Source organism: Fundulus heteroclitus, chromosome 11, assembly GCF_011125445.2.
Source record: "Fundulus heteroclitus isolate FHET01 chromosome 11, MU-UCD_Fhet_4.1, whole genome shotgun sequence".
NCBI classification, from domain to species: Eukaryota; Metazoa; Chordata; class Actinopteri; order Cyprinodontiformes; family Fundulidae; genus Fundulus; species Fundulus heteroclitus.
In genome coordinates this window covers 20465771-20520235 of record NC_046371.1, presented here as the reverse complement: position 1 = coordinate 20520235, position 54465 = coordinate 20465771, and the positions used below count along the sequence as shown (strand labels likewise).

The 54465-nt window shown below is 38.4% G+C and overlaps 1 long non-coding RNA gene across 1 annotated transcript; it reads left to right on the top strand.

Moving 5' to 3' along the window:
* Positions 1 to 23485: 23485 nt before the first annotated feature.
* Positions 23486 to 24566, top strand: LOC118564463. The gene is made up of 3 exons (XR_004931862.1): positions 23486 to 23612; positions 23708 to 24054; positions 24128 to 24566. It is a non-coding gene; the product is annotated as an uncharacterized LOC118564463 (long non-coding RNA).
* The last annotated feature ends 29899 nt before the right edge of the window (positions 24567 to 54465 follow it).

The window sequence follows — 54465 nt, the reverse complement described above, 5'->3', positions numbered from 1 at the left end:
TGTGCAAGATAATGTATTAAAGACTGCCTTCCAGTAGTTGCTTAATTAAGGACATGAGAAGAACATATGGTAAAGAGAGGCCTCTGTAAGATTGCATCTAATGCACAGAAGGCTGACTGTAGGGTACATAGATGACAGCTTAGCCTTAGAAATATGGGCCCGATGTACCACCTTAAACTGGATCAACCGATGCCGAGTGCAGAATAAAGATGAGTTGACCAGTCCAAGAGCAGAGGACCAGGTGCCATCAGGTATGGGGAGACCTATGTCTTCTTCCCAAGCCATCTTGGATTTATCCACAGAGGGGGTTTTAAGATCAAGCAGAATGTTTTACAGTTTAGAAATTAGACCTTTCTTTGATGGATTTAGCGACAGAATTTCATCAATGGTTTCTGTCTTTATAGCAGTTGAGAATTTGGGCAGTTGTGAAGTGAAACAGTGCCGTATCTGAAGATAGCGAAAGAAATCAGAATTTAAAAGGGCATATTTATCTTTCAACTGTTCAAATGAGGCCATGGTATCACCTATCAGTAGGTCTCTAAAACGAATTATTCCATTTTGGTGCCATTGCTGGAAGCCTGAATGTAAAATAGACGACTTGAAAAGATGATTTGTGGCAATAGGACTCCAAACTGAGAAACTGCCAAGGCCAAAATGTCTCCTGAACTGAGCCCAAATCTTCAATGAGTGTCTAACCACTGGGTTGTTAGATGATGCAACAGAACGTAAAGGCAAAGCAGAGCCAACAACAGCCAGAGGAGAGAAGTCCTTGTGTGGGCAGAGCTCTAACGCAACCCAGTCAGGACAATCAGAAAGGTCATAGTAAAAGGACCAATGTACAAGACTTCTCAAGTTGGACGCCAAGTAGTAGAAACGGAAATTCGGCAGTGCAAGTCCCCCTTGCTGTTTTGTTTTTTGAAGGTAGGTTTTGTTTAGACGAGGGCGCTTGCCCTGCCATATATATGAGGATATGACAGAATCCAACTGCTGGAAAAATGAGCCAGGAATAAAAATTGGTAAGGTTTGGAAAAGGTATAGGAGTTTGGGTAGTATGACCATTTTGATAGAATTTACACGTCCAACCAAAGACATTGACAAAGGTGACCACTGTAATAGTAACTTTTAATCTGATTTAGTAAAACAGCAAAATTTTCTTTGACAAAATCTTTATACTTTTTGGTAACTATGACTCCGAGATAAGTGAACTTGTTATATTCCAATTTAAGAGAGAGATTAGTGAGATCCAAGGCTCGTGCTGTCTCATTAATAGGGAAGAGCTCACTCTTACTGATGTTCAGCTTATGGCCTGAGAGACTACCAAAATGAGTGAGCAGCGCCAAAGCAGAAGGGAGCGAGTCAGTTGGATTAGAGATGTACAGCAGAAGATCATCCGCGTAAAGGGAGACCCTGTGCTCCATACCTCCCCTCCAAATACCAGATATATTGTTGCAAATGCGGAGTGCTATAGCAAGGGGTCCTATAGCCAAATTAAAGAGCATGGGACTCAAGGGACAGCCCTGGCGGGTTCCACGATACAATTTAAAAGGACTTGATTTTTGGGAATTAGTACGGATCATTGCAGTGGGCTGGGAGTAAAGCAACTTGATCCATAAGTTAAAGGCAGGGCCGAAACCAAATTTGTCCAGCACAGCAAATAAGTAAGCCCATTGGACCCGATCGAATGCTTTTTCTGCATTGATTGTAATCACACATTCGGGCCTATCTTCAGGAGCAGAGTAGAGGATGTCAAAAAGCCACCTAATGTTAAAATATCCCTGTCTGCTTTTGATGAAGCCAGTCTGATCTGTAGAAATAGTAGTGGGAAGAATACTGTCTAGCCTATGTGCAAGGACCTTGGCTAGGATCTTAGCGTCCGTGTTTAAAAGTGAGATGGGTCTATGTTAGTTATCAATGTAGCCCACAATGTTTTTAAGGGCACCACCAAGACAACCAGCGGTTGAATGATGACATGCGGCTAAACATATCATCACTGGTCAGATCAAGCAAGGGACCAGAGAAAATTACAGAGTCCAACATTGTTTTAGCTAACTTACACACCGAAGCAACACTAACTTTAGTGACCTCCGATTGACGTAACTGGGTGTCATTACTGCCAGTGTGAATGACAATCTTTCTGCATTTACTCTTATCCTTAGCCAGCAGTTTCAGGTAGGATTTGATGTTGCCTGTTCTGGTCCCTGTCAGGCATTTGACTATGGTCCCTGGTGTCTCTAACACCACATTTCTGACTATGGAACTTCCAATTACCAGAGTCTGCTTCTCAGTGATTGTGTCGCTGAGTGGGGAAAATCTGTAAGAAACACAGACAGGTTGGTGGTGACCCGAGGGCTGGGATCTAGAGCTATGCTTCCTGCTTATTTTCACCCACCTGGCCTAATTACCCTGCTGCATGGGTGCTGCTGGGGGACCACCAGGTGAAGCTACTCTCTGTGGCTCCGTGCTAGCTAAGGGACCTCGGCTATCTGCTGTTTTTTCAGCAGCACGGAGCCGAGCCTCCAATTCTGCCACCTTTGCCGCCAAAGCTGCAAAAAAACTAAATGTATTACACATTGTGTTATCACACAAGAAACAGAAGAATAACTAAACATCAGACACAGAGAGGAGTAAAGATGGGGAGACCTAGACAGAGGTGGATAAGCTAACAGAAGGATAGCTGAGGAAGCTGTAGTAAGGCTAGGCTAAGCTTGCAACCTCTTACCACACTGATAAAAAGTAAACTGTGTGAAACACAAGGAGTTTCCAAATGTACAAAGAGCAGCAATAGAGAATGTGTTTTAAACATGCTTCTGTTTTAGAAACAGAGAGATGTCACAGCAAAAAGAATTAAGATAAAATCAAGTCTGGAACATCAAGCCACAAGCACAATCCTCTAGCCACCCACCTTAATTTCTATAGATCTCTCTACGCTTTCTTCATCATTTCTATATCATACTAGTTACATGAATGTTTATGTTATTTGTAAATGTAGCTCTTAGGGACAGCACACAGGGTCAGCCTCAGCTTAGGTGAAGCTAAACTGGGGCTCTCAGAATATAAGGCTCTCCGTGAGAGATATCTGCTTCTGTGTGGTTGAAATATGTGCATGTCTGTGAGTCATATGAGTTGCTGTGTGTTTGATCTGATGATTTGGAGGGAAAACCAAGCAGACAGGGATGGCATTTGTTGCATGAGGAGGGGGTTGCACAACCCCCCTCCCCCCAGTCACACACACAAATGGCAGAATATCCCATGCACATAAACAGTATGCAAACTACATTGCCTGTGGCGTCTCAGATGCCCCCAGGGCTTTTCCTGTCCATCTGTGGTGACAGAATGACCACTCTGCCCCCTACAACTTGAGCTGGGCCATAGAGTGTGCCACACACATGCAAGACCACCATACCAGAAGCTCGACACAAACCCAGCACTTCCCCGCAGAAGAACAGCATGAATCTAGCTTGTCTAATTGACAGCATTCCAGCTAGTCAAACAAACAAGCCTTGTTTCTGTGCGCTCAGACTCTCATTTAGCTCAAAAACCAGTGTCTTTGTAAATTGCTGATGAGGAAACATTCACACCAAACTTATTCTTAAGAAGTGATAGCAACTTGCTTGGATTTGTATGACTTTTTTTCCATTTGACCTATCTATAACTATCTCAATTATTATCTCAAACAATGGTCAGCCTCAAATAAAAGATAAATACAACAGTAAATTAAGATAAATTATTAGTCTATGAGTGGTGTGACATGCAGTGGAAATGTGTTATGAACCAATTCCTTTTTGTAGGAAAAGACTATATCGACAATGAGAAAGAAGTGATGACTCCTCACACAGATAACATGAGAGCAGTCAATTGGATGAATTGTTTAACAGCTAGGAAACTACATGAGAAGTATTCTAGATTTACAGAAAACATTATGCGTGTCCTTTGTAATATGTTTGTTGAAATTTTATGAGCTGCAAGATCTTAAAGGTGAAGATGCTGTAAAATATGCAAGTTATACAAGATAGAATGGATAGAAACATAGCTCGTAGAAACATATATATATATATATATATATATATATATATATATATATATATATATATATATATGTATATATAATTTGTTCTTTATTTTCTGACATTAAGTTAGACTAACAATTCCTAATTTAGGTCATTTAGTTTTACCAAAATGCATTCTGTTTGTCACATATCAAAATAATGAGAGGACATTTTAAACATCCCCTTAAGATTTTGTAGAACTGCCTTTTAAGTTGTATGGCATGGTTTTAATGTTTGGGTATCCTTCCACAATCTTCTCGTAATAGTTTGCTAGATGGTTGGCCCATTTTTCCTGACAGAACTGGTGTAACTGAATCAGATCTGAAGGCTGCCTTGATTGCGCTTTCAGCTCTATCCAAAGTTTTTTTTTGTATAGATCTAATCTTTGTTATAGTCATTCCAAAATATTAACATTATTGTCTGCAAGCCACTCTATAGCTTATTTGGCAGTGTGATCAAGCCTGTTGTCCATTTGAAAGACGTATTTGTGCCCCAGTTTTAACATCTTGGCTGGTGTCTTGAGATGTTGCTAAAATGTTTCCACATAATGTTTTTGTCTTTTCATGATGCCATCTATTTTGTAAACTGCACCAGTCCCACCAGAGGCGAACTAAAAGGACATTTCCTTGTCTCTGTATACAATTACAAAGTGCTATCAGGCTGGTTTTATAGCTATTGGATCAGTTGTGTCTTCTCTAAATGGACTTTAAGCATATGTCAGAATATAACTTATTTCATTGTGGATAATTAAACACCGTTACCAGCCTTAGCAAGCATCTCCAAAAAAAAAATTATTTCTTTTATTCTGGGATTGGTGAGTATATTTTGCACCAAAACATACGAAAGTGGGAATCCTATTTCAATAGGGTATTAATAACTCATGACACATATCCTTTTTGATTAGCCAATCTTCAAAATGGGAAAGAGAAGAATATGTGAGAGACATAAGTCAAATGTGTGTTGATATTCATAACTCTGGTAATTGCTACAAGTAGATAGCTACTCCCCCAAACTTGGTCAAATCTACAGTCATAAAAATATTTACAAGGTTTAAAAAAAACTGGAACTGACACAAACAAGGGTGCATGAGTACCTTTGTTTTGACCGCCGAATTTAAGATGTCATTAGCAGATTATATTTAGGTCATTTTTAATCACCTTTACAAGGGGGTGCCAATAAATCTGGATGGGGCAGTAAATATAAAGTAAGTAATCCTAAGTACTAGTAAACATAGTACATTAGTATATGCAAATATGTATATGTGAGAACAAAACATAAAAATATGTTTGAAGTGAGTACTAAGGAAATTTATTTTTTAAATGAGTTTTTTTAACTGGCCTTCAAAATTACTTTATTTATAAGAAGATGAAGTTTGTGTTTAGGTTTGGTAAATTAACATTTTTTAGCTGGTCATTTACATTAGAAGTCTTCTGACATGATTTTGTTTCAATTTCCTGATAAGATAGGTAAGAGTGTGCTACATAAAATAACTGATTAAATTTAAAAAATTTCTACTGATATTATTTTGAAGAATAGCAGTACTTTTCATGTTCAACTTTTACAAATATTTTCAAAATATTCATAATGGTTATTTAAAACAGAGAGCAGTGTCCCATCGCGTTTCATTATTATTTTCAATAATTTGTAAATATACACATTTTCATAGTTTTAGCTTTTAACAAAACAAATATATGTCTGTATTGCTTTGAAACAAAACATGTTGCGTCATATGTTTTGTTTCGAAGGAATGCAAAAAAGATAAAACCTCTGCCATTTTTAGGCAATTATCCTTGACAGGCAGTGACCATCTAGCTGTAATTCTTTCAATACTTGTGTGTTTGAAATAACTTAAAATGTCACCTTGGCTAACCTTGCAGCTTGTAAAGCAAACTGAGGACATCGCCAGACGTCATTAGTCTAGAGTTGACTGGCTTTGACTGAAGCTAAAGTTAAAGTTTAAATGCAAATAAAGCATTTTGTTATTCCTTTAGAAGCCTTAGTTATTGGAACAGATTTAAAAAAAATGTGTAGTCTTACTGACAGAAACCATTCAAACAAAATTTCTGAGTCAATTTCATTTGACTAGTCAGTAATGTCATAAAGCGTTAAGTTATTTGATCTTTTAAAGCAGATGCTAACCTGTCTAACACAGAGATCAATCCAAAATAGAATTGCATTTAGGACAGACAGGTTGGCAAAGGTCTACATGTGTTCCCAATTGACTGATCAAACTGAATTTCAAAAAACATGATTTAAAACACTGCAATATGCATGAGAATGAATTATTTATGTGGCTGTACAGCTTCAATCAAGGAAATGAGATGAGCTAAGCCCCAATCATTATAGGGATAGCTTACATCAAAGCCTCATAATGTTCGCATATGTGAATATGTGTCTTTGCAAATGCATGTTTAGACCTTGTACATGATTGACCTGGAGAACACCGCAAAGAAAATTATATGTTGGAAATGTATGAAGTTAATGATGACAGAGGTGAAAATAGGTTGCATTTATGTTTGTCAAACTTCACTTGTTCTGTAATATTAAGCTTTACTTGTGTTCCTGCGTGGCCATTGTTTTACAGAGGTTTATCTCACAGCTTGCAGGTTCTGTTGTCAAAAGTTTTTGCACTATATATATATATATATATATATATATATATATATATATATATATATATATATATATATATATATATATATATAGACAAAAATATTTTTAACATCTACTGTATACAAAGTTTGAATATATTATGCCTAATGGGTTTAATACATTATATCTAATATATATGACATTAGCCATTCTTTTGTTGATCTGGATCTTAAGTCTTTTTTTAAGGTAAACTGCAGTGTTTTTCTTATTTATATGCAAATTGTTTTTATATTTATAAGCCAAATTTATCTTTGGGAACTGTTGCCAAGATGTTTAAGTTTGGTTTTATCAGACTATGCACAATGCAAGGTAAGTTTATTTATAAGCTGTTTATTTCTAAACTGTCTTCCACCATTTTAACTAGGTATGGATGTTTTCTTTGCTTTGTCATGTGTGGAGATCATTGATACAAGTGGAACACAATTGCTGATTGCCAGAAAGTCCTGCAGCCACTTCACTAAAAATGACTACATTGCAAATAGGGAACTAAAAGTAAGTAAAGCTTTCTAGAAACTAGTGTATTTGTTCTTGATTAGAGTAGGCAAGTTTAAATGACATGCTAATGGAATAATAACTATAACTAGAAATTGGATTTATTACTTAACAGTTACCAAACTTATTTACCATGGAAGTTGGGTGTCTAATCAGTTGTAAGACTGAACTATGCTTGCCACTAGTAAATGTTAATAACATTTAAGTTGCACTTGGAATCACTGATCCTTAACCACAAGCAAAAGAAAATAATGTATCTTAACTATTCGTATTGTTAATCCAAAAGAATGATTCGTACTGTTAAAGACAATTCGATCACTGATATAAATATCATAGTCAACCACCATTAGACTATTTAAAATGTATTGATCCAATAATTCATTAATATAGCAATTATTCAGTTTAATTCTAATACTACTTGAACACACTAGACTAGTGAATACATGCATAACGTCCATCCATCTCCCGTCACGCTTATCCCTGTTGGGGTTGCGAGGGCTGCCTGTGTCTCCAGCATTCAATGGGCGAGAGGCGGGGTACATCCTGGACATGTCGCCAGTCTGTCGCAGATACATGTATAACATAAGGCTGAAAATAAAACGAAACGCAAAATTATGAAACTTGGATGTATGAGCCTTCAGTTTTATTTATTTTTTTACTTTAAAAAAGCCTTACTTAAATAAGCATTTAATAATCACCATTAAGACAAGCAAATGATGTAACATCATTGAAATGGATCTGGGGTGATGTGATGGTACCCTAAAGCAAGGCCTACTACTAGCAGAGAGGTTACAATGAGCTAGCTTTAGCTGCTAAGCCATCACCTCCAAACGGCTACGACTTATGCCTGAGCTACTCACAGTTACAATTTAGACTCCATAAGCACATGGTGTCACTGAGCTAACTGGGCAGCTAACTCTACACAAAGACCACTAGCTGACCAAATGAATGCTTCAAACAGGATCAATGTGAAAATCCAAAGCAGCAGAAGAGAGGGAGAAGAGAAGAGAAGAGAAGAGAAGAGAAGAGCAGAGAAGAGAAGAGAAGAGAAGAGAAGAGAAGAGAAGAGAAGAGAAGAAAGGAAACAAGAGGCGATTGGGATTCTAACCATAACGTTCAGAATAAACCTGGCAACAATGACTTTTAATAATGATAAAATCCCCAATAACAGTCAACCATCAGCGCAGTGGCTTTCACAGTAATCAAATAAAACACAGTAAACAGCTTATCATTTGAATTCAAAACATTCAAAAACAGTTAAACAACTCCCTCTGGAATAAAAACGTGAACCAAGAACCTAGGACCTCCTCTGCAAATCCAACGCCCAAGTGTGTGTGTGTGTGTATATATATATATATATATATATATATATATATATATATATATATAAATATATGGTGGCAGCCCCTTCCCTGGACTGCCACCTTATCGTGGTGGAGGGGTTTGAGTGTCCCAATGACCTTAGGAGCTATGCTGTCAGGGGCTTTATGCCCATAGTGGGGTCACTCAAGGCAGACAGGTCCTAGGTGACCCCACAGCCCAACTTGAAAACCTGGGTCCCCCTTCCAATGGGCTTGTAACCTGTCGGAGGGTCCAAAGGGGTCAGGAGCGTTGTGTAATGGGTAGCAGTCGAGGGCGGGGACCTTGGCGTTCTGATCCTCGGCTGAAGAAGCTGGCTCTCGGGATGGGGGATGTCACCTCTCTGGTGGGGAAGGAGCCTGAGCTAGTGAGCGAGGTTGAGAGGTTCTGGCTAGAGATAGTCGGACTTACCTTGAAGCATGGCTCTGGCTCTGGAACCAGTCTCCTTGAGAGGGGCTGGAAATTCTTCCACTCTGGAGTTGAGAGGCGCCGAGCAGGAGTGGGCTTACTTGTAGCCCCTCATCTTGGTGCTTGTATGTTTAGGGTTGCCTCCCTCTGCATACGTGTGGGCGGATGGGTTCCGACTGTTGTTTATGCTTATGCGACAAACAGCAGTTCAGATTACCCATCCTTTTTGGAGTCCTTAGAAGGGGTACGGGAGAGTGAGTCTCCTGGGGACTTCCTTGTTGTTCTGGGGTACTTCAACGCTCACGTGGGCAATGACAGTGAGACCTGGAGGGGCGTGGTTGGGAGAAATGGCCCACCTGATCTAAACTCGAGTGGTGTTCTGTTGTTGGACTTCTGTGCTCGTCATGGATTGTCCATCACAAACACCATGTTCAAGCATAAGGGTGTCCATATGTGCTCTTGGCACCAGGACACCCTAGGCCGTAGTTTAATGATTGACTTTATTGTCAATTACCATGTTCCGCGACTCTGTTGTTGAGGCGGCTAGACGGAGCTGTGGTCGCAAAGTTGTCGGGCAATGCTCGCTTCATGAAGTCACAGATGAAAAATTGATCTCCACTGAAATCTTTAATATAGATATATATATATATATATATATATATATATATATATATATATATATATATATATATATATATATATATATATATATATATATATATGTTAGGTCAGATCAAACATATTTCATGTTCATCAAAATCAAGTGTTATCTCAAAGAGACTGAATGATGCTTAGATCTTTATATATAAGGATATTTGCACTACTAAAGTTGGGGTATTGCACAATTTTTCTTTTATTTTTTTCCATCTATTAGATTGTGTGTATCCAGTTTGATTGCACATGATACATATCACAATAAGGTGGTGAATGTTTTGACAGTTTAGCCCAGGGAAAAGGCTTACATTGGAGATGCACTGTAAGAAAAGAACTTCATTTAATCTCTCTTTTTTTTGAAAATCAAAATTACTTGTCATATTTAAGTAAGGTATTATTTAATTTTCAATTTATCCAGTTGGAAGACTTGTATGATTTTGTAATGAGTTTCTAGCTGAAATATCAAGTACTGCTCTTCATGTGGAAAGCCAACACTGAAAAATACATGTCATGTGTATTAAAGCACTGTCACAAGCATAACTGGATAAAATGGACATAAAATATTGATGTGAGATCAGTTAGTAAGGTGATCTTTCTCAATTTGTATGTAATTCAAGAACAACAAATATAATTGGTTTAAAGGAGAAACACTCGTGAGTATACTAAAAACTGAATGCTATTATTTACATGAGTAAAACTAAGTTCTTAACAAATCAAACAAATTAAAGAACCATGTGTGATGATTCTAATTCCTATATGACAAGTCATCTAAAGAATACATAACTAATACACTTTGTAGTTCTGTTATAACTTGTCACCCAATTCCAAGCATTTTCAAAGAATTTCCTTTTTTCACAAATGTCAAACTGTTAATTGTTTGTGCTTTAGCTCTCCAGCTACCGAGCTGCTCTAACCGCACAAACAAGATGGCAGCAGTACGTGAAATGCCATGCAGCATCACTCGGGAGCTGTCCCTGCTCCACTGGTGCACATGCTGATACAAATTCTTTGTAAGGGGTAGAGACAGAGTAACCTACTGCTAGTGACAGCCAAGGGCTCCACTCCTTATAGACATCAGCAGCATTTGGAAGCCATCGGCGGATGAGCAGAATAGACCCGTCATTGGGGCACAGCAGTCGTAGTCAGCTGTTTTCACCAGAGATCTGCTAAATCCATTCTTTCTGCCTCCTGCGTGCTCTTTCTAGAAATAAGGTCAGGCTACTTTGAATATCTCCCACAGTCAGCGTTCACTGTTTACACGATACCTGATCTAATTGGAGTCATGTGAGCGCTTTCAAAATGTTTCACCCCTTTTGTAATCATAGCTCGCATAGAGGCAGGATGACAAACAGCCGTGTAGAGGTTGGATCTCGAGCATCTGTTAGGACTTATTAAATACATGCACTGCTGAGAAACAGTTGTGAAAGAAGAGAATGAGATCTAATCAAGCAGGAGCTGTTCTCAGCGCTTAGCTATTAATGTATTTGCTGGCTTGATCTACCAGAATCAAGCATGTGAGCATTTGCTCATCCTCCACTTTTCACATCTTTTTCAACAAATTTTTCTACTTTCATCTCCTCCTCCTATTATTTCCATATTCTTTACTTCCACCATGTGAGAAGCCACATTAAAAATAAATAGAGAGAAATGATAGCCAGAGAACTCTAATTGTTTAGACACCATATTGAACTTTAGAGGGCTCTATTGAATTAATACATTATGATTTAGTTTTTAAAAATTCATGACAAGATTGTCTGGAGGTTGGCTGTATTTCTGCCAGAAGTGAATGCCCAAGCTAGCTCAGACACAGAGGGGCAGGATGAAATACAGTCACCAATACAGTCTGACCTTATTTAACATTTGAAAAAGGGCTTTCCGGGGACGACTGAAATAAAAACCAGTGCAAAGCAGTAAAGAAGGTGATCAACACCAATTCAGCCATATTAAAACACAAATGTATCAAAGTGTGACTTTCTGCACATCAAGTGATCATACATGCATAAAATATCCTCTTTGAAGCTGACGTACAGCATTTCCGTTGTAGAACAGACAGTTACCCACAGACTTACTTAGATGTAATGGAGACTTGTACCCTTTCTTCTGTCCCTTTAGGAAAGGATTGCAGGCAGCAGTTCCTATTTATCAGAGTGCCAGCCATCTGAAATCAAATTTCCCCTGAAGACACCATGAAATTACAGATATTTTCTCTCCCAGTCCACCTCCCTGCCAAAGCCCACAGGATAAATATCACAAGTCTAAGCCTTTCAAGTTGCTATAAGCTGGCACACTGATGACATTTTGACCAGGCTTGTGTTTTTCCCCCCTAAAGCCCCACTCCAAGTCACACACACACACACACACACACACACACACACACACACACACACACACACACACACACACACACACACACACACACACACACACACACACACACACACACGTGAATGCTCTGTCCATAGTTTCTCACTTCTTTGTCTCCCTTTAGCCCTTCTCCAAGTGACAGGCTTAGCAGTGCAGTGATCCATAGTACTACCCGCCTGTTTATCCGGGCTAAGTGCTCTTTGCTGTGCCACTTCACTTTTCTCTGTTGTCTCAGGCCTATTTGATTGATAAATATTGCAGCCAGCAGGCAGAGCCAGCCTCTGACCTTAAGATAATGGAAATAGTTTTAGAGGGATATGACAAAAGACCAAGAACTAAAACCCCAACCAGCATTCAGTATATTTTAAAAAAAGGTGTGGCAGAAAAAACAAATGAAAACGGTGCAATTTGTTGCTTATAGTTTATGCCTAAATGTCTTCAGTTGCCACAGAGGTCTACCTGAAATATACAGTGTCTTTAAAAAGTATCAATAACCCTTGAAATTTTTCTACGTTATGTGAGAATTTTACTGTATGTGATAGACCAACACTAGGTAGCACCAATTTGTGAAATGGAAGGAAAAATATGCACGGTTTTAAACAATTTGACTAATTAAAATCTATGTTTTTTTTAGTAGAAGCACCTTTAACTGCCATTACAGCTCCAAGTCTTTTGGGCTATTTCTCTAACAGCTGAAGAAAAGTATGGTGGGGTATGTTAAAGGTATTGTATGCAGGGCTAAAAGTTCTATTTTGCTCTCATCGTCCCAGAGTGCTTTCTTCCATAAGTTTCACATGTGTCTTACATGATCTACAATACTGTAGATCATGTAAGACTCATGATGTAAAATACATGATGTACAATACGGTAAACTACATACTGGACATCTTTTGGCTTTCTTTTAAACAGTAGTTTTCTTCTTTCCACTCTTTCATATAAACCAGATTTATGGATTGAAAGACTAATACCTCTATCGAAATATTCTGGGCTAGATATCAGTGGATCATCCAGAGTTTCCATTAACCTCTTGTTGTCTCATACAGTGGTTAATGCTCTCACTTATTTATAATGGTTTATGATAAATAGAAGTTTAAAGTTAAAAAGGAAATCAGAAATATTTTGTTTTTGTCTATTGAGCCTTCCTGTTATTTGCTAAATGTGTTTCTGTCTTGCTCCTTTGCAACATGAATGAAATATGTTGGATAGCTGTTTTAGTTGGACTTGGAGAAATGTTGCATAAAAACATTGCACTCCTTTTTTCCTTTTGAATGTATTTTCGGTGTGCTGTGCTCTCGCCGGCAGATAATTTCAAACACCCCACTAGCAACTGTAACTTGGTAGTATTTAGTATGGTATGTTCACACTCTTCCAAAACAGATCAGATGTTCAAGTTTTAAATTGACTTGATTAAGTTTAAAATCAATATTCATATGGTAAATAGCTTGTATAGCGCTTTATCAAGTCCAAAAACCCCCAACTGTTTTACACTACAGTAGCGTATATGTTTACATGAACAAAAGTAATCAAAATAAACGGCTGATCGGAATAAAAATGTGTCATATAAGCAAGCCAATGGGAATTTGATGGTCGGATTAATCTTAATTGGAACGAAATTGTAATCCGCATGAGAGAGGTGGTTTATGCTGTTTGATAATCCGATCAGTGTGCATATCAACACTTATCAGGCTCAAGTTATTCTGAATGTGGCAAACTGACCTGAGTGGGCATGTGGACCCGACGTAAACATGACGTATATCCGCGTTGTTGAGTAGTGGAAATACATCAAAAAGCAAAACTGCCGGGGTTCCTGATACAACCTTTCTGTTTGAAAAAATTAAACAGCTCAAAACTGTTGTTTACTCAGTAAGATTTAACTGTAATTAGAACATCGTGCAATTCCAGCCTGGGCGCTTGAGGGTTCTTCTTAGGATCTTAGCTGTTCCTAAGATTGCACTCTTCTGGTCTGAGATGTCTGGTGTTTCTCCAGGTATCTGTTGGAGCCACTTTGCCAAATGCTCCAATGACCACAAGCACTAGTGTTGTCTTCACCTTCCAGGTTCTTTCTAGTTCTTCCCCGAGCCCTTGGTATTTCTCCAGTTTGTTGGGCTCTTTTTTCCTGATGTTTCCATCACTTGGGATGGCCACATCGATCACAATGGCTGTCCTCTGCAGCTTATCAATGATCACAATGTCCGGTTGGTTGTCCATTGACATTTTGTTTGTATCTGGAAGTCCCACAGGGTCTTAGTCCTGTCACTCTCCACCACCTTGGGAGGTGACTGGGATCTTACCTGGTATGGTAGATCTGGGCCTCTATTGCTCTGGCGCTCAAGGCCTGCTCATGTGCTGCCATAATCGGTGCTTTAGTGCTGTCATTCAGTCCAACCCTCTCTAGCCATTGAAAGGATTTGGTCATATCAGCCACTTCAGCTATCTGTCGATGTTACATCCCATGGAAGGGTTTTTCCTCCCTCAATAGTTCCTTCACTTCCTTGTTTTCCAGCTTCCATTGTCTGAGTTCTGAATTCACTGAGTGCTTCATCCCTTCAGACCATCTTTTTTATATATTATTGGAGCTTGGATGTTTTATCTTCAATGTTGGCTCTGATGCTCACTAGGCCTCTGCATCAATATTTGCTCTTAGTGTATAGCCTGTGAGTACTGTATTCAGGGTGGATTCCTCCATGCATGGTGAGTAGCTTTCGTGTCTTAACATCAGTAGTCTGCATTTCCTCCTTTAGCCAACTTATTATCTCAGCAGGGTATCTGATTAAGGGCAAGGCATAGCTGTTGATTGCCCGGACCTTGTTCTTGCCTTACTTGTTGCAGATATTTGGCTGTTGCTTCTTTCCCTGTGGACTCTTCGTGGTTGTCATTTGCTTGTGGTATTCCAAGGTGCCTGCTCTTTTCAACAACTGCTATTCTTCATTCTGGGAGTGCAATCTCTTCTGTGTCGATTACCTTCCTTCACTTTGTCACCATCCGGCCAGATTTCTCCTGCCCAAATGACATTCCAATGTCATTGCTGTAAATCCTGTTGGTGTGGATCAGCGGGTCAATGTATCGCTCACTACTAGCATACAGTAGGGTGACCATATTTTCATTTGGGAAAACCAGGACACCTCGGAGCGGGGGGGGGGTGGGGGGGGGGTGTTGTAAGGCAAACGCGGCTGCTGAGCGGGGGGGGGGGGGGGTGTAATGCAAACGCGGCCGAGCGGGGGGGGGGGGGTGGTTGGGCAAGCGCGGCCGACTAGCGCGAGGGAGGACTCTCTATCTTCTGATTAATAACAGGGCTGCCCACACTGACGCGGCTCAGGGATTACGTCACACGCAGCGTGACGTACCAATGAAGGTAATCGAAAAAACAGGACATTTCCTCACTTTATAAAAAAAAACCCGGGACGCCCGGGACAGGACGTGAAATACGGACATGTCCCGGGAAATACGGACGTTTGGTCACCCTAGCATACAGCTTCATGTTATCCATGTACAGGAGGTGGCTGATAGTGGCCCCATTTCTGAGTTGGTATCCATAGCCAGAGCTGTTTTATTTGGCTGAGGGGGGCTATGCAGAACAGCAGAGGGGGCAGAGCATCTCCTTCGTATATTCCACATTTGATAGAGATTTGTGCAATTGGCTTGAAGTTGGCCTCAAGGGTAGTTTTCCACAGCCTCATGGAGTTTCCAATGAAGGCTCTCAGAGCTCTGTTGACCTTGTACAGCTTCAGGCATTCCACGATCCATGTGTTTGGCAGTTGTTGTATTCAATCCAGGCAGATATTTGTTGGTCTGGTTTTGCAGTCTAGGGCGACTGTTCTGTCAACCAGCAGCTGGTGTTTGGTTCCTCTAATTATAAGGCCACTATGACGCCCGACAGGAGCATCCATGTTGTGGAGAGGTATATTTGTTGTGCAATAATGTCATGAGGAAAAAATAAAATTGAATTGTAAGCTGTTGAGATATGGCACTTTTGCAGGCCCCCATGGGACTGTTCTCACAGCAGGGGGTCACTGTATAAAACTCCCTGTCCACAGTCAATCGCGCTCAATAGCATCATTGGAGGGACACCCATTCTGGATAGACCTACAAACATGAAGGGTAGGCCAAGCTGAGTACATCCCTGCCCTTTTCCAACATCGGAACTTGAAAAGATGACTGCCTTGAAACAGACTGTTTATGAACTTTCCAAGCTGTGCAGGAGAAAAGCTGACCCGGGAGCGAGCCACACTTCTGCCGTGCAGAGATCCACACGCTGCATCTCACAGAGCTGAGCTTCCTATAGCCTGAGACCTGCGTGAAGGAGGGGTAGCCACCTCATCACGCAGGATTTCTTCTGAGTTAGCCGCCGGCATGCTGCTGAGATAACTAGCTTTACCTTGGAGTAATTCATTACAACCAGACGGCCCCTCATCACAACCAGCGACAACTTCAGAGGTTTGGCAGAGAAATAAACAGAGAAAGTCAAATGGTTTACTTAAATGGTTTATTTACTGTTTTGTTTCAAAGGTTGACTGAGTTATAGGATAGCTTTCTGGAAACTGACATGGTATGAGTGTGTTTCTACAGTTATAACAAACTTTATTTCCATAAGGGGTTTATACATCAATGGGATCTTAATGTTTGTGTTTTCTGGTCTGCTCATGACAATCAAATGAAGCTTAAGGTCTTTTTAAATTAGCGCCGAACGTCCGCTAGCATAGTGCTATTAGCTTCCCGGATAACATCAGTGCTACCACTGAGTCAACACAGCTACAGTTCGTTTTAAATATAATGCTTGTTTTCGTCTCGTTCCATCATCGTTTGATAGTGCTATGAGTGTTATTACAGAAATAATATGGAACCTTAATGTCAATTTAATGGTGCTTGTGTAACATTAGGATTAAACTCAAGCTAGTGTAAATATTTCCCACAGGACTTGCCCCAACACTTAATTTCCGGTCAATGTTATTAACTTGGTTGTTTAACTCAAATTACCAAATCGAGCCTTAATCTTTTCCTGGATTCATAAAATTGCATTCATAAAATCAAGTGTCCTAAAGGTTGTTGATTTTTACTGAGCAAATCATTCTTTAAAATGTTATTTCCTCAAATAATGTTTTGTTTAACTCAGGATTTGCATTGTGAATAGGTTGAAACACATACCAAATGTTGTTCTAAATTAGTTAAGCTAATTTGATCTCATCCCACGTTAAGTAAGATGAACTTTGGTTCCATAACTTAGATCTGCAGTGAACCAGGATTCACTGAATCATTCTGATGGTTTTCAAAATTTTTATCTGTCCTTTTGTTTCTTTTGTGTGTACATAGTTTCTTAGATTTTTTATCTTAATTTTGCTTAGTAGTTTAGTTAAGTTTTATTAGCCTGGTAGAGAGGATTTGTTGATAGAAATATAGTGTTTATTCCTGTGGTGGCACTTCACTTAGCTTCACTAGTCAATATTGGGGTTGACAGGCTTTTAATTTAGCCATGATCTTATCTCCCATTCAGTTGTTCTTGCATCATTGGGGCTTGGTACCCAATCTCTTGGGGGGGGGGTGTTATGTTAACTCCCCCTATCTGACTGTGTGTCTCAGTTCCCTCTTGCTCTAGTTGCAAAACTATCTCTTGGATCTCTAGTTGTAAAAGGAGCTGCCGTTTGTGGATTTTGGAACACTCAGTTAGTAGCTGTTTTGCTGGAGCAGTAGCATTCCAATAGTGCCTTATTGTCTTCTTGAGTCCATTGCCTCCGTGTTCCAGCAGCCCATTTGTTGCCAAAGTGTCCTGGTTCCACAACACTTGACGCAAACCTTGTTTGACCGGGCAACGTCTGAGCCGGTTGTTAGATGAGTTGCTTATTCTGGATGTGACATCACTCTTGCCGTTAATCAATTATCTAAAAGGTTATTCATCTTGAATTCAGTTAATTATTTTTGAATCATTTTATTAAAATAATGTTTTATGTTGCTTTCTCTTTGGCATTGTAAATTGGTTAAATACATACCAACTGTGTTTCTTTGTTTTAAACCTGACCTTAATCTCAGTTTCCTAATGTGCACCTTGGTTCTTATACATATTCAGACTTAACTGAAAAATCCATGTGTCAATTTATTACATTTATTCCTTTGTCCCACACATAATTTACTAGTTTTCCTTATTCTTTTAATTTTTTATTAATTTATTTGAATGTTACTTGTAAGGCCAGGTTACTTGTAAGGAATGTTACTTGTAAGGCCAGTGCATGAATTCACTTCATGCACTGGCCTCACCAGGCAGTTATTAATAAAACTGATAACTACAATAACTTATGAACCCAAAGCTGTTTGGCTATTAATTTCCGATAGTCAAAACTTTATAATAAGAAAATTAGAAAGTCTTTTACAGTTTTGAGTGAATAATGAAGATAATGATATATTGTTTGCAACATATATTGTAATTTAATGTATATAGCCCCAACATTTTACTTTGAAATTATTGAGACAGTGGCAGGTTTTTACAAGATTTTTTCTTCTTCCTAAGTGTTGTAATTAATAATGAAATTGTTAAATCGAGTGAATAAAATGATGGATTGATTGATTGATTGATTGATTGATTAATAATCTATTTAGAGATAGATAGATAGATAGATAGATAGATAGATAGATAGATAGATAGATAGATAGATAGATAGTTTTCTGTGGAAAAGAACGAAAAACAACAACACTCAATTAATACATTTTATGCTTAGTTATTTTAACATTCATCATCTTGAAACTCAAGTTTGTTGACAAGTCTGTCCAAACTGTGGTCAAAATGATGCCTCAGCAATCAACAGGCCGAGAGCAAATATCAACCCTGGAGCCATGCTCCTAACAGTAACAAATGGCTGTCATAGTATTTGACGTGTGAGCCTGCTGTCACACGGTCACCATGTTGGCTGGTGGTCGTCAGCAAAACACTGGCAACACCCTTTGGAGAATGGTCATCTTGGTAAGGTGTTTACAGTGGATAAGTGTCAAAGATTCTGCAGGAAAGCATGCTCTTTTTTTATCAAGTCCATAAATCACTGAGTTAACTGAAAAGAAGACTCTTTCAGATATAAAGTGTGATTCTTTATTTTTCTCTTGCACCACTTTTTTCCTCTAAAACAACCTTTCTGGAACATTGCAAGCATTGACAATAGACTGGGTATCAACATGACCCAAAGACAAACCAACAAAACTGCTTAAATACTACAGACTTTTTTTTTTACAGGTTAACATTCATGAGGGTTATAAAATACAATTAAATGAGGATAACTGTTGTTAACGGAGGTCTTGTTCTATAGGAATTAGGAAATCTTTTCCCTCCTTCACATCCAACCACTGGGTTCCTTCTAAACCCTAGCTCCTGAATAAAGTGGCTGCATAAGAGTTGATTGTAATGGTGTATCATTTGCTGTGGGACCTACAAAAAGCCTCACAGTAAACCTTTTGAGCTTTGTTGGAGACAACCTGAGTGAGACAAAAGAAAGCCTAAATAGAGGAAGCTGATAGTAGCACAGCGAGAACCTGCAGTTATACAATGAGTGATGAAGAGACTTTAGACATTTCCCAACTGTCCCTGCTGCCAGAAAGCCAGCAAAGGAAAAGAGACTTGTGAAGCCCACAGTAAGTGACAATTCAAGAGATGTGACACATTGCCTTAAGGTAATGAATGCTTGGGTTAAAAAAAGGAAGAGAGCTAAATGGCCTGATTGGAGAATCAAGAAAAGAACCTGAGCAGCACTGAAAACGTGATTGTTACTCTATCAACCATTACATAGTTTTCAGTTACAACTGTACAAACTAAATTGGTAGAAACAGTGAAAAGTGAAACCAGTTATGTCCTTAGTGTTAGTGTTTATTTTGTTGACAAAAACTATGCCGAGAACATTTCCTAAATCGTCCTATATAAACATATGAAAACCTGACAAGACAGACAAAAAAGCACAGAAGCACACATTGATCCAGTAATCGGTTCTACATTAGATAGTAGTAGCGGGTGAGCCGTCTTCTCTGGATGATGTCACAGTTAACAGAACGTCAGACCAGGTGTGCCTACTATGAAGAAAAAGAGAGAGAGCAAAAAGTTAAAACCTGAAATGACGACAATTATTTCAATGTAATACAACAGTAGACTGAAGAACAGTAGAAATCAGTAGAGTGAGAAAATTAGACCCTGATGTCCTCCAGTAGCCTATGCCTATCACAGCACAACTATAGAGGTAGCTCAGGGTAACAAAATTATAAGACAGCATGGGATTAATTTCCACTGTTATGCTGATGACACTCAGCTATATTTATCCATAAATCCTGATGAATCCAATCAGTTACTTCGACTGCAGCCATGTCTTGATGACATTAAAAGCTGGATGACTTTAAGACAGAAGTTGTAATATTTGGGCCAGAGTCTTCAAAAAATAAAGTTCTTAATCAATCACTTAATCTGGATGGCATTAACTTGGCCTCTGGTAATAAAGTAAAAAATCTTGGTGTTGTTTTCGACCAAGACATGTCATTTAAATCCCATATTAAAAAGGTTTCCAGGGTTTCCTTTTTTCACCTCCGGAATATCGTCAAAATTAGAAACATTCTGTCCAGGTGTGATGCTGAAAAACTAGTTCATGCATTTGTTACTTCAAGGCTGGACTATTGTAATTCTTTACTATCAGGAAGTCCACAAAATGCAGTTCGAAGTCTTCAGCTGATCCAAAATGCTGCGGCAAGAGTTCTGATGAAAATCAACAAGAGGGATCATATTTCTCCAATTTTAGCTTCCCTTCATTGGCTTCCTGTTAAATCAAGAATAGAATTTAAAATTATTCTTCTAATGTATAAAGCCCTTAATAATCAAGCTCCATCATATATCAGAGCCCTGATTACCCCGTATGTTCCTAACAGAGCACTTCGCTCTCAGACTGCAGGTCTGCTGGTGGTTCCTAGAGTCTCTAAAAGTAGAATGGGAGGCAGATCCTTTAGCTATCAGGCTCCTCTCCTGTGGAACCAACTCCCAGTTTTGGTCCGTGAGGCAGACACCCTATCTATTTTTAAGAATAATCTTAAAACTTTCCTTTTTGACAAAGCTTATAGTTAGAGTGGCTCATGTTACCCTGAGCTATCTCTATAGTTGTGCTGTGATAGGCCTAGGCTGCTGGAGGACATCAGGGTCTAATTTTCTCACTCTACTGATTTCTACTGTTCTTCAGTCTACTGTTCTCCAGTTTTGCATTGTATTACATTGAAATGACTGTCGTCATTTCTGCTTTTAACTTTTTGCTCTCTCTCTTTTTCTTCATAGTAGGTACACCTGGTCTGGCGTTCTGTTAACTGTGACATCATCCAGAGAAGACGGCTCACCTGCTACTACCATCTAATGTAGAACAGATTACTAGATCAATGTGTGCTTCTGTGCTTTTTTGTCTCTATTGTTGTGTCTCTGCTCTGTCTTCTGTAACCCCCAGTCGGTCGAGGCAGATGACCGTTCATACTGAGCCTGGTTCTGCCGGAGGTTTTCCTTCCCGTTAATGGGGAGTTTTTCTTCCCACTGTCGCTTCATGCTTGCTCAGTATGAGGGATTGCAGCAAAGCCATGTACAATGCAGATGACTCTCCCTGTGGCTCTACGGTTCCCCAGGAGTGAATGCTGCTTGTCGGGACTTTGATGCAATCAACTGGTTTCCTTATATAGGACATTTTTGACCAATCTGTATAATCTGACCCAATCTGTATAATATGATTGAACTTGATTTTGTAAAGTGCCTTGAGATGACATATTTCATGATTTGGCGCTATATAAATAAAATTGAATTGAATTGAATTGAATTGAATTATTACTGCATCTTTATAGCTCTTTTAATGAATATTGCCCTTTCAGTGATGAGACGTACATATATTTAGTTTACATTTTATTTCCTTTAGTTTTAGCCATTCATCATTTGAGTAGTTGGTTGATTTATTGTAGCTTGAATTATTGGGTATCAGTTTGTTTTTTTTCATTTAACTCATACGTCAATTGTTCATGTTTATTTTTTTCCTCATTTAATAGCTATTAATTCTTAGAAAACATTAAATTTGTTTTCTTAACTTCTTTAACTCAGTAGAGATAAAGCAATTCTCTTTCATGTGAGATTTAATAAATTAGATACCATTTTATTATTTATGTAAATATATTTAAACACACCTTCAGCTACATTGGATGTTGCCTTGACTATTAATCAGTGTATACAAGTTGACGACATTCATTGTTTTAAACAGGTTAACAATTAAATGCTCAAAGATCAATAAGATTATTTATATTTGCTATCCTTAATGATTTTTTATTCATAAATAATACAAGAAAGAAACATGAAAGTTATCTTCAGAGTTTATTTTAATCAAAGATTATCTTGTTATTGAGTCGTGAGTTAACAAAGCCGAGCTGAAAAGGTAAACCAGTTGTATCACATTTCTCCACAGGAGAGATGGGTCTTACTTCCAGTTATACAAGAGTCATTTGATCTGCAATCTCATCCAATATTCTGTTATATAACGTCTCCGAGGCACACGTGAAGTTTAAGCTCGGTAACTGGTTCCCTTACACTCTAGTCTCTTGTCCATTTATTTCGCTGTCTCCGTTTTTCCAGCTGAGCCCACAGGGGCAGTGACCTCATCTAAACCCAAACTCTGTGACCACTGAGTTTCCTGTGTGTCTGAGAGGAGATGAGAGTGCCAGACACCTCTTATTAAACCTGTGTTTGGCCATCAAGCTGAGGGGAGATTCATTGGAAAGGTGGGTGGGCTGGACCAAGTGGCATCTCTTTTGTCAACTCCAGTATTACACTCTAATTGGCTCCCATAGGCTTTGGGTCTGCTGGAAAAAGATTGCACTAACACATAAATAAAACACACTCCAAAACATACATAATATTATATCCACAACTATAAGAGGTTGCACTAACCACAGATGCTGTGAAATCATATTACAAAATAATTAATTCTTTAGAGATTGATGCAATCACGTTCTAAACTAAAAACCTCATAATAAGCTGCATCAAGCAAACAGTTACAGATGCATGGTTTGACCTGTTACACATCAATCCACAGTTTTAGAAGAGCAATGCCGACTATCAAAATTTGATGTCACAAAACAATACACATTTTTTGCTGCTTAATCATCCATGGTCAAGACAAAAGTTAAACTTCTCTTTCAAAAATTAATTTATAAATAAAACATTAACTGTAAAGAAGGTGAGGGTCTGGTCAGCAGGACTTGGCACCTGCCCACACTCAAAAACGTTCCAAAGACTGGTTCAATGATCATGGTGTTAAAGTGATTGACTGGCCAGCAAACCTGATACCTGATCTGAAATCAATAGATAAACTGTGAGATATTGTCAATAGGAAGATAAGGGAAACCAGACCCAACAATGCAGATAAAAGCAACCTGGGCTATCATTACACCTTAGCAGTGCCACAGACTGATATCCTCCACTATACACCACAGTGATGCAGTAATTCAACCTGTTAGGGTTCTCTGTTTCCATGCTCTCTATCTCTACTTCACAGGTGGCTGCAGTTGACATGTGGGCGTGACCCGCACCTGCGTCTCATCAAGGAACCCTCGTCTCTGGCTTAAAAGGAGTGCACAGACAGCAGGAAGACACCAAAGTGTTACCCCATCATGGTATGCCTAGGCCCTAGATCTGTCTCCCAAGTTTCGTACCTGTGAGTTTTTGGAAACCTGGTTTTTGGACTAATCCTGTGTCCTGTCTCCTCCAGTTTTGTCGTGTTTTGGATTTACTCACCTGTGTTGGCTCCGTGCTCTGAGGACCAGTCGTCCGAATCCCCACCGCTCAGATTTTGCTCTGGCTTCTCAACTCACACTCTCTTGATGGTACCTGCCAGGCGTGAGAATCCCCTTCCTGGATTCACTTGGTTCGTCAGTCACACTGCGGTTCTTCCAGCTGCTCCTCCTGCCTGCCGCCGCATTGGTGCTGTTCGGGTCCCTCGCCTGCATTACATCTGCCAGCCCTCCTGTCACTCTGCCACCACCTTCCTTCAGAGAGTTACGGTCATTGATTTCCCTTTTCATTCATTCCCCCTGGACAGGTCTCCCCATCCAAACGGTAAGCGGCCCCTCTTCTGGAACATTTCCCCCTGGTTCGATCCTCTGTAAACATATCCTCTTTCTTCCCGCAGTTGTTCCAGCTCTGACGTTCAGACCTCATTATCTGTACATCATATTTTTCAAAATTACAAAATATAAATGCTTGAAATACTTCTCTCTATGTTTGATTAATGTATATCAGTTTCACATTCTGAAATGAGTGGAAAAAATGTAAACCTTTTTCATTATATACTTTTTATGGGCCATAGTTGTATTTCTAATGGGGCTGTGGATTTTAAATTCACACATTGTCTATCCATCCAGCCTTGCATCCTCACACCTAGAGAGACAAAATACCTAACTGTAACCTGAGAGAGCACCAGAGTACTTGAAGATGAATCATGCATGTATTGGGAGAACATGCAACCTCCATGCCAGGATTTAAACTTGGACCTTCTTGCTGCAAACCAACAGTGCTATCACATGCACCACTCTGCATACCCTGATGCCAAATAAAAAGATTTTTTTTATTCAGGTTTTGCACAAAAATCATTTCATACTTGGTAAAAGCAAAGAGTAGCTTTTGTAACTTTATTGTTCCAAAACAAAGTGATGGTTACAAATCTATTTTCAAATTTATCATTGTTCCAGTGGACACCCATTGGGACCAAATCTGAAAATGGGACGAGTATATTTTATCATCAACTGTCCACAACTAGGAGGTTCATACAAGGCTTCTTGCAGATGAGTAAAAATCAGTCAAAAATCATAAAAATCATAAAAAAGATTAATGACAGAAAGCGTTAGAAAGACTTAGAAAAGTAGCAGGTGCACTTTTCTATGAAAACGATAACGAATGCACTCACTATCAATAGCCTTTATGAATGATGGGAACTCCACTCCTGAAGAAACAACATATAGAAGCTCATTTCAGGTTTGTAGTAGAACAATTAACAAGCTGATGAAATAGTGAGGGAAATGTTCAGGTTTGATGAGTCCAAAATTAACTCTTTGACCGGCAATGTACAGACCTTGTTTGGAGGATGAAAGGCACCCCAAATGACCATATGAATGGTCAAGTTTGTGGATTTGTTATTTTCGGCATTTGGTACAGGTAGCATTCATACAGCTGAAAAATAGATCATTTGAGAAATTTACTGAGACATTCTTGGAAAGAACCTGCATAAACAAGGGTGGATTTTTCATTAAGAGAATGATCCCAAACACGCAGCCAAGGAAACTATCAACTCCTTTCCAAAAAAGAAAACAAAGCACCTAAAATTGTCCAGTTAACCACCTGACTTGAATCCTTTTGAAAATGAATGTAAACAATTGAAGATTAGGGTGAGCAGAAGATTCCTCCAGAACCTTTAATATGTGAAGAAGGTTTGTAAACAGTAATGAGTCACAATCACACATGAGTAATCTATGCTACTAGTTTCTCTATAGAGGAGAATTTTGAAGTTCTCATAACCCAATGAAGGCGTTCTCCTAGGTATTGAAAAACATCCCATGGACATGTGCAATACATATTTCCTGTTCTATTCTACCTTAATGCACATTCCTTTATTTGCAGATTTATTGTAGCTTGGAATTGCTGACATAGGTTAACAGGTGCAAATTAAACAACTTTATGGAGTTACGATGCAGGACCTGTTTTACACACATGGACCTACAATGAAAATAAAAATAAACAACAGAAAAACACACAAACAGCTACATACTTCTGCTTTCCTGATTCTGTGACTTATAAAGTCATTACAGATTTTTTGTTTCATCTTCACTTTTTGACTTTCTGTTGTGCTCATTGGGAATTTCTTGGCTCCGTCAAAAATGGAGCCAAGAAATTCCCAATTTTTCACCAAATAATAGAAGAACAGTCCTTGGACAAAGTAATAGATGGTTTACATAAATACTTGGTTTTTCTGAAGTGGTCATTATTTCTGTCTCAGGGAAATGTTTTACACTGCAAAACTCCTATGTTAAACCTAGAAAAATGAAAAAGTGGCATCATTTAGGAACCTGGAAAATTATTATGCTTTTCTGCTCAACATCGACTCAGTCCCTCCAGGTTTTTATGTGACCGGCACCATCAACTAAATCATCTGCTCTCTAACACAGCCTGTCATCAACCGTATCCTGATAGCACATTCAGAGACTATAGATTAATTCACTTTCTCATATAACAATGTTTAATTACACAGCCTTCAGAGCAGCACCATCACAGGCAAAGATTTATTTGTGTTTGTCTGCAGATATGAAGTCTATATAACTGTACACTGTCATATTCATCATCCCAATAGATGAAAATGGTTTATTTCCTTCCTCTGTGGGGATGTAATTACAGAAGTTTAGTGAATTGGAGAAGAATTCTGACAGACAGGCACGCACAGAATCATAAATGTACTCATTATACCTTCTTGCAGATCAGAATTGAGATCTTTAAGCTTCTGCATTTAAGCCTTTTTTTTCTGCCCAGTATGTGCTCACAGGTAAGTTTTCACTTTTCTCACATACTACCAACAGAGATTATTGTAAATTCTTGTAATTGTGATACAGGAAATTGATTTATGTCTTACTAGTCTGATTTATCACACCAGTGTTTCTTTTGGACTGTTTCCGTACAAGTGTGAGAAGAGAGCAAATAAACAGCTAACATAAATTGAAATTAGTTAAAAAGTCTCTCACAAGCCCTTTTAGAAGAAATGATTGTCTAACTGATGACAAAACTTCAAAGACCTTCATATCATCCAGTGATTTCTGAGCACACTCTCCAGTAAGTACTTCAGTTATTTTTCTTTAGGAAAGGGTAATTGGTAAGTTTTGTCAGTTGTTTTCACCAACTCACAATGAAACACTACAGTTTTTCCAACAAAAAAAGATGTGCCACTTTAAGTGATGAACCAGAAACCTTGGGGCAAGTGTCTTAAACTTCATGACCAAAGGTCGAAATTTGATTTCTAGATGAGGCCAAAGTTCTCTTTTAGTAAATTTACTTCCAGTTCCAAGCAAATATGTGGTACTTTATAGCAAAAGATTTAGTACCTTATACCCACAATTAATAAGTATTAGGGCCACACATGTAGAGAAAAAAATATTTTTGCCATGACGAGATTAACTCAACATGTCGACTTTAAAGTCGCCATGTTGACATTATTCTCAAAATGGTTAAATAGTTAAAGTTGATATATCGTGGCGACTTTATTCTCGACGTGTCGACTTTAAAGTCGACATTAAAATCGACATTTCAACAATAAAGTTGAAATTAGTTCAAAATAGTTTGGAGAGAGCCAACCGCTGCACAGGATACCTGCACTGAATCCAGAATCAGACAGTTGGCTGACGATTCAACATGCCTTGTGTAGATGATTTGGTCAAATAGCGTACCTCGAGCGAGCTATTTTTAGAAACGTAACGTCACGATGACGTCACATCACGTGGTACGCAATAGGGCAAACTTGCATAGTCCGCCGCTGTTTCGCTGTAAAAGAGACGTGCGTTAGCCTAGGTTTTACTCGTTAAAATGACTGTTTTTTTCCAAATCTAAGACCATGGTTTTTAAACGTTGTTGCTATGGAACGTGCAACAGCGACTCGAGGTACGCTGATCGGCCGCATATGAAGGATGTTTTCTTCATTACTTTCCCGAAATTCAAGAGTGGCAAGGAGAAATGTGTGCGCTGGGTACACCGGTGCGGTCGGCCTACATATGTAGCAAGCATTTTGTCGGAGGAAAGGGCACAACCGAAGAACATCCTGACCCAATTCCAGCTACATCAAGTAGTGAGCAGGTAAGAGTATTTTGGTGGCCGACATGTTAATAATGAAGCGCCTGCTACCATGATAGCATATAGGCTATCATGGTAGCAGGCGCTAACATGATACCCTGCTACCAGGATAGCCTACTCAAAAACATTTCAAATAAGACAAATATTAAACATATACCGATTCCTGGACGGTGATTACAAACAAAAAAAACGGCCGACGACGCCATGACCGGCGCTTGCAGGAAAAAAAAAACAAAGCTTACCATTCGATCAACTCGGCTCGTTTGCCGGTCTTTTTAAGCCCTCGACACTCAAGCCATTATTTGAGCTGAAGGTTGGTGTGTTCTTCGACAGTGCGACCAGTAAACCGTGTGCCTGGGACATCGTCTTGGGAAAGTTTAATGGCTGCAAAGTCGGTCATATCGCTGGTTCTGTTGTGCGTGTAATAGCTGGTTGCTACGGGCGTTCTCTACCTGTATGCCCTACCTACGCGGCAAAAGGGGCGTTGCTCTTGAGACGGTGACGTCACGTGCGCGGTACGCTATTGTACTTCAGAATCGGGTTTAGCAATAAGGAAATCCTCGGTCTTTTAGCCCAGAACCACAGTGTGATTATTAGACACCCCGGCCTCGTAGAAAGTCTGTCACACTGAATGACATGTTCTCAAATTCAGAATTGCGAGCCCGGGTAAGCATCAGTAGGGAAAGACGTTACGTTATTGGTAGGCCACCGCTTCCAGTGATGACTATACAGTTGCAGCACGGCAAAGACTACCTTCACACTTAATTAAAACGCAGAGACTGCAGCTGTGGAGCGCGGTTGCTCTTTTCTCCAAACTTTGGAATGTTGAGATTAAAGTCGCCACGATATATCAACTTTATTCTCGAAATGGCGAGTTTAATGTTGACAGGGCGACTTTAAAGTCGACACGACAAGAATAAAGTCGACATGACATTTCAACTTTATTCTCGAAATGTCGAGTTTAATCTCGTCATTGAAAAACTTTTTTTTTTTTCTTCATGTGTGGCCCTAATAGTAGTTTTGGTTTGGGGTGTAGAGTTGTTTTCCCTTTCTCTTACTCAAATGAAAGTAAAAAGTAGTAATCAGGAAAAAAGTATTTGGTATAATCACTGCTCAAGTGCTTAGTAACTGTTCGACCATATGATTTATTTTGTGAAAATGTTGTAATCAGACAGACAAATGGAAATATCATTACAAAATAATAAATTAAATTATAGAAAAAACATACATTTCTAAATTGTACTTTTTACTTGTAATTATGCTACAGCATAAACCTTTTGAAACAAATACTTATTGTAGGTAATTTATTAATGTTAAAATGGCGAAATACTTCCATTGACAAAACATTATTTCGTGCATATGCATCTGAGCTCCAAATGAAGGTTTGGCATACAGAAAATTAACATTACAAAAATGAAGCTTGTATAAGAATAACAAGTCTCGCTTTAACACAAACTATAGATCGGTATCAGTATCGGCAGCATTTTTGGTTAAAATGTCCTTTCAGTGACGGAATCAGTGGTGGTTATAAGTGAGGGTGGTTACTAAAATGATGTATGCTGCAATAGAGAGGCTCTATTAGGACTTCCCAGGAGTTCTGTATTATTCTGTATCTGTATAATGTTGCAACGTTCTACCAAACTCTCTTACCAGTCGTTTCAACAGCATCTGATATTATATCCAACAGAGGTTTCCAGACAGACTTCACAGGGTTTACTGGTTTCCGAAAGCTGTAATTAAATTATAGCAACACTTCACCTGAAGCACATGTAGCATGTTTTATTTTTATTGCAGTTTGTACTCTATAGTACTATCTGACACGTGTACATAAGTAAATTATTTTGTAACTTGTTCTGCTGACGATCTTTGCAGCAATGCCACTTTAACGCTAGTTCCTTTTTTCTCTGTTTTGATATGACTCATTGATGATTCATCTCTTAATATTTTCCTTGTTCCAGTTATTCATATGTGCAAAAAAAAACTTACAGAAAGGTTGCTCTCCTGTTTCATTAATGAAGCATTTAGGCATCTCCAACACAGCTGTCAAGTGAGTCTTAGTTGAGCATGCTCTAAAAGTGTGATGTCAACTGGGCCATGATTGACTTGCCTTTTGTCATGTTCTGGAGTTGAAATCACTGCAAAAGATGCTGTTAAATGTGTGTTTGTATGAGCTAACTCCATTGCTTGCTCTTCTTGCTGTGTGTAGGCGGATGTGAGAAGGAAATTGGTTGTGTGAATGGGTCAGCAGGGAAATGAGTGAAAAGACAGTCATGCTGCATTTCTGACGTATAGTCATGTGACTTTCCATCCTCCACCCACACACACACACACACGCACACACACACACACACACACACACACACACACACACACACACACAGAGTGAGAGAGAGAAAGAGAGAGAGAGAGAGATAGAGAGAGAGAGAGAGAGAGAGAGAAATTCCCTCCATTCTCTGTCCCCACCAAGCTGTCAGAGGTATCAGTTACATTTTTATACCAGTCACTGGCTGCACCCATGCTAATCAGTCTACCTCTGTCTCTATATATCTGGCAGTCTGTCACAGTCCCCCCGAACATTTATGTTCCTGTGTCCTCCCTCATTAATCATAGTTAGACCACTACCGTTCTCAGTACTGTTAGAACCCGGTTAAAAATAAGCAAATAATCAAACAGGTACCAGATTGTAATAGCCCACAATGATTTACCATCATATCCTTAAAACTGCACTAATGAACAATGTTTTGCTGTAAACAGTGTCAAAAATATATTTTCATTGGTATTTTTTCCAGAGAGATAGAGATGAGCAACAGTAATTCCTTAAAATTTGTTAGGGTTTTTATTGTGGTCCCAACTGAACTGAATAAAGTAGATAAGTCTTAAAGTTCTTGCCCAACTTTAACATCGTCAGACATTAGGGGTTAGAGGGCAAAGATCAGCAGAACCATACTATCTGTAGGATCTCCTGAAGTTCTATATGAGAGGTGTGAAATTACTTTAAACACTGTGGATGCAAGTGAGTTTCTGTAGTCCACTGAGCATTGGAGATTTTCTTTTGCATATTCAGCAGCAACCACACTGTGTGGGAGAAGTTGTTTTTTTTTTTTTGTTGAAAAACAGCATACACTCTGAGAATCAAGGAAAAAAAGGAGGTGAAGAATAAGTTGATCACTGAGCTATAATCGGGTTATGTCCCTTAGGGCTGAAGAAGGGCTCATTAATATGCAAATCAGCCATGCTTGCAGAGCAATGTCAGAGGGAGAAGACTTTGTGTATGGCACTCTTTATCTGCTAATTGTCTGTAATTGCTGCCAAAATGATTGATTTATATAGATGTGTCAGAGTCTGCATGTAAGCACAGGGAGATGGAAAGAGACACTGTTCAATAATATAACAGCATTGAATTTTGGTGGGGGAGTTGGAAAAATTAAAGTGAGACAGACCTTTTTGTTGCCTTCATCACAAGAAGTTTGTATAAAATTATTTAGTTGGTAAAATTGCTCACTTTTATTTATATATGAAATTTTCCTATACAGGACACTGGGCTTAAAAGTAAAATTAATGAATTATTTGTTATGTGTGTGTAACTATATCATGTGTTTTTATTATTACGCCAGAATAATTATGCCAGCTTCTCTGGCATAATCAGTGGTCTGAAGAAGGTAAAATTCCTCTCCTTGTGAAACAGACCTAAAAATATACCAAAATATCTTACAAGTTAAACCTGTGAAGACCTTTCCATAAACAGATTGAACAGTTGTTTAAAAATAGTGTCTCTAAAAATGTGATGTGTGCATCATATTGGTTGTCATATACATTTGAAATGTCATGGTTTTTGGTGTTTGGCCCACAAGCAGACACAGACAGAAACAGGAACAATTTTAAGATGTTTATTCTCAGGCTCAACAAAGAATGAGTACGCGCAGTATGTATCAGGCGAGGTCGGAACGTCAGAGCTGGAACGACTGTGGGAGGGGGGGAAACCAGGGGAAAATCTCCAGAAGCTGCGCCGCTTACCGTTTGGATGGGAAGACCTGTCCGGGGAGGATGAGTGAACAGGGACTCTGTGACCGTGACTTTCTGATGGAAGATTGTGGCTGAGTGACAGGAGGGCTGACAGATGTTATACAGGTGAAGGGATCCGAACAGCACCACAACGGCGGCAGGCAGGAGGAGCAGCTGGAAGAACCGGAGTGTATCAGACGAACCAGGTGAATCCAGAGAAGGGGTTCTCACACCCAGCTTGGTACCACCAGGAGAGTATGAGGGGAAGTGCCAGAGCAGAATCTGAATGGCAAGGATTCAGATGACTGGTCCTCGGAGTACGGAGCCAATACAAGTGAGTAAATCCAAACACGACAAAACTGGAGAAAACAGGAGACAGGATTAGTCCAAAACCAGGTTTCCAAAAACTCACAGGTACGAAGCTCGGGAGACAGATTTGTGGCCTAGGTATACCACGATGGTGTAACACTCTGGCGTCTTCCAGCTGTGTATGCACTCCTTTTAAACCAGAGACAAAGGTTCCTAATGAGCCGCAGGTGTGGGCCACGCCCACCCGGTAACTGTAGGCACCCGTGGAGCAGAGTTAGGGAGCACAGATCCACAGAACCCTGACTTTAAATATGTACCAATTCAATATGTACTCTAAAATCAATGTTTGCCTACTTGTCTGATGAAATATTAATTGCTAACTAATTTTTATTAAAGCTTAACCATAAAGAATTTAAAATTAAATATAAAACCTTAGGGGTTCCAATCTGACTATAACTCCACTTAACCTTAATAGCTTTTGATGTACTTTCAGAATATACATAGCAGATGTCTGAGCAGAAAGTCGGCTTACAGGCAACACTACTAAACTTTTCACCAAATAATAGAAGAACAGTCCTTGGACAAAGTAATAGATGGTTTACATAAATACATGGTTTTTCTGAGGTGGTCAATATTTCTGTCTCAGGGAAATGTTTTACACTGCAAAGATGCAAAGAAGCCGTTGCTTTCTTTCAAGGATATTACCACTAGCATTCATGGACTGACTGAAAAAAACACAAGAAACTGAATATGATGGCAAGTAGAAAGCATAGTTCTTTATAAGGGAATTTGATTTTAAAATAAAAAAAGATGTGAGGTTCATAAAAAGGGCTGTGCGCAAGCTTCTTTTCTAGTTATGTTACTCCTTTTTGGGTCAGTCTCTGCTTTGCAAGTGAACAAAGCACATAGTGACATTTGACAGGTGAGCATTAGTTAAACTGGCAACACTAAAGGAGAAAAATCCTGCCGAGCTGACGCAAGCTAAGTAACAGTCAACAGGTAATGGACAGGTGTAAGTGTAAAAAAAAAAGGTCCTATACTGACAGTTAGGGCAAGAGAGCAAAAGGACATCAAACTTTTGGGATGTGTGTGCACGTGTGTGTATGTGTGTGAGATCATTGATGAACATAACCAACACTAGGGCTTACTACCATCTGGGTAGTAGTCAGCCCCAAGCCCAGTGTCCATTTAACATGAAATAGTCTCAGGATAAAATTTCATAAAGCTTGCATATATAAATCAAGCGGAGCACTATGGCAAAAGCAGTAAGGCTCCACTTATGAAAGTAAAATCTGTTGGGCTCTTTTTGGCTTTAAGACAACAATTGTTATTGCCACATTGCCAGACAGGACACAAATAAATAAATAAAAAGCCCACATAAAAAGGACCAAGGACACTGACTCTATCCCAATACATCTAATTATAGCTCCTAGCTCATGTTTCTTGACCATGGAGTCAGCAGTTAGAACACTATCGTGAGAAGGAAAGGAGCCTCGGACTGCTGTGCAAGGTTCCTCTGCTAAATTACAGGAAACATACAGGCTCCTTTTCCTACCTCCTTCCTTACTGACTGTACTATTAGGACAGCAAATATCATGACAACCTCTGATGCACTTCCGCTTTGGGTATAGGGTCCTTACCCAAAAGAGGTATTCGGCTGTAGTTTCCTTGTTCCTGACGTAGGTGATGTAATCTAGGGAGCCATGTGAATCATAACCTTTGGAAACATGGTTCAAACAGCAATAGTGTGATGGAGGAAACTAGACAGAAAATTTTAATGGTATCCAAATGTAACAATTCCGCTTAATGTATGGTACCAACAGTTATGCAACCTAATCCAAACACAATTTCTTTACTTAATTGTTAAATACAAAGGATATAATAACATGCTTTTAAAAGAATAAACCATTTTGCCACTCTCTCCGCTTCCATGCGTTACGAAAAAACACAAACTCATAAACTCTCTTACAAGCAACATCATATTCCTAATTTCTCCCAGCTAAAGGATTATTATCAGAACAAGGTCTTTTTTGTTTAATGAAAGTATCCAGCTGTGTCTTTATCAGAGGTTTATGGCTTATATTTGCACCCCTACTGAAGACAGCAGATTAATATGAAATCTGGTATTTTGATGGCAATTCAAAATGTCAAACACAAACTGAATTTAACTCTGCTGTAATTTTGCATCAAGTAAGCAGATTTAGCTAAAACACAAAACACACCAATCAAAACAAGGTCTTGTTTTATCTCTCTAATATAATGTTCATAGACAAGTCTCAAAAAAAATATTCTCACCTTTCCACTTGGCGATGGATATCACATATTAGAAGAAGAAACAGGATATTTATATTTCTTTTTTCAAGATTAGAATATATCAATCAACTCTAAGTTTATTCAACAGCTAAAGATAATAGCTAAAAAATAGCTATAAAAATAACATAAAAAAGCAGTAAGATCATTAATCAAATTTACCATCAACTACCCTTTATTCAATAAGGATGAACTAATGAAGGAAACAAAAATTTATAATTCTACAAACTACTACTAAAGAAGAAGTTTTAATCAACTGGTTTTGTATAAAATGTATCAAGTATTTATCCAAAAAAGGTTTTATGTGTTAGTGGCAATACCTATTTTGAGCAACAAAGGAAAAAATAAAAATAAAAAGAGGAGACAAAACAAAGATGCCGAAGCAGCATTGATGCTTTCAGCACCACAAGGATCACAGCAGAACAGGAGAAAACACCTACTGTGTCAGGTATAGGCAATGTCACTTTTACAGAACCTGTTTGCATGTCTGCTCATTATCCCCCACTTCTGTCTTACTTAGGCTGAACAGTACTCGGACCTTTGAATACCAGCATTTGGTGGGCTAAAAGTAACCACAACAGGCTATCTGTTCTGGATTTCTAAATTAAAACAATCAGCACATGAAAACACCATATGGATAATTGTTTTTTATGCTAGTTTATTTTTTGTTTTAGAATTTTCTAATGAAAAACTGTTAAATTTACTTTACAAAAACAAACTTGCGGCTTGCTTGCAAATATACTCAGTTGTATGTTACAGTGACTACCAAAAACAGTTATTGCACTGTAAACAGTGATTGCACATTGATTTAGTGTTGCACAGTATAGTTAAAACACTTAGGTGTTTATGCAGCCTGTTGGGGGGTAGTTCTGCTTGCTGAATCTGATAGCTTAGAGAAAGAGCCTGCAATAAAACTGTTTCAACATTTAAGGAGCAGTGCTCTGTTGAAAAGCTAACTGCTGATGTGAAGGCCGGTGTAAAAGGAAATTTTGGGGTGTGAATATGAAATCAGCTACAAGAAGGATAACTGCACCGAAGGAATGCAGACTACACACACACACACACACACACACACACACACACACACACACACACACACACACACACACACACACACACACACACACACACCTGTTCAATTGTTTGATAACACAAATGGTGAATCAGTCAATCATGTGTTAGGGTTAATAACATCAAACTTAGATTATTACAATAGGCTCACATGAGACAATTAAAAGTCCTGGCCTGATTTGTGTAGGATTGCAGGTGCATTCTGATGGCAGGTCACAACTTGCAGAAAAGCATCCATGAATCCATCATCAGTAGTTCTGGCAAGTGGCTGTGGTGTAATGGTCTGGGTAGTATTTTCTTGACACACTTCGAGTCCTTTTGTACCACTTGAGCATTGCTTAAACACCACAGTCTACCTAAGTATTGTTGATCACAGTGTCTCTGTCTTCTGATGTGTACATACTTCAATCAGGACAAGGCACCATGTCACAAAGCTCAAAACATCTCAAACTTGTTTCTTGAACATATCAATGAGTTCACAGCACTCATTTGGCCACCAAAGTGCCTCTTTGGGATGTACTGAAAAGGGAAGTTTAGCATCATGGATGTGCAACCAAAATAGACTCTGTAGCAACTGCAGGATGTTATCATGTCAGTATGAAGCAAAATATCACAGGAATGTTTATCTTACCTCAGCCTAAAGTACAAAGAAGTAATGCAACACAATCTACAAGCAATGTGTACATAAAATCAAAAGCACAATTCTCTAGATATTTTACTCCTATAGTTGTTGTGATCCAGTGGCGGTTCTAGACCAAATTTTTCAGGGGAAAGAAGGTGGGGCCTTTAATAATATTAAGGGAGCCACTTATCAGTGGCGTAGGAATAGGGGGGGCAAGGGGGGCAAGTGCCCCCTCACTTTTTGGACAGGGGGGGCAAAAGGCCTGTTTTGCCCCCCCACTTTTGAGATAAAATTTCATTTTAACTTTTTTCATTATTTTGATCAATACAACAATAAGAAAGTTATCAATATCAACAAGAAGTATTTGGCTACCTAATTAATTGATAGTGTTACTGTCATTGAATTCAGTTCTTATTATTAATTAATTAGTTTTCTCTAAATTCAATTTTCAATTACTTGAAGTCTATTGGTTATTTCATTATCTTTTTAATGTTCAAATTCATTATCACTCTCCGGGCACTCCGGCTTCCTCCCACAGTCCAAAAACATGGCTTCTCTAAATTGTCCTTAGGTGTGAGTGTGTGCGTGAATGGTTGTTTGTCCTGTCTCTGCATTGCCCTGCAACAGATTGGCGACCTGTCAGGGACCGGTGAACCCCGCCTCTCGCCCAGTGAATGCTGGAGATAGGCACCAGCAACCCCCGCGACCCCATGAGGGATTAACCGGTTCAGAAAATGGATGGATGGATGGATGGATGGATGTTTAATATGGGTTAAGCTTCAGTACTCTTAGTATGTGTAAATTGTTTACATCTTGTATCACTATGTACTGTTTACTGGGACCTAGTTAATAAGCGACATGTGTGGGCATCTTCTCTGTATCCAACTTTTATGAGTCTGTCCACTTAATGACCTCTTCATGTGCTATAGTCACTTCCTTTAAAACCATTGACACAAAGAAGACAAGATTTAAACCAAGACCTAGGATGACCTTAATTACTACAAGAACCCACCGATTCCCAGCGTAGTAAGTTATATTATTTTCATTATCAATAATTGCACATTTGTTATGTCAAAACTATTTTACTCTGAAATCAATATTAGTAACTTTATAGGGGAAGTCCGGTCAACAAGGGAAAATCAGGGGATCATTAACTATACCTAAAACTAATACGTTCGTGGTTATTTAATGAATTTAGAGTTAATCAATAAGAAAAAAAAACTTAAATTGTGTCTGGATCACTGTGTATGGGTGCTGTCATTACTGCCCAAATATGGGCAGTAATGACAGCCTGACATCACATCCTGTGACGTGGATAAGCGGAGAGCCACGCATTAGCTGTTGGAGCTGTTGGACACAGCTGCGATCAACAACAATTATTTCGAATTTCCAGAGGACTTCACCATTGAAATTCGCGAGAGCTACTGTTGAAGCAACAATGCTCACGTGTATGGCAGTTGGATGTAACAATACATCGGGTAAAAGTGGAAAAAAGTTTTTTCACCTTTCCGATTCATCATCCACCATGGGCTGTTTTACTGGATTACCGCCGTGAAGAGGGAGGATTTACCATCGTGCTTCTGGCCAGAGAGAAAACACGTCGTCTGTAGCCAACATTTCAAAGAAGAATGTCCTCAAGATGACATGAGAGCGAGGATTTTCAGTAGGTTTTTCTTTTTTATGATGTAGAATTTGTAAACAACATCGTTTACCCGATCAGAGCGGCAGAGGGATACGACACACTTAGAAAGTATGCTCACTGTTGTGAAGCCTACTTATTTTATAAAACTTTGGTCTTATTTTTTTCTAAAGTCGCTTGTCAATTTTGTGAGTTGCGGGTTGCAGGTTTTTTTGGGCTTGTTTCTGAATTGAAGTCAATTTTTTTGGGTCTAAACTAAGTGATGCCGAAATATCCCTCCACCTCATAACACAGCTCATCCTGACAGGAGCAGAGTAAACTCAGAAGGAGCCGGCTCTGCCTGTATTTTCTGCAGTTCACGGTTGCAATAACTGATGAAAACTGCTGAAAGTATATTAGGCAATGCAGATCACCATTTTGAGCAGAGATTGGTTCTAAAGCTGAGTTTTATACTCATCGTACAACATTGCAGAACCCAACCCATAAACCGTACTTTAATGCTTATTTGTTGTCTTTTTATGTCTCTAAAATGTAAAATTATTAATTTAAATTTTAAACGCTTAATACCACGTTTATCTTTGAGGTTAAAAAAATATTTTGGCATGAAAAACGGATATTTATTTACAAGGGGACAGATAGGGCATTGGGACTTGCTCTACAGCCGATCCTGCTAGTGACGTCACAAACCGGGAGGAGGCAGGTACTGTTCTTCACCAAGATGGCGGCCCCCATAAAAGGACCTTCAAATGAAAATTACTCTTAATTAAAAAAGCTTATCATTTATTGAACAGTATGTAATAATTGTATATTTAAACATTGTTGTTTAATCTGTCAATATCTGTTGTTTCCCTTATCCAAAATTTAGTTATATATCAGAATTATGGAAATTGTATAATCTGCATTATTGTATGTTTACAAAATCATAATACTAAAATATTTGTACTTTTATAAAATTAATTGAAACCACCTCTCTATGTACTCTTTGAACCTTGTTCCTTTGGGCGCTCAAGATCTATCTCCGTTCAAACAATGCGGCAGGACAGGCTTGATAATTGTTTGATTCTGCATGTCCATAAAGACTTGACAGATGAACTTGATTTGATTAAAAGTAGCCATAGACTTTGCAGCAAGAATGACCGTTAGCCTCAGGTTTTTTTGGCAAATTTGACTAACCAGGTTGTCTCCTTAAGAATGTTGATATTGCTGTTTGCTGTAGTTCAGTATTAACCATTTTGCAGACCATTTATACGTAATCCAGTTTTTATGTCACAAAACATTAAAGGTTTCAATGCTGTGGATAATTTTGCCTTTCTGGTCATTTTTACATTTTATGCACAACCTTAAGTTTTAATGACCTGTGGTTGCCTATGCCTCTTGAGGTAGTTCTTTGTTTGGTAAATACCTCCTAAATGTGAAAAGATACTGATGTGCCTCGAAAACATAACTCCTAAGCCTACAGTGCTGATATAGATGTAGATGTACTGATTGCTTCTTTAATCAGCATGCTCATTAAACATCTTAAATAGAGGTGCATTTTCACTTTTCCTTGTCTATTGACAAAAAATATTTTTTGGTTCGCTCCGCTCGCCATTTGGCTATAATACCTTATCTATCTTATTTGCCCCCCCCCCCCCCCCCCCCCCCCCCCACATTTTAAAACCTTCCTACGCCCCCTGCTTATGGCCCTGGAACTGCAGGTTACAGACCCCTTATCTAGCAGATGAAAACTGTGACCAATACAGCTGAAGCTATATTGATCTCAGTTGAAGCTGAAGTGTGATCTCAATACAGCTGAAGCTAAACATGACACCTTCATTTTTAAATCTTTGTTAGAGTGAAACTGTAAAGGTAAAAAATAAAATTGGTCCAACTGACCAATCAGTTACGGTTTATTCGCCCATAATCATAAGAAGTGTATTGAATGTTATGTCTTTAGTACAGGGGCCTATAAAGCGGCCAGGACCAGTTCTGGCCGCTGTCTAGAACCGCCCCAGTTCTGATCAGATCTACCTTCTACCTGGTAGGTCACAGCACAGCAAGGAAGTTAGTTGAGTTTGAGTTATTGCTTGTATGCAAGTCACTACCGTGCCTTGCTGTATTGTAAGTAAAACAGGTCATTCTCATTATAATGCACAGCAGCATTAACCCGTTGCTTGAGTCTGCTCCATGCCTTCTTCCTTCCTTTTGTCTCACCAGCTGCCATCCATTATAGCATATTAAACACAAGTGTGCATGTAACACACAAACTACTGAAACACAGAACAAATATAAATAAGAGTAATGTGTTCAATAAATATATTAACAGAAAAAGGTTAAAAAAAATTAGAATTATGATTTGTTAATTTATATAATTTGTAATACAGCCCAGAATATGAAAGCAGACACATTTTTTAATATCTCTGTGTTTTGCTCACAAACAGTTTCATACTTCTTGCTAATTTCTTGGGATTGTTATTCCTTTGGACATTGATAACAACTAATATTATGTTTGTACAAACACACGTGCGTTAACAAAGTTAGAAAGGGGATAAAACAACCTATTACAACGGTTGGCTGCAACTTTGAAAGTTTGTTCCGCTGCAAACTAAGAATCACGGGTGCACAGAAAGAAAGAGGAGGGAAAAAGAGAAGACTGAAACCAAGGCTTGAGGGATTTAATGAGTAAATATTTTTTAACAACTGAGGATGAGTCAGGAACAGGTCCAGGAAAGGAATTGCAGAGGAATGATGCCAATCCAGAGCCTGGTAAGAAGCAATGTGTTTATCAATGTGATTTTAAAGTATAGCATCCGCTGGCTAGTGTAAGGGGGGGGAGGGCATCTTTTCGTTTACAGAAATACTTGAGCTTAGCGCCAAATGAGCAGAAAGCAAAGAGATGGCAGAGGACCAGTCTGAAAGACAGAGCGGAGAAGGAGAGCCAGCTGAGGTGGGGAGCTTGGTGGACAGAGAGAAAGGAGGACTACGTAGCAACATGTGGCTTTGGGGGGTGGGTTGGGGGGGACTTTGGCAAAGCTGTCAGCTGGCCTGCAAGCAGGCACCATGTTGGTGACCCCCTGTTGAGGTCATGTTTACATCATCTTCTGTTTGGAGAATGGCCATCACTTCATAACAGCACTGAATATAGTGCTGTTTATATATTTTTTCCCACCTTGATTTAAGCTGACTCCATTGTGTCTGAAAAAGATGATGAAGTACAAGGCAATCAACCTGTGGCTCTGCTGAGGTGTTAAGAAAGTTGTCACATGTAACAACTTACCCCAAATGATAATTTTCAAAAATTATTTAAATCAATACATCCTAATAAAATGTTACATTATTTTTACAGAAAAAAGAGTGATTTAAAAGAGAGGACAAAGTGAGAAAGAAGATGGTCAGGAGTTATAAAAGAAAAACAGAGCATGGCCGTGCAGCACCTGACGTGATGCTGAGGGCAGTCAGGCAGGTGACCCTAGGTCACAAGTCGAACAGGAGTACAGCGAAGGACTTTAATGTCAATTAGCGTACTTTGGGGTGATACTGTAAAACATTCACACCAGTGGAAATTCAGGGTCAGACAGCTATCAATCAATGTTCCATAATATTTCATTTTATTTCATATTATTTCTTATGATGCATGTGCTCCTGGCAATTCAATCTACATAAGCTATGCCAAAACTGCAACTCAGATGAGGAGTCTGACTCGTGAGATTTTCTTTTGTTCATTTGTTTGTATTCAAAGTTTAATTGTCAGTTTTGTAATGCAAGTTGCATATTATTTCATATTATTTCACAAGTAGTAAAAGTGAGTTATTGTCATTTATTCACTCAACATTAAAAATAACAACAAAATTAATTTTGCCCTTATTTTATTGGTTGCAAAACCCCATGTGACATCTTACCCCATATAGTGTGACAACTTACCCCTTGGAGGGGCAACTTGGCACATGGTGACAATCTCCATTAGATCGCTTATAACTCTGCACAGAAATAAGATATGAATATACCCTAATACAAAATATATACCTGAGACTTTGGTCTTTCATCTGGTTCATATGTTTTTTATTTATGGTGTTTTGATTCCAATATTTATGTATGAGTATAAAAAGTGTGACAACTAGCCTGGGTCTCCCCTATATAATATATATATATATATATATATATAATATATATATATATATAGATATATATATATATATATATATATATATATCTATATATATATATATATATATATATGTGCATGTAAACATCTGGTTTCAGCTATATGTGTACCTGACTCACAAGCAATCACATTTCGGCACTCGTTTCTTTATAGCCCTAAAAGCAAATGGCACATGAACATGATGTGTACAGACTTAAGAAGGTTAAAAGAGCTTAAAAGCTGTGTTAAATATTTATCAGCCTTTTCAGACTTACCAGCATCCAATTCTAAAACTTAGGAAAAGATCCTCTTCTTTTTTAAACAGTTCAAAATCACAGTTTGCACAGGTGTGCTGGTATGCATATTTGTATATTCTGTTTCTCTATTCAAGAAGCAGTGCTCAGGGTTGCATGCAGGTTAATGGAAATTGGTGCATGTGTGCAAAATTCAGTAAAAATGAGTTAATAACACTGTTTCTCGAGGAATTGCATTGATCTGCTGACCTTTGGTGCAATTTTATGATTACTGTGTTACAGAAACAGTTAAACTCACACCTGATCAAACCAGTAATAAAATTTAAGTAATAGAGCCTGAGCATGCAGCTAATTTTGTACTACTTGAACTTGAAAGGACAATACCATGAGAGCAGTTATGGTTATGGTCCAAATCCTGCTAGCTCTCTTATGAATTACACAAATTCTACATTTTTAGCTCCTTATTATTCTTTCTGCTTTTCCCTTTCGGGGGTTGCCTTTCACTCCATCTGTAAGGCTCCTCTTTGGTCTTCCTCTAGACCTCCTGCCTGGCAGTTCCAGTCTCCAAGTCCCTCCTCTGTACATGTACAAACCATCTAAGTCTAGCCCTTATGGCTTTAATACCTTTAACATGTGCTGTCCTTCTGATTTTCTCATTCCTGATCCTATCTATCCTCATCACTTTCAAAAAGAAGCTCAACAGCTTCATCTCTGCTACCTTCAGCTTTACCTCAGTCTCTTCCTCAGTTGCCATAAAGTTTCTCTTGTTCTTGAGAATAGTCTATTCTTTCCCTCAGCTTTCTCAGTCCTCAAACTTTAATAAACCCAGAGCACATTAACTTTTCCCCTCAGCCTCAAAATCTTCAGATGCTTTTGAAAATCCCACAGCACATTAATTGATGTGTGAGCGATTTCTGTTTTTATTGGTTAATGGTTGATCATGTGAAGAGTGCATGTTGTTCGACATCTCTAAATGTATCAGTAAAACTAATTTTAAAAAATTTCTGCAGTAGTGGTATCCCCCCCCCCCCCCTCCAAGTTCCATGTTGCTTAATGCACCTTGGGTTAAATGCTGTGATATTGTGAACGTAACTGTAATATAAATATGAACCACTTCTATGCAGACTTCCCATATTATAGTGCAATCGCCACACACCTGTCAGAGGTCTAACAAAACTGTATCAGAGACCAGAAAAAAGGTTTTTTCATGGGAACTTTAATATGCAATTTATACATCCTGAAAGGCTGTGTGGCCTTTCTTTCAACAGAAACACCAAATTGACTTAAATTCTACTTCACAGCTCTTTCCAGAAACTTGCAACTCAAGGGCTCAGGGTCATATTACAACTTAAAATAACATTTGCATGTTGTTTATCAGTTTTTCTAATTAAGTAATGTACAAACATGACCTATGTCTCAAAACATACATTTTGTGTGTGTGTGTGTGGGGTGGGGTGGGGGGGGCATAAATACAGCTCCAATCCAACAAAAACAATGGTTTTTAAAACAAAACAATGGCTTCTCTCATCACCAAAACCTGATGTCAAAAAGGTTGAGAACCACTGTGTTAGATCCTTATTTTCCTGGCTGTCTAATGGGTTATTTTGATACATCTGGGCATCTTCGTACGTTACTTAAAACGTCCGAGATAAAATGAGACATGCAAGATGATTTCATCCGGCTAATCATGATCCGGCTAATTGGGTTCTTCGAACACACCTGTTGTTTATGATTAGTATGACTGGATCGAGTTATCTGAGATAACTACGTGTTCATGCGTTGGTTTACAAGGGAAAATGTATCAATAGTAGAAACAATGATCAGCAACACTGCCATTGACTGTTCAGCATGGCCAAAGAATGCGCACAGTTTTTCTCCCAAGCAGAACAAGAGCTTTTAATGGAAGGTTATGCCGAATTTGAGTCTTTAATTAAAACGACAGAGAACACCTCAAAGTCTGCTAAAGCCAGGAGTGAGGGCTGGCAAAAAGTAGCGGACTAATTAAATGCATAAGTGCTGTCCATGTTATGATAAAAATAAAAAGCAAACCATCAAACAAATAACTTAAATATTTTCTATTTATGGCTTTTCCCTCTTTAAAAGCCACTATCAAATGATGTGAAAAATCTCTCTACAATTACACTGTCACGCTGCCTATTGCGCAATACGTGATTAATTCGAAAAGCTCTGCAAATTATTCTTGCACCTTCTGCGACAGGTTGCTATCATAAAAACGGACGACATGGCTACGACAGAGTAGCCTGCTCTCGAGCAGGCTTAAGCTTGCGCACATGTTGCTATGACAACAAGTGCAGGATGTCTTTCGAAGAACCAAACGATCCAAGACCATGCCAAATCATCAACAGTCAAATCCAGCTAACTGAGTTTAGCAACGTACGAAGAACGGGCCCCTGGTCATTCACCATGTTTTTCCTATTAGGTTCTGCTCTACTCCGGTCCATGTTAGTTCATTGCTCGCTCTCTCTCTCTCCTTCTGCATAATTACCCTCTACACTTTTCACCTGCTTGGTCCACCTGTCTTCCCTTCTGTCTACTCCCGTTGTAACACACTAAAATCTGCAAACCTGATAATTCAACCAATACAAGAATGAAAGTTTTCAAATCGTTTATTAAAGGAGCTGGTATTGCTGAAACTTGAACTGACGAAAGCAATCTATAGAATCATTGTGGGAGAGAGGACAGGGTTAGTGGCTAACAACAACTCAGTGGAGATGTGAGAACACTGAATAAAAGCCACAAACCTTATTAGAATCCTGGAGGTTGCACTGGTCCTGAGAAAGTGTGGATAATAACACAATTTTTAGGCATATAAACCCCAGAGGCTTCTGAAGAGTCATAGTTTTTCTTAATTTTGATATCAGTATTTTTGAATGTTCATTTCCTTTGCAAAACTCCTTTTGGTGAGCTGACTCAATATTGTCAGGGTTTTTGTTTTGTCTTTTTTTATTCAGTATTTAATAAATCATTTTCGACTAGTACAAAATTTAATTTCGATTATAGAGGTGAACCTTTATCAAAGAGTACATTTTTAATTGTCAAGTTTTGTCTTCTTTCGAATGTTTTAGCAGTTATTGTGAATAATAAAATAAGTAAGTCTTTTTTTATATATAAAAAAACATACATATGAAAATAACTTTAAAAAGAGGTAATGTTAAGAAAAGTAAAGATTAAGGACCTTAAAGCCAAAACAACCTTTCAAAACATTAAAAAGGGGCTGGAATTGAGTTGAAATTGTTGAGTTGTCAATCTCTGAGTTTTGAGGAGTCTGATGACTTGAGGAAAGAAACCGTCAAACCTTCTTTCACGGACAGAATATGAGGGCCTGAAAGGTTTGGTACCTCTTACACATGACAGGAGGTTGAGGAGTAAGTGTAAAAGATGTGTGTGGGGTCATGCGCGACGCTGATAGCTTTGCAGATGCAGCTGTAGTTGAAATGTCTGTGAAAGAGGAGAAGAAAAACTCAAAAGATCTTCTCAGCTCTCGTCACTATCCAGTGCAACGTCTAACAAAATGATATGGTATACCTTCCCCCACAGACAGTGGTGCACCAGCTTAGTTTTCTTGCAAAAGCCCCTCTGTAACAAAAAAAGTGGATGGGGCTAGGGGAGGGTGGGGTTCTGTCAAGCTTGTTGGGCGGTAAAGACTTTGCTGGCCAATTGAAAGTTGCCATCAGTGGAAGAGCTTTGCAGATCTGCTCTTGTCTTTTACTGACAATATCATCAAAAAATGTCTAAATGTGAGCCCCTGGATCATGATAACCCCTACAAAGTTATGCTTTTATTAGAAATCTGAGAGAATAAATTAATATTTATAGTTAGGATGGTACATAAATTGTAGCATATTCTGGCTAAGGTAAATAAAGTGAGAAATGCAAAGTAAAACACAGGACAACAAATTATATTATCATTTAATATAGAGATAATGGATCAAATTCATTATCAAATCAAACAAATGGATAGTTGCCGGTTTGATCCCCTGCTCTGACTGTCTCTGTTGCTGTGTCCTTGGGCAAGACACTTCACCCGCATTGCCTGCTGCCGGTGGTCAGAGGGCCCGGTGGCGCCGGTGTATGGCAGCCTCGCCTCTGTCAGCCTGCCCCAGGGCAGCTGTAGCTACTAACATAGCTCACCACCGTCAGGATGTGAATGTGTGTGTGAATGGGTGAATGACTAAGACTGTAGTGTAAAGCGCTTTGGAGGTCGTCAAGACTAGTTAAAAGCGCCATATAAGTACAAGCCATTTACCATTTACATAGACCAGTTGTGCAAGTTTTCAACATTTCCAGGAGCAGCATACACCAATATATTACTGGCATGTTAGATTAACCTTGCCTGCAGGATGAATTCTCGTAGTATGTGTGTGTTCACAAACACACAAGGCTCCGGCTTCAACCGTTTGTGTCCAAAAACCGTTCGGGCCAATCATGTTGTGGTATTTTGGTTTAAGGTAGGACATGCTGGTGTGACGAAAGCAGGAGCTGCCGAGCCCATGGTAGTGCAGGAGGACGCACACGTAACTGTTGCTATCACATTTATTTAGTACAAATCCATAATTTCATCTTTGGAAGAAGAACAGCAAGAAGTGTCATGACCAGCTTATCTTCTTGTTGTTTCCTCATGATGAGTGCTGCTTATGTTTTAATTTGATACCCAGATTGGCTAAAACAAAACTTTCTTAGACGGGCACTAAGTGTCACTTCGCCCAAATCAGCTTGGATAGTACAGCTGAATATCCCTCCTTTCCGCAAACATATTAGAAAGGAGCAGTCCCAGATTGATAGTGTACAGAACATAGAGTTGTTATGCAATAATATTGGCTGCTTATACAGATCCCAGCATGCAACATGACTTGAACTCTGACTCCCAGGATGCCTGCGACTCCTGTTGAAGCTGGCGAGACGAGGAAGGTGCAACCAGCCACACGTCCCAACCGGCTTATGTTCCTGCATGGACCAACCCCAACTAATCTCCCACCTGGGTGCACCAGAAGTAAATAAACTATTTCATTTATTTTCTAGATCTAGAAACTCAATACTGAGCCTGGGCAGAGGTTTTATTAGAAGTAGGCTTAGTGCTGACGGATGGAGATCATTTACTCTCTCTCTCCAGAATAATAACTGCAACGGGGAATTATTGGTTTAATAAATTTTAACTAGCTTAAGTGTGGTCGTCTGTAGTTATTTATATATCAGTGATTGATTTGTCTCTTAAGAGTTACTGAATATTCTCTTTGAGTTAACAACATGGATATACATAGAGATATTTTCCTTTGCTTGGGGTTAATGACTAGTGATTAGTTATTTCAATTGCTATTTATACTCATTAAAGTCTAGTAGCCCATAATCACAACTATTTCACACGTTTTTGATGTTGCTTACCTTTGACAAGAATGACACATTATTAATTATAATATTCAATTGCAATTATTTATAGTATTCATATTTAAATAGATACATTTGCACAACAGAGCACTACATGTTATCAATCTGGCTGGCCAGGTTAAAGTTAAATATTTTGTTTTTTCTATTAACTGTAAAATCCATCACATAACATTTGTAAAACTAAAAGGTTCTTCCAAGTGACTTGCAGTAAAATGGAATAATTAAATTTTTTGTAGAAGAAAACTGAAATAAGACTCTTTCACACAGTACTGTAGATTGAAATGGGAGTGTAGCAAAAACTTCTGAATATATCGTGTTGCATTTCTTAAAGCTAATGATCAAAGTGCTATGTCAAATAGGTCTAAATTCTGTCCTCTAAAACCAAAATTTAGAGATATTTTCCAACCATTGAAACCTGCTTCTGGCAAATGAGTGGCTTAAACAAAGGTTCAGTGGTAGTAGCTCTTTGTGTCACTTTCTAAATTATTGTGCACTCTTTTATCACTTGCAAATCCATTCAGTCAGTTACACAATAACCAAAGCAGCAATACAAACGATGGTTAAAACATACAAGAGAAAATCAATATTGTGTCTAAAATATGAGTCAATAAAAAATAATCAAATTACAACATGACAAAATATATTACATTTAGGTGTATTCTGTCTAAGTTTTAAGAAGCTTTGAAGAAAAGAACAGAAAAGATAAATGAGAAACATTTCTTGAGTGCAAGTTAAAAAAAAAAATGATTAAAATCAATCAATCTAAATTTTATGCAGCTTTTGCAGCTGATTAAGTTCCGAGTCAATGTTTTTAACCAAGTTTTTAACCAGCCAAAGGTCTTATGGTTGTAGAATTTAATCTAAAATTATTTTCAATTCACTGGGCTCTGTCATAATGATATTTGCATGTCAGCAAAGCGTTATCAAAAATTAAAGAGTGCTGAGGATTGATCAAACACGGCACGATTCAACTCATAGCACAAAGAACAAAGCAAAACAAGACAATTTTGGTGGCAAAGGAAAAGCCAGATGAGATTTTTTTAAAGGGAATAAAAAGCTATGTTGATCACAAAAGTATGTTAATCACATCATAAAAAGATCCCTGTTTCTGGTTAGTATGGTAAATGTTTGAAAGTCTTGAAATTTGTATTTGTTCCCAAATAAAACAATCTAATATTATATATAATCTATAATTAAGTCATAGTATTATTGATCATGTTTACATTCATGGCTAAAATGCTAGCCTTTTACCATCCTTTTAAGTTTTCTATAGAAACAGGAAACCTTTGCCAGATTTGAAGTTGTACCCTAATGTCCAGGTCTGCATGTTTTTTTTTTTTTGTTTGTTTTTTACAATTGTACATATATTTTTTGTGACACAACAGTATACGTTTATGAAAGTGGCATCTATTAGAACTGACTGTCTAAATTAAAAAAAATGATTTTAATAAGGATGTATTATGGAAGATTACCAAGTTACTGGGTTGCATTTTATTTTACTTTTATATATTCTGAGATAAATATGGAAGCAATGTCCAAATATGCTGCAGAGGAGGGATGATGGGCACCAACAGATTCAACCAACTGATCTGTAAACCCAGTAATGTGATGGGGAACTGGTTTCCCTATTGGTGATATTGGAGATAGTCAATGTTTAGAACAGTACTGGATGATCCTCAACACCTTCTGTACAACAAGCTGGTGAAACAACACAGCTTAATCAGCCTTACACCAAGAACTCCACATTAAATCTTTCTGGCCTTTATGGCCATTCTCTCTTTGACAACAACTGTATCAGGCTGTCTCTCACAGAAATTTTAATTTTAGAGCAGCATTCTTCAACTAAAATAGGATTGCAGCATTTTTATTTTTTCAACATAGTGTTTTCTATTTTTGAATCTGTTTGGATAACCTTAAAGTTTCACTTCATTATATCAATTCTTTACAGAATAATTCTGCACAAGGGGCAGTATTGATTTTCTGATGTGAGCTTGCCCCAAGTCAAAAGATCTTGCATAAAAGAGATTTGACATGAACAATCCCTCAGCAGTGGAAAGCAAGTGGGTAATCCTCCATATTGTTGATTTTAGCTTTTTAAAACAAAAATGCATTTGTTCATAGTTTCAGATGGGTATAGAATTCTAGCCTGGCCAGCTAGACTAACTTTTGCCTCTCTTCGAAACGGCTGAAGTTAGTCTGGAACTACTCCCATTAAGGGCTTTTTCTGGGGCGGGGTTAACAGGCGCAATGAAACCAATCAAAGAAACTGCGGATGTGACATAAAAAAGTCAACGTTTCACAATATAGTTCAACATGGTGAGCCACGGTCGAGTGGAGACTACGGTGAATGATTCTTTTTAAAACAGAAGAAAGCGAACTAGCAAACGAAGGCTCCGTAGCGGCGGCCATCCTTTTTGCATTGGTTGAGAGATTCACGAGCTGCACGTCACTCAACATATAAAGCCTGCCCATGACTGTGATTGGTTGGTATGAGGAAAGAGAACTCTATGGGAGCAGTTCCAGGCAGCCGCTGGTCCAGTAAACAAAGCAAGCATGGCTGATAGAAAGTGGTCAAAAGTATGGCTCCACTTTTCAAAATGCAATACAGATTACATACAGTTCAGTCTTTGTAATCTCATAATCTCTTACAATTGTCTTTAGGGATTTGCGATTGATGCTGTGAGCCCCTTCACACTTTTAATGTTGTCTTAGACAGAATTTATTCACACACCACACACACACACACACACACACCACACACCACACACACACACACACACAACACACACACACACACACACACACACACACACACACACACACACAACTTCAGTTCCATATTCACATCATTCACTCTGTGTGCCTATGATAACTGTTGTTTTGGTAAAGATTTGTCTTGTGTGGTTTAGATTTTATTATTAATACTTGCATAAACACACAAAAGTACCAACAATAGGTACCGTGAGTATCGGTACCGTATCGGTTCAAATGTGAAATTTACCCATCCCTATTCATGGCTAATATCCACTATATTTAGGAATACTAGCCTACCATTCATATAAGATAGTTTGGTTGGTCACTGGTTTTGCAGTTGAATAGCACCTCATTACTACTGAAAGTTATAATCGCATAGGTGCTGGGATATTTTTAAAAGAATTATGAGATATAGAATAGCAGAGGAACATACCAGCTTTGATGCAGTTGCACAAAAGACAGCCTGTTTAAAATTCAAACGTCTACCCCAATATGGATGCATTCACTAGCTGTGAAAGTAGCGACAAACTTAACAGTTTTTTGTGAAAGTGTAGACAGTTAATCTCCGCTAATATGGCATATTGCTGAGATAAAAACAACTTCTGTTGTTTTGATTAAAATAGCTCATATCCTCTAAAACAGAATATCCATCCTGACTAGCATTTAGCCTCTCACTGCTTTGAGGATATCCATATTTGTCTACATACTTACTGCAATAAGACATCTGTCTACTATGGGGAAACTAATCATTACAGATAACAACTTTACTGAACCACATATGAAAAATCTAAACTCTATAAATTTGTATTTCTTATTTTTATATCAAGTTTCTGAAATTTGAATCAGAGCATCTATGCTGTATGTCAGTCATAATAATATACCGAATATGGAAGCATTTAGAAAAGAGGGAAATAAAGAGATGTTAAAAAGTGTGAAATGCAAATGGACACTATTAGGTGCTTCATATGCAAACTGAAACATTACATTAACATTACTTTTTTTTTTTAAACAAGACTATTTCCTGACAGACTGAGGTCACTTTGGACAATTTCTCAAATAGAAGCTGATTTTTTTAAAGCTGAATCTGTTGCAAACTTTAGATTTTTTGTGTTATGGTGGCAGAGTAATACAAATTGTGTTCACACTTTTAATACTCTTTGCACACAGCAAAACTGTCATGATTTGAGTTTGGTTATGGTTTATGTTTGTTATTTGATTAATTACTTCACTCTCCTGCCTGTTCAGTTTCTGTTTTAGGTTCTGTCTTAGTTTTTGAATAATTGGGGTTTTTTTGTGGTTTGATTTTGTTTTATATTATTATATCTGGCCTGCTCCGATCAGTTCTGTCACCAGCCTTTATTCAGTTCACCTGCCAGCATTCTTTTGTCTTCCTGTCACTCCCCCTCACCAGTCACCATCCAATCAGCTTCAGTTTACTCCAGCCATTTTTGTCCCCCCCTGATCAGCTCCATATTCTGGTAATTAGTTTCACTCTGTTCACCTGAAATCTCCCTTACTTATACCTGCCTCTGCCCCCTGCAATCTGCCATTCATCATGTTTGTTTTTCCATGCATGGTGAGTTCCCAGCATCCCCTGCTCTGTTTATCTGATTGCCGTTTTTTTTTTTTTTTTTGCCTTGGACTGTTTTTTACCACAAGCTTTGTTTTTTGTCCTGCCCTTCATTTTTGCCTGCCTGTCTTGGTTCGGCTCACATCTGTTTTTGAAAAAATAAACTTCTTAAAACGTACCTCTGGTTGAATACTGGGTCCATCTGTCTCTGGTTCATGACAAAAACAGTATGTCATCAGAACTACCAGAGTACTCATGTTTGTACTGGGACGCAGACTGGGAATTACTGATTAAAACTGAGTTTTGCAGAACAAAATAAACACAGCTTTAAGTTAACAGTTGAAACAAAAAAAATATTTTAGTGTGTTTCCAAAGTAACAAAAAAAAAAAATGGTGTGCAATAGAGGCAATTAGTTGAGAAGACGAGCAAACCAGCTAAAAGATAATGAAGTGTCCTCTCTGCAACATCCAGTGACCAGACAGCGTGGGGTAAGAAAAACAGGCAAGCCTGTCAACTCTCCTCTTCTCTAAAATCATTGAACTTCATGAAACTCAAATGAGAACATGATTTCATATTTCTTTGCTTCAAGCATGTATCACCTGCTGTTTTTTCTTCCACACAAAGGATTTTTTTTTTAATCCTTGCAACTTTTATTGCCCTTGACCCTGTGCTTGCATGAATAATATCCCATTAAATCTGCAGTGACAGTTGAACTAAATCATAGCCAGGCTTTTAAGAAAGCCATTGAAAAGGAAGAGAAGAAAGCTAAATCCTTATAATTTTCTGGGGCCAGAGAAGAGTGCATGAAGTGTGAAGTACTTAAGAAGCTAAACATGCTCGGCTTTTACCTTGTACAAAAATTCAGATTAATCTATTTGAGAGTCTTTCACACTTTCTCTGCATGTCTTTCATAGTAGAACATCCACAAAACATTTCAGAAATCAGAAATCTGAGGGTCAATATAAGAGAGTTACCTGATACATATCACCATAATTTAAACACACTTTGATTTCATTTCAGCATTATTAGGTTATATCAAATTAAATTTATTAAACTGACTAGTCTTACAGTATATTTAAAAACAGTCTTTACTAAGCCATTAGACAATCTTTATCACATACCTAAATAAGCAGTTGTTATCCCTAAAGATTATATTTACTTAGAATTAGTCAAAGAAAACAGAAATAAAAACAAATCAAAGATGTGGGCTGCATTGAATGGCTCTGGCACTTCAGCGTTGCTCCGGTAGGTGAAACGACCATGGGCATTCAGCATTCACAAGTCTGCCACTCAATTCCATTGGCAGTACAGTAAGCAAGCCTTGATATTACATTCAGTTGGGCTCGGTTCCAATGAAAAGTCTGCAAAAGTTTGAAAAAAATCCCACCTTCCTGATGTAAGTTTTAGTTACTTTGTGTTTGATGGTGAACAATTAATGAAAACTTCCTGTAGTATTTTTGAAAATGTAATTTAAAATGATTATCTGTTATCAGAAAAGTCTGTTGTGTAGTGGATTAAATTGTGTCAAATTTGAGGGATCCGGATTTGAATCCTGGTTGCGTCAGGATGCGCATCTGCCATAAAAACCCTGCTAAGTCCGTGAGTTAGTTGTAATGACTTGCTGCAGCAACCCATGAATAAAAGGAGAAGTCAAAAGGTCTCACTCACCTGTTATAAGACAGTTTGTAACTTCTACAGACTATCAGTGAGGGTCATTCACCGAACAACCCTGTGACACTATTCTTAGTGAGTGGGGCTCAAGATACCATACCAATTTGTTGAACAACTGTCCAGGAAGCACACACAATGTTGAATGGATCTGGTAATGTTTCAGGGAGATTTACCTTTTCATACATGTTCAATAAATAACAGACTTAAAGATCACTTTACAGATTATGGTGGTTGATTACAAAAAATCCTTAGCAGGGATCAGTAAAATTTTCATTAACATAATAAATGTAACACTACTCACTAAACCTATTACAAAAGCTTAATATTTTTAATAAGAGCATGTGGACTATGTTTTATCTCCCTCTAAATATGGCTCATGTCCTCAGAGCAAATACAACTTTCTGTTTTACTCTGATTCCATTCATTAACGCTTAAATGTGTGTCTAAAAATACACCTTAATATAAAACTCTAAGCCAGACATGATGCATCATTTTCAAAAATTGTTCCAATTTTGAGGTTTGAATCTTTATGAACCACAAACAAGGTTGCTTCCCATACATAGACCAGAACGGACAAGTATAACTGCATAAACTCATCTAGTGTGTGATCTTGTTTATGCAAGTTGCATTAGTGTGTGCACGTGTGAGTGTGTGTGTGTGTGTGTGTGTGTGTGTGTGTGTGTCTTTAGTGAGATGAAAAGCATTAGGGACAGCTGGAGATGTTTGTTGAGACTGTGCTCCACTCGATCACAGCAGGAGGTCTGAAAAATTCAGCCTCACAGCGAGGGGGAAACTTAGAAATGGGATCTGTATGCTCAACTTTACATCCACAGTGTGTTATGTTGCTGTGTTTATTTATGCAACAAGGATGTTATGAATATGAGATTTTACAATAAATAATACCTCAGATGTGGTTAA